The sequence below is a fragment of the Dioscorea cayenensis genome, unplaced genomic scaffold (genome assembly GCF_009730915.1).
Source record: "Dioscorea cayenensis subsp. rotundata cultivar TDr96_F1 unplaced genomic scaffold, TDr96_F1_v2_PseudoChromosome.rev07_lg8_w22 25.fasta BLBR01000187.1, whole genome shotgun sequence".
Lineage (NCBI taxonomy): Eukaryota > Viridiplantae > Streptophyta > Magnoliopsida > Dioscoreales > Dioscoreaceae > Dioscorea > Dioscorea cayenensis.
In genome coordinates this window covers 48,872-120,960 of record NW_024086578.1, presented here as the reverse complement: position 1 = coordinate 120,960, position 72,089 = coordinate 48,872, and the positions used below count along the sequence as shown (strand labels likewise).

Below are 72,089 nucleotides of genomic sequence, written 5' to 3'. Positions count from 1 at the left end.
AAAAGAATACCAAAATCCGGGTCAATCGGGCTTTTAAATAGGGCCAGGAATCGACAACTACATCGGGCGCAGTATGCTCCACGCCGTCCCGCAGGAATTTCCACACGGGCATGGATAATTTGGCTACGCCTGCGTGTACTCTTCGCTCGGGTTTTCCGGTGCCGCGGAACAAAGGTCGCCATAGTATATGCTACAATATCACCGCAGCGCTCGCGTAGTGTTCGACTCAATAGCTTCCTCAATTCATACTTTCATCGGTAGAACGGCACACGCTTCGTCGCTGATCACTCTGCTTCTTTAATGGTGCAGCATCGCTGACGGAGCCTTGCTCTACGCACAAGCCCTGAATGTCGAACGTGATCGCTTTTCATGCCCCTCCATGATGGATGTGCCCACTGAACTTTAGGAGCTGGCACACACCCCCAGCTGCTCACACCGACCTTGTCTTTCGCAGTGTCTGAACCTTAGCAGAGATCCCTCCAAAAATTGAGAGTTGAGCGATCCACATTGCGCCATTTCTTCACAGCTGCTCACTCTGCTCACAGTAACATAAAACACACAGATTAGTGCAAAACCCGAGAAAATGCAATGCTCAACATAGGACTGAACGCTCGCATTCAGTATCGCACAGCACTTTACTCAGCCCTCTTCTCCAGTCCGTACATCACCATTCTCATCATCAGGATTGGTCTACTAGACGCTATAAGAGGACAGCAAAGATGATCGTTCCTACCCCCCATGTTAAGAGACGATGAGACAAATGGGGATGGTTGATATGTCCTTGTGTGATATGAATGCGAAGCATTCTTTCCTTCTGTTAAGCATTTTTACACTAATATGTGTGTTTTTATGTTACTTTTATGCAGGTAGGGTTGTGAGGTCGATTATGAAGGAAAGAAGCCAATGTGGATCATAATGCACCGATTTTTGGAGAAAATCTTGCTAAGGTTCAAACGCGAAGACATAGGTCGGGTGTGAGATGCTAGAGTGTGTGCCAACCTCCTCATATTTTAGTGAGCATAACCATTTGGAGAGGCACAAGGGCAGTCATACTCAGCCATTCTGACTTATGCATATAGAACAAGATCTCCACCAACTTTTCCATCATTGAAGAAGCAAAGCGATCCAAGATGTGAACGTGTGCCCATTTCATTACCTCGATGAAAGTATGGATTCGGGAAGTATTTCAAAGCCGATACTATAGTAGAGCACCCGTAGCAACACCGTGAGAAAAAGTGGTGTATGCAAAGACTATTCACACCGGGTCGAGAAAGTCGCAAAATAGAGAATCCATATGGGCGTGTGGAATTTCCACACGCGTGTGAAAAATCTACACGGGCGCCCAGCTAGGTGTGTGTGGATCCCCAATTCCCAACTCTCTATTTAAAGCTCATTTCAGCCCACGATTTCAAGATTCTTTTTTCTCATCTTTTCCCGAGCTTGAGAGAGGGTTTCGCTAGGGTTTTTGAGAGGTATTGGCTAGGGTTTTGGAGAGGTTCTACAGCCCCGACATCGCCATCTCTTTGGAAGAAAGTTGGTAGGGGAGCTTCCATCGAGGCGTATCCTATAACGGACAAGGGGATCTTTGGACGATGAGTAGAGGACTTTCCACATGACCATCGACGCGACTATCGAGGGGGTTTTCTATGGATTCATTGCTTTTACATTCTATTTCTTTGATTGTACTTAGTTCCATGGAGAGCTAAACCCCTTGTGGGTACTTGGGTATTTGTGAACCCTAGGATGTATTCATTTCTTTGAATATCTTTATTATGCTTTCAATTAATTGATGTTTATTGTGAGTTCCAACCTTGAATACTTGGTTGTGTGAATACCTCCCAGAGTGACACTAGGGGTTGAGAGTTCTTATTGCAACCTTGTGAGTGAGTGACACACGACGAGTGTTAGACAAAGCTAGGTTGGAGAGGGCTGAGAGGGGTGAGCTGAGGCTACAGAGTGCCCCCTTCCCCTTCGATGTGTTAGATTCTACCTCCGCTCACGAGTTCTTTTGCGCCACAATAGACTGAATGGTCTAAGGGATGACCTTCCACTCAGGGCTTAGTTGCGGGTGCAACGGAGTGAAGCGGTATGATCTTAGTATCTTGGGCTTAATTATGGTTAGGACCTTCCACCGACCAAAGGGTTATCTCTACAATTAGGAAAAAGATTTAGCACTTGGAATCCCTAGAACTTATTGCAATTCTATGAAAAGTAGGTTGAGAGGTTATTCAATCTCTCCTCCGGGACATGTATAGAGTTAGGCATTGTTGACCTTAGATTTTGGACTATGTAATTAAGGATTTCCACGGCTCACTTGCATTGATTAGGAAGCATAATAGAGGGTTCTTGCACTTGAAATGATTGTCCTAGGTGGAGCAATATCCGGGTACCCCATATTTATCGATTGTCTTAACGTCTCCTTTACTTGTGCTCTCTTACTTGTTGTTTTTACTTTTGAGAATTGAATCATTGTCACACATATCACTATTCATCTTTCACATAGCTAAGAAGCGAATTAAGTATTTTTATTCTCTACTCCCTGTGGATACGATACCCGCTCATCCGGGATTATTAATTCGAAGAACCCACGCACTTGTGGGATATACGCAAGAGGATCTTGTTAAGTTTTTGGCGCCGTTGCTCGGGAGTGGGCGTTTAGAGATACTTTGCATTTTGTTTTCTTAGCTATTTTACCATACATTCTATTTAATATCTTCTTATTCTATCATCATTCTGATTTCTTTTTCTTTCTTTTTGGGTGCAACTCCTGGTTATGACCCGAGGGAACCCCTCAATATTGATTGAAGGAGATCTCGAACTTGAACGTACACTTAGAAGAAAAGTAAAAGTGCCTGTGTAAGGATGGTCTAATCTAGCTGATTTGGAAGTGGAATAATCAGAAAACATGGCAGAACAAAATGAGTAATAGCGGACATTATCCGATTATGCCAGACCTTCAGTGTTGGGACACAATTGAGTATTGTGTGTCCCCCGATTATAGCTCAGAACTTAGAGCTGAAGTCGGCATTCATCCACATGTTACAGCAATCCGCCCAGTTCAATGGTTTAGCCGATGAGCATCCAAACAGTCATATAGAGAGTTTTCTTGAGGTGTGTGATATGCTGAAGATAAACGGGGTGACGGATGATGCCATCAAGTTGCGAGCCTTCCCATTTTCCCTAAAGGGGAGAGCAAAGCTGTGGCTACACTCATTACCTACACCCATTTTCTCAGGTTTTTACATTAATATGTGTGTTTTTATGTTACTTTTACGCAGGTAAGGCTGTGAGGCTGAGTATGAAGGAAATCGGCCAATATGGATCATAATGCACCTATTTTGGAGGAGATATTGCTAAGGTTCAAACGCGAAGACGTAGGGACATGTGTGTGAGATGCTAGAGTGTGTACCAACATCCTCGCGATTTGAGTGAGCACATCCATTTGAGGGGCACAAAGGCAAGACACACTCGAGCATTCCGCCTTATGCTTATAAGAACAGAGCTCCACCAACATATATATCATTGAATAAGCAAGTGATTCACGACGTGAACGTGTGCCCGCTATGCTACTCCCCGGCGAAAGTATGGAATTGGGAAGTTATTCAGTCGAAGGTCGTAGAGCACTACGAAAGAACACTCATAGCAAGCATCGAGCAAAAGACTGCTCACAAACCGGCCGAGAAATCGAGAAGGTAGAATCCACACGGGCGTGTTGAAATTATCCACGCCCGTGTGGAAATTCTGCACGGGCACGTGTAGCGTCCACGCCCGTGGAGTTGCCCGATTCTAGCCCTATTTAAAGCCAATTCAGCCCCAATTTTGGTATTCTTTTCTCCATCTTTTCCACAACTTGAGAGAGGGCTTCGGCTAGGGTTTTGAGGGGTATTGGCCAAGGTTTTGGAGAGGTTCTACGGTTCCAACATCGTTATTCCTGAGGAAGAAGGTTGGTAGGGGAGCTTCCGTCGAGGTGTATGCTATACCTGTCGAGGAAATCCTTGGACAATGAGTAGAGGACTCTCCGCAAGACCATCGACACAACCATCGAGGGGGTTTCTTTATGGATTCATTGCTTTTACATTCAATTTCTTTGATTGTACTTAGCTCCATGGAGAGCTAAACCCCTAGTGGGTACTTGGGTGATTGTGAACCCTAGGATGTATTCGTTTCTTTGAACTTCTTTATTATGCTTTCAATAAACTGATGTTTATTGTGAGTTCCAACCTTGAATGCTTGATTGTATGAACGTTCCCCTAGAGTGACACTAGGGTTGAGAGTTCTTGTTGGTAACCTTGTGAGTGAGTGACACACCACAAGCTGCTAGACAAAAGCTAGGTTGGAGAGGGTTGAGAGGGGTGAGTCGAGAGGCACAGAGAGTCCCCTTCCCTCCGACGTGATAGATTCTACCTCCATTCCTTGAGTTCTTTGCGCCATAATAGAGTGAATGGTCTAAGGGATGAACCTCCACGGGGCCTAGTTGCGCTGCAATGGAGTGAAGCGCTGAGGGGATCTTAGTATCTAGGGCTTAATTGTGGCTAGGACCTTCCGCCCCGACCAAAGGGTTAGGCTCTATAATTAAAAAAGCGATTCATCACTTGGAATCCCTTTAGAGCACATTGTAACTTCATTCGAAAAGTGCAAGGTTGAGAGGTTATTTAATCTCTCCTCCGCACATGAATAGAGTTAGGTATAGTTGACCTTAGATTTGGGACTATGTATGTAAGGATCTCCACGACTCACCATTGCATTGATTACGAAGCATAATAGAGAGTTCTTGCATTTGAAATGATTTTCGTAGGTGAAGCATCATCCGAGTACCCCATCTTTATCAATTGCCTTGCCCCTCCTTACTTTTGCTCTCTTACTTGTTGCTTTTAATTGTTGAGAATTGAATCATTATCACACTTATCATTGTTGATACTCAACATAGCTAAGAATCGAATTAAAGTGTCTTTACTCCCTACTCCCCGTGGATTCGACCCCGCCACCCGTGATTATTACTCGACAAACCCGCACTTGCGGGATATACGCAAGGGGACCTTTGTCAAGTTTTTTTGGCGCCGTTGTCGGGGAGCTAGGCGTTTAGAGATACTTTGCACTTTGTTTTCTTAGATATTTCACCACACATTCTAATTCATATTTTCTTATTCTATCATTGCTCTAATTGTTCCTTATTTCTTTTTGTTGCAGAAAATTATCAACATGTTTGAATCATTTGACACTATCATGAGGATGGTTGAACACGAGAGCAAAAAAAGTTCAAACAGCTGCATGGAATGACATATCGTGTTATTCTTACTATGGACAATGTACAACTCAACAACCATTAGAAGAATCGTTGAAGAGTACATCACCGTGATTCAAGGGTAAAGCTGTGAATTAGATAATGTGATAAAGCAGTTTGAGGAATCCACTTCAATGTCAATGAGTGACCAGTTCGAGGAGAGTGTAGAAAGAATCCTTGCTAGGTTTGATTCTTCCTATCAAGATCGAAGCAAGAACTCTTTTTCAGCTTGGAGTTGCTATTTCAAATTTGAATTCGTGGAATGGACACGCTGATATCCAAAGGCAAATTGTAAAGAAATAGATTTCTGTGGAAAAAGGAAGAGAGCAACTCGTGAACATGAGGCGTAATGATTTTCGAGGAGATTGATAAATTGAAGGAGGGTAGCTAGCGTCGTCAATTGTCGAACCACCGTAACTTAAGCTTAAGACTCTTTCTAGCACATTTGGAATATGCATTCCTAATGGAGGACTCTAAACTCCCCGTAATCGTGGGCGCCAAAATTATCTCAGGAACAAAAGGATAAGCTTGTTAGCATGTTGAAAAAGCACAAATCAGCCATCGCATGGAAGATCTCCGACATCAAGGGTATAAACCCATCATTCTGTACTCATAAGATCCTAATGGAGGATGACTATAAATCTGTGATCCAACCTCAGCAAAGATTGAACCCGAATATGAAGGAGGTTGTTAAGGCGGAGGTAATAAAACTTTTGGATGCAGGAATTATCTACCCCATATCCGACAGCAAGTGGGTGAGTCAAACCTAAGTTGTCCCGAAAAAAAGAGGAATAACAGTAGTGAGGAATGAAAAGAATGAGTTAATCTCCACGAGGACAGTTACTTGTTTTCGAGTCTGCATTGATTATAGAAGACTAAATGACGTCACTCGGAAAGATCACTTTCCTTTGCCATTCATTTACCAAATGTTGGAGCGACTAGTGGGGCATCATTTCTACTGTTTCCTTGATGGCATGTCAGGATACTTTCAAATTCCGATAGCCCTAGAAAATCAGGAGAAAACCATATTTACTTGCCCTTATGGAACATTTGCTTATAGAAGAATGCCTTTCGGGTTGTGTAATGCCCCTGCAACATTTCAGCGCTGCATGACGGCAATTTTTGATAACTTTCTCGAAGATATTATGGAAGTTTTCATGGATGATTTTTCAGTGTTCGGGGACTCTTTCGATGCTTGCTTAAACAATTTGGAAAGAGTATTAGTGAGATGTGAAGAGACAAATCTTGTCCTTAACTAGGAGAAATGTCATTTTATGGTACAAGAAGGCATTGTCCTTGGACATAAGATTTCGTAGGCAGGTATGGAGGTGGATAAGGCGAAGATTGAGATAATTGACAAGCTTCCACCACCTACGAATATAAAAGGGATCCGCAGTTTCTTGGGTCATGCAGGTTTTTACAGAAGATTTATTAAGGACATTTCGAAAATATCCCAACCGTTGACCAAACTTCTGGAGAAGGATACCCCTTTTGACTTCGGAAATGACTGTCTGAATGCATTCAATGTATTGAAAGAGAAGTTAGTGCAAGCACCAATCATAACAACACCAAAGTGGGATGAGCCATTCGAAGTAATGTCTGATGCTAGTGATTATGTAGTGGGAGCGGTTTTGGGTCAGAGAAGAAATAAGCAATTTCAACCGATCTATTATGCTAGCAAGACTCTCACAAGTGCACAAGAGAATTACACCACTACCGAAAAAGGAACTATTAGCGGTAGTGTATGCTTTTGATAAATTCAGACCATATCTTATTCTATCTAATGTCACCGTGTTCACATATCATTCTGCACTCCGCTATCTCATGAACAAGGCAGATGCGAAGCCAAGATTGATTCGTGGATATTGTTGTTGCAAGAATTGATATGGAAATCAAAGATAAAAAAAGGGGACAAAAATGTGGTTGCCGATCATTTGTCGAGATTAGAGGGTTGTCGTGGGCAAGAACCGCAAGCAAGGAAGTTAATGATTTCTTCCCTCAAGAACATCTCGTATGCGGTACAGAATCAAAAATCGAAGATAACCCATGGTTTGCGGATTTTGCAAACTATCTGTCAAGAAAGGTATTGAAGCAGGGCTTAAGATTTCAATAGAAGAAGAAATTTTTCAGTGATCTTAAGAATTTTTTCTTGGAAGATCCGCACTGCTCCGTGATTTGTGCAGCATCGTGGTGCGAAGGTGTGTTTCTAGGGAGGAAGGGTGGAAACGTCATTGCGCATTGTCACCAGTGCCCAGTGGGGGCACTATGCATCAAGTCGAACTCGCAGAGAAGGTTCTAGCCGCTGGGTTCCCTACCGGCCGACTTTATTCCAACATGTTCATCAATTCGTTTTACAATGTGATAGTTGTCAAAGGGTGGGAAACTTATCACGAAGGGATGAGATGCCTCAAAATCCTATGTAATTTTGCGAGGTGTTTGATGTATGGGGAATTGATTTTATGGGGACCATTTCCAAAGTCCAATGGCAATCAATACATTTTTAGTAGTAGTTGACTATGTTTCCAAGTGGGTGGAAGCCAAGCTCTTCCAACTAATGATGCAAGAACTGTGGTGAAATTTCTTAAGAAGTTATTTGCTCGCTTTCGAACTCCAAGAATTATCATTAGCGATCGGGGAACACATTTTTTTGTAATACACAACTCAAGTAAAAGTGTTAAATTTTATGGGGTTCATCATCGCCTTGCAACACCTTACCATCCGCAAAACGAGTGGGCAAGTGGAGGTTACAAACGAGAGTCAAGAGGATTTTTAACTAAAACAAAGGGAACAAGGTAAACGAGATTGGTCTCGAAAGGTTGGACGACACGCTTTCTGCTCATAGAACCACATACAAAATGCCAATAGGGACCACTCCCTATAATCTAGTGTATGGAAAATCTTGCCATTTACCGGTAGAATTAGAGCACAAAGCGTATTGGGCAACTAAAGTGATGAATTCCGACTTGCGCAAATCTGAAGAGCAACGAATATTACATCTCAATGAGCTAGATGAATGGAGGCTGAAGGCATATGAGAATGCAAGGATATATAAGGAAAGGATTCGGAAGTGCCATGACAAGCATATTAAAACCCCAAAAGACTTCAAAGTCGGCGACCAGGTGCTACTATTCAACTCCCATCTACGTTTATTCCCGGGGAAACTTAAATCAAAGTTGTCTGGTCTGTATACCGTTACCAAAGTTTCACCTCATGGAGCCATTGAGATTAGTCATCCAGAGAAGGGCACATTCAAGTTGAATGGACATAGGCTGAAACCATACCATGGCGGAGAAATTTGTAGTGACAATAGAGAAGTATTTTTCCTCCATGAACCCTCATGAGGTAAGGTAAGGTACGCCAAGCTTAGTGACGTTAAACAAGCGCTTCATAGGAGGCAACCCAAGTGTTTACTGTTTTCCTATCTTCTTAGTTTAATTTATTTGCATGAATAAATTGTTAAGTGTTGGTGTCTCGATTTTTAAGTGCTTGTGCTGCGATTTTATTGTGGGATTTTTAAAAGTACTCATTGTGTGTTTTGTTGAGAGTTGGCGAAGTTTGGTTGTTTGAGTTCTATTTTGTGTTTTTATCTGGTAAATTTTGTATAATATAGCAGGCTCTGAGTGTGTAAACATGTTCAGAATAGTCCTGCAGGGCCTCCAGGTTTTTTTAAGTTATCCAGAGAAAACACACGGGCGTGTGGAATTTCCGCACGCCGATGTGTGTATACTGCGAGCTCATCCAGAGAAGGCACAGGGGCGTGCGGCTGCCCCTGTAAACGACCATTCGCATGTCGCATGCCCGTGGGTAATTTTCGCACGGACGTGTGAATTCCTGCAGAGTTGGGCGGATTTTCCCGAGAGGATACGGGGGCGTGGACTCGCCCCTGTGGACAACCTTGTGAACCACGCATGGGCATGGGTAATTTCTGCACGCCCGTGTGAGTCTTTGCAGAGGAGTTCTCTTCATCCCGAGAATACACAGTGCGCAGCGGCCGCCCTCATGAGTTGGGCATGTGGAATCACTGCGCGGAATTTCCGCACGGGCATGTATACATTTTTCTCGGATATCCAGCAAGGCCAAAGGGGCGTGCATCCACCCCTGTGACCCCTTCGTTTGAAGTCGCACGGGCGTGACAACTCCCCGCATGCCCGTGTGGAGTTCCGTGATTTAAAGGACCATCCGCTCTCCCAAAAACAAGAGTCACACCCTTCCCCTCAAATAAACCTAAGCTGCCCAAAGAGCATTTTTTTTCTCGACAGCCTTGTCCCCTACTACTATCGTCTTCGAGCTGATTGATTAAGTATTTTGTGGATTGTAAGGGTGTTTAAGTGCAAACTCATCGGTAAGGCTTGATTTCCACACCGGGCGCGGGTAATTTTCGCGACGCCCTGCAAAAACTTTGCAGTTGCTCCATCCATCCCGAGAAAACACAAATGCGCAAGGGTCGCCTCGTGAGTTGGGCATGTGAATGTCCACGCCCATGGGGAATTTCCGCACAGCGCAAGCGTAAGACTTGATATTTTTTTCTCGGTTGTTTAGGGGAAGCCACGTGGGCGCAAGGCCCCGCCTCGAGTTTCCGGGGCGCACGGGCGTGATATTTCCCAACGCCTGCGGAGATCGCTCTAAGTCGTGAGAGTTTTTTTCCCGAGAGCGCACAGGGGCGTGCGTACGCCCATGTGGAGGTTTTGAAGTGAGGCACACTGGCGTGGGGAATTTCCACACGCTCGTGTGGATGTACAGAACGTCAAAAGTCGCGAGTTCTGTTTAAAAGAGGATGATTTCTCTCCCTCTTCATGACTACTTTTCACTTGAAAACACTCTCACAATACTCTCCGAGTCCATTACGCCTGTTTGGTGGGATTTTAGCAAGGCTTTCCGCCCGGCTCTTCATTTTCTCACTTCTCGTCACAAGAACCTTTTTATCATCTTCTTCATAAATTCATGATTTCTATCGATTAAACTGGTTAATAATGCTTCATTTCTTCATTTGGAACAATGAATTATGTTTAGAACGAAGTTAGAGATATTCTTGAGTTGTATTTTCGGATTGTTGATGCCTGGTCGTGCGGTTCTCACGCCCCGTGAATCCACACTTAACCTTTCTTTTACTTTCATCCATTTTACTTTTATTTTTATTTTTCTTGTTTTTTTCGACTTGTTCACTCGTAAAACGATTTTTTTGCTTCCCGAGTATATTTTATGTTTCATTTATCGAGTTGTATTCATTGCTTTCATCTTTTATACACTCGAATTATTTTTGTTTTTCTTGAGCTTTGCTGAACCCCCTCGTGTATGCGTGCAGATGGTCTTGTCATCTTGGGAATTGAGACTTAGTCATGGGCACAACCAAGGTGCTTCGACACTTTGCCGTGCGAGCTTCATAACCCATTGAAACACTACTCCTGATGAATTAGCTTCATCAAATGCAACACTAGGAGTCAGGGGAGTATTGTTTTGATTGCTTCTCCCACATCTATTTTTGAATGATATATTTTGAGTGAGCTTGCATGAGTACATTGAGGACAATGTATAACTTAAGTGTGGGGGTTAGTTTTATAATGCGCACATCTTTTCTATTGTTCTTGATTGATATATGCTCACTTAGTCAATGGCGGTTCACCTTAGTTGCAATGATTGTATTCTTAAGTCTAGGAGAATTGTTAACATTCAATTTTTTTTTCATGCTCTATTTCTTGCTTGAATTTTTAGGAATTTTTGCCTGATTTACACTTAGTGCACTACTCACTCTTTGAACTCTATTGGAAACTCATGATTGATGTTAAAGGGACTAGTTAGGTTTACTTGCTTTGTTAAATTTTTGAAAAAATAAAAAATAAAAAATAGTTTTATTGTTTATTTGTGTTTGTTGGGTGGAAAGAGCTACCACCTATGAAGTATGAAGCTACTCTCACAAGTCGGATACTAGTTATGCCCTAATGAGAGAAAGAGCTATCTCATAGGATGAGTGAAAGCTACCACTGGGGTAGAAAGAGCTACCACCTTGAAAGTGTGAAAGCCACCTTAGCGCCCGCTTTGGAAAGGGCTACCTTAGAGGATGTGTGAAGCTACTACCATCATTTAAAATTTTTATCACTTTTGTAGATAAATAAGTCCCTTGTACTTAGAACTTTGAGGAGTATAACTTGGGTTGTTTTGTGTGAGTTCACACACTTACACAAAATTCGGGTTTGTTGTCCTTTTTGATTCAAGTTTTTACCTAGAGCATTGATTTTCCGTATTTAGTGTTCAAATTTTCCTTACTTGTAGAATACTTTCTTTGTATACCTCGGTGAACCTAAGGCCAAGCACTTTCAATATTTTCTTCATTGATGCATGTATCGTTTTTAATGTTTGCTTGAGGACAAGCAAAAAGCTAAGTGTGGGGAGTTTGATAAGTGCTTAGTGCGATATGATGCAAGCTGCTCATTCCTTATATCGAGCATTACTTTTCTCGTGTTTTTACATTAATATGTGTTTTTTATGTTACTTTTTATGCAGTAGGGTCAGTAAGGCCAAGTATGAAGGAAATCGCCAATATGGATCATAATGCACCTATTTTGTAGAAGATATTGCTAAGGTTCAAACGCCAAGACATAGGGACAGTGTGAGATGCTAGAGTCTCCGTGCCAACCTCCTCGCATTCGAAAGTGAGCACATCCATTTGAAGGGCACAAAGGCAATGTACTACGAGCATTCCGTCTTATGCATATAAGAACAAGAGCTCCACCAACATATATATCATTGAATAAGCAAGTGATTCACGATGTGAACGTGTGCCCGTTTGCGTTATCCCCGATGAAAGTATGGAATTGGGAAGTTATTCAGGTCGAAGGCTGTAGCAGAGCACCGCAGCAACACTGTAGCGAGTCTGTAGCAGCACTATTCATAGCCGGCCGAGAAATCAGAGAAGCAGAGAATCCACATGGGTATGGGGAAATTATCCACGCCCTTGTGGAAATTCCGCACGGGCGCGTGTAGCGTCCACTCCCGTGGAGTTGCCCGATTGCAGCCCTATTTAAAGCCGATTCAGCCCCGATTTTGGTATTCTTTTCTCCATCTTTTCCCCAACTTGAGAGACGGCTTCCGCTAGAGTTTTGAGGGGTATTGGCCAAAGTTTTGGAGAGGTTCGATGGCTCTGACATCGTCATTCCTGAGGAAGAAGGTTGGTAGGAAAACTTCTGTCGAGGCGTATCCTATACCGGATGAGGGAATCCTTGGACGACGAGTAGAGGACTCTCCGCAAGACCATCGACACGACCATCGAGGGGTTTTCTTTATGGATTCATTGCTTTTACATTCAATTTCTTTGATTGTACTTAGCTCCATGGAGAGCTAAACCCCTAGTGGGTACTTGGGTGATTGTGAACCCTAGGATGTATTCGTTTCTTTGAACTTCTTTATTATGCTTTCAATAAATTGATGTTTATTGTGAGTTCCAACCTTGAATTCTTGATTGTATGAACGTTTCCCCTAGAGTGACACTAGGGTTTAGAGTTCTTGTTGTTAACCTTGTGAGTGAGTGACACACCACAAGTGTTAGACAAAGCTAGGTTGGAGAGGGTTGGGAGGGTGAGTTGAGAGGTACAGGAGCGTCCCCTTTCCCCTCCGACGTGATAGATTCTACCTCCTTTCCTTGAGTTCTTTGAGGCCATAATAGAGTGAATGGTCTAAGGGATGAACCTCCGATGGGGCCTAGTTGCGCGTGCAATGGAGTGAAGCATTGAGGGGATCTTAGTATCTAGGGCTTAATTGTGGCTAGGAGGGACCTTCCACTGACCAAAGGGTTAGGTCTATAATTAGGAAGCACTTTTATCACTTGAATCCCTAGAGCACATTGCAACTTTATTCGAAAAGTGCGAGGTTGAGAGGTTATTTAATCTCTTCTCTGGGACATAAATAGAGTTAGGCATAGTTGACCTTAGATTTGGGACTATGTATGTAAGGATCTCCATGACTCACCATTGCATTGATTAGGAAGCATAATAGAGAGTTCTTGCACTTGAAACGATTTTTCCTAGGTGAAGCATCATCCGAGTACCCCATCTTTATCGATTGCCTTGCCTCCTCCTTATTTTGCTCTCTTACTTGTTGCTTTTAATTGTTGAGAATTGAATCATTATCACACTTATCATTGTTGATACTCCACATAGCTAAGAATCGACTAAGTGTCTTTACTCGCTACTACCCGTGGATTCGAACCCGCTCACCCGGGATTATTACTCGACAAACCTGCAATCAGGGATATACGCAAGGGGACCTTGTCATAGAAGCTTTTCTTTCCCGTTATTTTCCTCCCGAAAAATCTGCAAAGCTTAGGAATGAGATCTCATTCTTTGTTGAGTTGGAATTGGAGTCTCTATTTGAGACATGGGAAAGGTTCAAGGAGGTCCTGAGAAAATGCCCACAAAACGGATTTCCAGAGTGGATGATTGTTCAAACCTTTTACAACGGTTTGAACCCGAGTACAAAGCAACTCTTAGATGCGGCAGTAGGAGGTACCTTAGGTAGCAAGACCCCCGATGAAGCCCGTCAGTTAATTGAAGAAATGGGGTTAAACAACTACCAATGGAATGCTAGGAAGAAGAAAAAGGTGGTCGGTCTCCATAAGATAGATACAGTAACTTCATTGGCGGCTCAAGAGGAAAATTTGAGTAAGAAGTTAGATCTTCTAACTTCAAATAGAATAGCGGCCGTGACGAATTGCAACGGGTATGGTGGAGGACATGCTCCCTCCGATTGCCCGATCTCTATTGGTGAAGAGGAAAAGTTGAGAACGTCGATTTTGTAGGTAATGGCATGAGACCTCAAGGAAACCCATATAGCAATACATACAATCCGGGTTGGAAGAATCATCCAAATTTCTCATGGAGCAATCAGGGTCCACCAAAGGCCATGGGGCCACTAGCTTTCCAACCACAACAACAAGCCCGCATGTGAAAAACAAAGTTTCATGTTTGGAAACCCGAATTAATGATTTGGAGAAGGCCTTGACTAGATTTATGCAATCTACAAGTAAAAGGTTTGAATCAGTTGAGGCCACACTTCGCAATCACACCGCCTCTTTCCATAATCTTGAAAATCAGGTGGGGCAAATTGTGAAGTCTCTCTCTGAAAGGCCACATGGAAGCTTGCCAAGCAATACATAGGCCAACCCTAGAGAGTAGGTGAAGGCGATAACTTTGAGAAGTGGTCGTGAGGTTGAAGGCTTCCGAGTGAGATGCCAAAAGAACACGCACTAGAGGTTATAGAGGTCAAAGAGGGAACAAGCAAAGAAAAGGAGGTGGCATCCCCATCTTTCAAGTCAAGAATCCCTTATCCCTCTAGATTGAAGAATGACCAAGGGGATGAACAGTACAAGACGTTTCTGAGTTTGTTCAAGCAACTCCACATCAATATTCCTTTTGTTGAGGCATTGGCTCAAATGCCTTAGTATGCAAAGTTCTTGAAAGACTTGTTGACCAACAAGAGAAAGTTCGAGGAGAGTACTTCGGTGATTCTAGATGCTTCATGCTCGGTGGTGTTGCAAAGGAATATGCCAAGAAAGAAGAAAGACCGGGGAAGCTTCATCATTCAGTGTAGCATTGGCAATATGGGTAAAGAAATGGCATTGGCTGACTCAGGGGTCAGCATCAACGTCATGCCATACACCTTCTTTCGAAAGTTAGGCTTGGGTGAGCCTAAGCCCACTCGGATGACTTTGCAATTGGTAGATCGAACGGTGAGACAGCCGAGGGGTATCATCGAAGATGTACTTGTCAAGGTGGACAAGTATATATTTCATGTAGAGTTTGTGGTGCTAGATGTCGATGAGGGTGCAGATGTACCCTTGATACTTGGGAGGTCATTCTTACGGACTTCCAAGGCATTGATTAACATGGACAGCGGAGAGCTAACTTTGAGAGTTGGAGATGATAACCTCACATACTACCTTGCTGAAGCCATGTGGCATTCTCTTGATTTTGATGACACTTTATATTTTCTAGACACGACTTATGAGATTGTTGATGAATACATGCAGGAAATGTTCAATCCGGACCCAACAAGCACAAATAAACAATAAAACGTTTTTTTTTTAGAACTTAACACAAGAAATAACTATAACTAGCCCCTTTAACATCAAACTTGAGTTTCCAAAAGAGTTTAAAGAGTGAGTAGTGCACTAAGTGTAAATCGGGTAAAAATTCCTAGAAATTTAAGCAAGAACTAGAGCATGAAAACATTCAATGTTAGAAATTCTCCTAAACTCAAGAATACCATCCTTGCAACTAAGGTGAACCGCCATTGGCTATGTGAGCATATAACAATCAATAACAATAGAAAAGATGTGTGCACTATGAAACTCCCCCACACTTAAGTTGTACATTATCCCCAATGTACACATGCAAGCTCATTCAAAATCTACACGGGCATCCACAGGGGCGTGTGGATCCCCAATTCCAGCCCTATTTAAAGCCGATTCAGCCCCAATTTCAGTATTCTTTTCTCCATCTTTTCCCTAGCTTGAGAGAGGGTTTCGGCTAGGGTTTTGAGAAGTATTGGCTAGGGTTTTGGAGATGTTCTACAGCTCTGACATCGTCATCTCTTTGGAAGAAAGTTGGTAGGGGAGCTTCCATCGAGGCGTATCCTATACCGGACAAGGGGATCTTTGGACGACGAGTAGAGGACTTTCCACAAGACCATCGACACAACTATCGAGGGGGTATTCTATGGATTCATTGCTTTTACATTCTGTTTCTTTGATTGTACTTAGCTCCATGGAGAGCTAAACCCCTAGTGGGTACTTGTGTATTTGTGAACCCTAAGATGTATTCATTTCTTTGAATCTCTTTATTATGCTTTCAATTAATTGATGTTTATTCTGAGTTCCAACCTTCAATACTTGATTGTGTGAATACTCTCCTAGAGTGACACTAGAGTTGAGTATTCTTGTTGGTAACTTTGTGAATGAGTGACACACCACGAGTGTTAGACAAAGCTAGGTTGGAAAGGGTTGAGAGGGTGAGTCGAGAGGTACAGGAGCGTCCCTTTTCCCCTCCGATGTGTTAGATTCTTCCTCCATTCCTTGAGTTCTTTGCGGACGCAATAGAGTGAATGGTCTAAGGGATGACCTTCTGCTAGGGCTTAGTTGCGGGTGCAACGGAGTGAAGCACAGAAGTGATCTTAGTATCGAGGGCTTAATTGTGGTTAGGAACCTTCCACCTCGACCAAAGGGTTAGGTGCATAATTAGGAAGAGATTTATCACTTGGAATCCCTAGAACTTATTGCAATTCTATGCGAGTGCGAGGTTGAGAGGTTGTTCAATCACTCCTCCGGGACATGTATAGAGTTATGCATAGTTGACCTTAGATTTGGGACTATGTAATTAAGGATTTCCACGACTCACTTGCATTGATTAGGAAGCATAATAGAGGGTTCTTGCACTTGAAATGATTGTCCTAGGTGGAGCAATATCCGGGTACCCCATCTTTATCGATTGTTTTACCGTCTACTTTACTTGTGCTCTCTTACTTGTTTTTTTACTTTTGAGAATTGAATCATTATCACACATATCACTATTCATCTTTCACATAGCTAAGAAGTGAATTAAGTGTTTTTATTCACTATTCCCTATGGATACGATACCCACTCATTCGGGATTATTACTTCGACAAACCCGTGCACTTGCGCGATATAAGCAAGGGGATCTTGTCAATGGTACGTAGGTACCAGCTGGGAGTTCATGTACTGATTACAGCGCACCAGAGCCAGTCGAGGCTAAGGGTGATGTAGCCTGTTCCTGAGCCTCAGCCTGAGCAGATGGAGACAGAGACACCACCTGAAGTATAGGGCCTCTAGTGTGCATGTTTTCTTCGTCTCGAGCCTATGATCATTTTGAGAGGCTCGAGAGTGCTGTAGCGGTGCTCTAGACTGAGATTGCTGAGGTTCGCACCACATAGGGAGCAAACCATTCTGAGGTGATGACCCGTCTTGATATCTTACAATAGATCCTCGAGCGAGACATAGCATCTCCATTTGTTATGAGACCGTGGACTCCTCAGGTATCCCCAGCACCACCATCACTAGTACCAGCACTAGTTGATCCACCTTCTTCACCAGCACTAGTAGTAGCACCAGCAGTAACACCAGCAGAGACCACAGAGGACACCAACGCTTGATGCGTCCTTCTTTTAATTCTTTATGTTTTCGCATTTTATTTTCCATATTTTATTTTGGACTTGCACTACTCAGAAAGGATCTTCCTTCTGAGTTTATCTTTCATTTTTTTTTTCTTGAGTTATATTTCATTACTTTATATTTATATACTCGAGTTTTATTTTTTTTTATTGAGCTTTACTGAATCCCCCTTGGGTATACGTTCAGACGGTCTTGAAAGTATGGAAATTGAGGATTAGTCACAGACACGATCAATGTGATTTTTACATGGCCATGTGTGCTCCACAACCCATTGGAACTCAACTCTCAATGAATATAGCTCCATAAAATGTACCATTAGGAGTTTAGGGGAATATTGTTTCAATTGTCGACCTTCACATATGATCTTGAATGTTATAGTTTTTATTGTGATTGCATGCGTATATTGAGGGCAATGTACATCTCAAGTGTGGGGGAGGGGGGAATTCACATTACACATGTACATTACACAAGTTTTGACTGAAATTACATCCTCAGGTAGCCAATGGCAGTTCACTTTAGTCGCAATGGTCGTGTGCTTGAGTTTAGGAGAATTTTTAACATTGAATGTTCTCATGCTCTAGTTTTTACTTAAATTTCTTGGAATTTTTGCCAGATTTATAGTTTTTGTACTACTCGCTCATTAAACGCAAGTTCAAAGTTTAAGGGACTAGTTTAGTTGCTCTTTCTTGTGTTAATGTTTTGCTAAAAATATATATATACTTTTTTTGGTTATGCATTAGTGGTGGAAAAAGCTATAACCTATGAAGTATGAAGCTACTCTCATAAGTCAGATACTAGTTATGCCCTAATGAGAGAAAGATCTATCTCGTTAGATGAGTGAAAACTACTACTTTGGTAGAAATAGCTATTACACGATCGAATATGAGTGTAAACCGCAAGTACACTGGTGTCAAAGTAATAAATCCTAGGTGAGTGGGTATTGTATCCATAGGGAATAGTGAATAGAAACACAACGATTGCTATCTAACTATGATGAGAATAAATTGATAGTATGATGAATGAGATTGATATAAAAAGAGATAAAAGGAATAAGAACAAGAGGCACAATAATATTGAGAGGAAAGGAAATCGATATAAATGGGGTACTCGGATATTGTTCTGCCTAAGACAATCATTTCAAGTGCAGAACCAACTATTATGCTTCCTAATTAATGCATTAATTAGTCGTGGAAATCCTTCAATACACGGTCCTAAATCTAAGGTCAACCATGACTAACTCTATACGATGTCCCTGTGGAGAAATAGAACATTCTCAACACATCGCATTTGTATAGAATTAGATGGAGTTCTAGGGATTCGAAGTGATAAACCCTCTTCCTAGATGTATACCTAACACTTTGGTCCACGTGAGAGGTCCCTAGTCACAATTAAGCCCTAGGTGCTAAAATCACTTCAGTGCTTCACTTCGTTGCCTTTACCACTAAGCCCCAGTGTAACGTCATCCCTTAGCCCGTTCACTCTACTATAACCACAAAGAACTCAAGGAAATGGAGGTAGGATAAATCACGTCGAAGGGGAAACGGGACGCTCCGCTACCTCTCGACTCACTCTCTCAACCCTCTCCAATCTAGCATTGTCTAACTCTTGTCGTGTGTCACACACTCACAAGGGTTACCAAGGTGAACTCTCAACCCTAGTGTCACTCTAAGGGAGCAGTCAATCAATCAAACATTCAAGATTGGAACACAATTAAAACATCAATTAAGGAAAGCATAATAAAATATTTAATGAAACAAATACATCCTAGAGTTCACAAATCCAAGTACCCACTAGGGAGTTTAGCTCTCTATAGAGCTAGTTACAATCAACTATGAAATCGAATATAAAAACAAGTAATCTATAGAAAAACCCCTTCGGTAGTCATGTCAATGGTCTTGCTGAGAGGCCTCGTCTCCTCCAAATGTCCCCTTGTCCAGCCTAGGGCACACCTCGCCGGATCGGTGCCGATGAAAGTTCTCCAAATAACCTTCTTCCAAGTGGAGCATGATGTGGAAGCCATAGAACCTCTCAAAAACCCTTGCCAATACCTCTCAAAACCCTAACCGCCACCCTCTTGAAAGTTGGGGAAAAGTTGGACAAAAGAATGCTGAAATCGGGCTGAGAACAGCTTTAAATAAGCTAGCATCGGGCATCCACACGGGCCTGTTGATGTTCCACACACCCCTATGTAATTTCCACACGGGCATGTGGAATTTCTACATGGGGTGTGGAATTTCCACACGCCCGTGTGGATTCTTTGGAATATTGATTTTTGGCCAGCTGTGAACAGTAACTGCTACAGTAATTACTACATTGATTTGCTACAGTGACCTCCTATAGTACCCCCACCAAAAATACTCCCAAATCCACTTTTCATAAAGGCAACATAAACGGGCACACGTTTATGTCATAGATCGCATCTCTTCTTCAATAAACGCATTCATTGGTGGAGATCTTGCTATCATTGCACAAAGTTGTGATACGCAAATGTACTATCTTCATGCCCTTCCAACTCATTATAATGGCTTGAGTACATTGAGGTTGGCACACATTCATGTATCTTAAAGCCCCACTTGTGTCTTCGCATTTGTTGCTTCCAAGATTCCACCAAATAGTGCATTCACGATCTACTTTTGGCTTCTTTCCTTAATACTTAGCTTCACAACCCTACATGCAGAAAAGAATACAAAAACTCATGTATTAGTGCTTAAACCTGATAAAAGTCATGCTCATTGTAAGGAAAGAATAATTCACATTCTTTACACACAAGCACTTATCAAGCTATCACCTCGAAAGTGTGAAAGCCACCTTAGCAGCCACTTCGGAAAGGGCTACCTTAGAGGATGTGTGAAGCTACTACCATTTCTTTTTCTTTCTCTTTGTAAATAAATAAGTCCCTTATACTTAGAACTTTGAGGAGTATATGTTGGGTAAACTTGAGTGAGTTTACACATACTTATACTATATCTGGGTTTGTTATCCTTTTTGATTCGAGTTTTTAACTAGAGCAATGATTTTTCGTATTTAGTGTTGAAATTTTCCATACTTGTAGAATGCTTCTTTTGTATACTTTTGGTAAACCTAAGGCCAATTAGTTTCAAGATTTTCTTCTTTTATGCTTCAATGTTTTATTTTTGCTTGAGCACAAGCAAAAGCTTAAGTGTAGGGGAGTTTGATAAGTGCTTGCGTATTAATAATACAAAGTATTCTTTTGTTATGATGAGCATTACTTTTCTCAGATTTTATCGTGAATATATGTGTATTTGTGTTCTTTTGTGCATGTAGGGTTGTGGAGACAAGTATGAAAGAAAGAAGCTAAAGTAGATTGCGTTTGCACTTTGCTGATTGAATCTTTGAGTGAATAAACGTGAAGAAAAAAGTTGTGCTCAAAGATATGTGAGTGTGTGCCAGCCTTCATTATGTTCAAGGAAATATGCAAATTGGTGGGGCACAAAGGCAGTCACACTCATGCGTTTCGACTTGTGCAAAACTAGCAAGATTACCATCAAATGTGCTTTTATTTGAAGATGCAACACGTCCTACAACATAGATGTGTGCCCGTTTATGTTGCAACGATGAAATGTGTGGATTTAGGGGTATTTTGGTAGAGTACTACAGCAGGTTACTGGAGTAAATCACTGTAGTAATTTATTCTAGTAGTTACTATTCATAGGCCGCTGAAAAACAATTTTTTGCAAATTCACATGGGCGTGTGGAAATTCCTCATACCCCTGTGGATGCTTGATTTCAACCTTATTTAAGTCGCAATTTTAGGCCAATTTAAGGATCCTTCTTTCCAACCTTTGGCATATCTTTTCTCACCTCTGGAGATGCCCGAGGCTAGGGTTTGGAGAGGCTTTATCTAGGCTTTTAGAGAGGTTTACGGCCTTCGACACCATGTTTCCTTCAAAAGAGAATTATTGCAGGGGCCAAAGGATGGAAAGAAGGATCAGTGCCGATGAAAGCTCCCCTAGTAACTGCTACATTAAATTGCTATAGTAACCTGCTGCAGTAGATCACGTCGCTTCTTCAATAAGAGATAACATTGAGAAAGATCTTGTTATCATTGCACAAGTCAGAATAACCAAATGTGACTGCTTTGTGCCCCTCCAAACCATGCAATTGCTTGAGCGTATGGAGGTTGGCACACATTCACGTATCTTCGAGCACAATTTGTGTCTTCACGTTTGTTCACTCCAAGATTCCATCAACAAAGTGCAATCGTAATCTACTTTGGCTTTCTTCCTCTATATTTGGCTCCACAACCGTGCATACACACAAGTGACACAAATACACATATATTAGCACTAAAATCTGATAAAAGTAATGCTCATCATAAAAAAAGAATACTTCACATTACTAATACACAAGCACATATCAAATCCCCCACACTTAAGCTTTTCCTTGTCCTAAAGTAAAAATAAAACATTGAAGCATAGAAGAAGGAAACATAGAAAGTGCTTGGCCTTAGGTTCACCAAAGCATGCAAGGAGAGTATTCTACAAGTTAGGGATCTTTCAACACTAAATATGAAAAATCAGTGCTCTAGCTAAAAACTCAGATGGAAAAGGACAACAAACCCGAAATCATGTAAGTGTGTACAAACTCACTCAAGTCAACCCAATATACACTCCTCAATGTTCTAAGAATAAGGGACTTATTTATCTACAAAACAACACAAAACAAAGAGATGGTAGTAGCTTCTTACTCTAAGGTAGCCTTTTCCGAAGCGACCGCTAAGGTGGGTTTCACACTTGCGAGGTGGTAGCTCTTTCTACCAGGGTGTTAGCTTTCACTTATCACATGAGATATCTCTTTCTCTCATTAGGGCATAACTAGTATCTCACCTATGAAAGTAGCTTCCTACTTCATAGGTGGTAGCTCTTTCCACCTCAAATGCACAACTAAAACAAGTATTTTTCTCTTTTCATTTTTTTAATTTTTTCTTTTTTTCAGCAAAATTAACCCTAGAAAACAAAACTAACTATCCCCTTAAACATCAAACTTGAGTTTCCAAAAGGGTTTAATGAGCGAGTAGTGCAACAATTGTCAATCGGGCAAAAATTCCTAGAAATTCAAGTAAAACTTAGAGCATGAGAACATTCAATGTTAAACATTCCCTTGAACTTAAGAATACAATAATTACAACTAAGGTGAACCGCCATTGGCTACGTGAGCATGTATTTTCAATCAAAACTTGTTGTGTAATGTGAACTCCCCCCCCCAACACTTAAAATGTACATTGCCCTCAATGTAAGTAAGTAAGCACAATTGGATATAAATCAATCAAAAGCATATGTGGAAGTGGGCAATTGAAACTGATAAGTGCTTGTGTATTAGTAATATGAAGTATTACTTTCTTATGATGAGCATTACTTTTATTAGATTTTAGCATTAATACATTTGTATTTGTGAACTTTCGTGCATGATGGGCTGTGGATACAAATAATGAAAGAAAGAAGTCAAAGTAAATTGCGATTGTACTACGTTGATGAAGTCTTGGAGTGAACAAATGTGAAGACACGAGATGTGATCGAAGATACGTGAATGTGTGTTAACCTCCATGCCCTCAAACAATTACATGGTTTGAAGGGTGATAACACCCCTTGCGTGTGACCCACAAGTGCACGAGTTTGTCAAAGTAATAAATCACAAGTGAGTGGGGTATCTTATCCATAGGGAATAAGGAATAGAAACACCAAGATTGCTACTTAACTAAGTTGAGATGAAATAATGATAATGTGGATAAAGATTAGTGCAAACAAACTAAAGAAAATAAGAAAGAGAGGCACAATAAAATGAGAAGAAAGGCAATTGGTAAAAGTGGTGTACTCGAATATTGTTCCTCCTAGGATTATTACTTCAAATGCAAAACCAGCTATTATGCTTCCTAACTAATGCTTAATGAGTCATGGACATCCTTAAACACACGGTCCCAAACCTATGGTCAACCGTGACTAACACTACATTATGCCCCGTCAGAGAAATCAACCAGTCTTAATATCTCACAGTGTGTAAAGTTGCAAGGAGCTCTCAGGATTCCAAGTGACAAATCCTATTCCTATATGTAGATCTAACCCTTTGGTCTAGGCGAAAGACCCCTAGTCACAAGTAAGGCCTAGGTGTTAAAGTCAATTCAATGCTTCACTCTGTTGCTCGTGCAACTAATCCCTAGCGGAGTTCATCACTTAACCCTTCACTCTATTGTGACAGCAAATAACTTTTGAAATGTGGAGGTAGGATAAATCACACCGGAGGAGAAAGGGGATGCTCCGCTACCTCTCGACTCATCCTCTCGACCCTCTCCAATCTTGCTTTGTCTAACCCTCATGGTGTTTCACTCACTCACAAAGATTACCAAGATAGGCTCTCAACCCTAGTGTCACGTACACGTCCGCATATGCGTGTACACCGCAAGTGCAAGGGTGTCGAAGTAATAATCCTAGATGAGTGGGTATCGTATCCACAGAGAGTAGGGAATAAAGACCCTTAAATTGCTTCTTAACTAACGTGGAAGATGAATAGTGATATGTGTGATAAGATTCAATTCTCAAGAGTAAAAACAACAAGAAGAGAGCACAAGTAAAGGAGAAAGTAAGGCAATCGATAAAGATGGTGTACCCGGATATTATTTCGCCTAGGACAATCATTCCAAGTGCAAGAAACCTCTATTATGCTTCCTAATTAATGCAATAGTGAGTCGTGGAAATCCTTAATTGTATAGTCCCAAATCTAAGGTCAACCATGCCTAACTTTATACATGTGCCGGAGGAGAAATCGAACAATCTCAAAACCTCGCACTCGTATAGAATTGCAATGAGCTCTAGAGATTCCAAATGATAAACCGTATTCCTATATATAGACCTAACCCTTTGGTCCAGGTGAAAGATCCCTTGCCATAATTAAGCCCTAGATGCTAAAATCACTTCAACACTTCACTCCATTGCACTCGCAACTAAGCCCCAGCGTAAGGTCATTCCTTAGCCCATTCACTCTACTACGGTCACAAAGAACTCTTGGAACATGGAGGTAGGATAGATCACACTAGAGGGGAAAGGGGATGCTCCGCTACCTCTCGACTCACCCTCTCAACACTCTCCAATCTAGCTTTGTCTAACACTCATGGTGTGTCACTCACTCACAAGAGTTACCAAGAAGAACTCTCAACCCTAGTGTCACTCTAGGGGAGTATTCATACAATCAAACCTACGAGATTGGAACTCACAATAAACATGAATTAATTGAAAGCATAATATAGAGATTCAATGAAACGAATACATCTTAGGGTTCACAAATACCCAAGTACCCACTAGGGGTTTAGCTCTTCATGGACCCAGATACAATCAATGAAATCGAATGTAAAAATAAAGCCTCTATAGAAAACCCCCTCATTAGTCATGGTGATGGTCTTGTGGAGAGTCCCCTACTCGTCGCAAGGGTCCCTTTGTCTGGCCTAGGATACACCTCACAGGATCGGTATCGATGAAAGCTCTCCCACTAACCTTCTTACAAACGGCGCGCGATGTCAGAGCCATAGAACCACTCTAAAGCCCTAGCCAATACCTCTCAAAACCCTGCCTGTAGCCCTCTCTTAAGTTGGGGAAAAGATGGAGAAAAGAATTCTGATATCTGGGTTGAAATTAGCTTTTAAGTAGCTGGAATCTAGAATCCACACGCCCGTGTGGGCGCCCCTGTGGATTTTTCACACGAGCGTGTACCCGTGTGGATTCTCTATTTTCCTGTTTTCTTGGCCAACTGTGAACAGTGCTGGTACAGTATTCTTGCTACAATACGCTACTATTGTACCGGCCCGAAATACTCCCGAATCCATGCTTTCATCGAGGTAACACAAACGGGCACACATTTACATCGTGTATCGCTTTGCTTCTTCAATAACGGACATGTTGGTGGTGATCTTATTTTATATGCACAAGTCGGAATGCTTGAATATGACTGCCCTTGTGCCCCTCCAAATAGCTATACTAACTTGAATACAAGGAGATTGGCAAACATTCCCGCATCTGAAACCTGACCTATGACTTCGCATATGAACCTTAGCAAGATTTCCTCCAAATTGGTGCATTTATGATCCACATTGGCTTTTTTCTTTCATATTCGGCCTCACAACCCTACCTGCATGAAAGTAACATAACTATACACATATTACCGTTAAAACCCGAGAAAAGTAATTCTCAACACAATGAAACAATACTTCGTATTCTTATCGCACTAGCACTTATCAAACTTCCCCACACTTAAGCTTTTGCTTGTCCTAAAGCAAAAATTAAAACATTAAAGCACAGACGAAGGAAATATTGGAAGTACTTGGCCTTAGGTTCACCAAAGCATACAAAGAGTGCATTCTATAAGTATGGGAAATTTCAACACTAAATACGAAAAATCAATGCTCTAGCTAAAAACTTGAATCAAAAAGGCGACAAACCCAAAATCATGTAAGTGTGTGAACTCACTCAAGTCGACCCATAGTATACTCCTCAAAGTTCTATGTATAAGGGACTTATTTATCTACAAAAGGTAACAAAAATTCAATAAGGGTAGTAGCTTCACACAACCTCTAAGGAAGCCCTTTCCAAAGCGGCCGCTAAGGTGGCTTTCACACTTTCGAGGTTTTACCTCTTTCCACCGGGGTGGTAGCTTTCACATATCCCATGAGATAGCTCTTTCTCTCATTAGGGCATAACTAGTATCTGACTTATGAGAATAGCTTCATACATCATAGGTGGTAGCTCTTTCCACCCAACAAGCACAACTAAACAACAAAACTATTTTGTTCTTTCTTTTCATTTTTTTCAGAATTAACATAAGAAACAACTAAAACTAGTCCCTTATACATCAAACATGAGTTTCTAACAGGGTTCAAAGAATAAGTAGTGTAACAAGTGTCAATCGGGCAAAAATTCCCAGAAATTCATGCAAAAACTAAAGCATGAAAATATTCAATGTTAAAGATTTTCCTAAACTCAAAAATACAATCAATGCAACTAAGGTGAACCGCCATTGGCTATGTGAACATGTATATCAATCAAAACTAGTATAAAAGAGATGCGTGCGCTATGAAATTCCCCTCCACACTTAAGTTGTACATTGTTCCCAATGTACACATGCAAGCTCATTCATAATGTAACTCAATTAGATTCAGATGTGGGAGAAGCAATGAAAACAATACTCCCCTGACTCCTAGTGTTGCATTTGGTGGAGCTAAGTCCTTGGGAGTGTTGATCCAATGGTTCGTGAAGGTCACATGGCCAAGTGCCGAAACACCTTGGCCGTGCCCATGACAAAGTCTCAATTCCCATGATGACAAGACCATCTATACGCTTACACGAGGGGGTTCAGTGAAGCTCAATAAAAAAAAATTTAACTCGAGTATATAAAAGATAAGATAATGAATACAACTCAAGATACAAAATGAAAATAAACATAGAAGGAGAGTCCTTTCTGAGTATACAAGTCCAAAATAAAATGCGGAAATACAAGAAGATTAAAACAAAATCAAGTGTCGATGTCACGCTCTGGATCCTCTCCTGTTGTTGGTGCTAGATCAAAGGGGTGCTGGTGGAGATAGTGAAGGAGGTGCTTGCTGAGCTGGGGGTTTGCCTCTCAATAGCTATCGTAAGAAGTCAAAACGGACCATCATATCGATATACTATGCTGACTATATCGACCGCATCTCAATGATCTCAGACCACAATGCACTCACAGTGCTCTCGAGCCTCTCAATACGATCATAGGCTCCTGAAAGGGTACCTTGGCCTCCTGAGGTCGCGGTCACCATCGGTGCGGAATCCTCTGCTGTATCCCTACTGCCACCGGTGCTCTCAGTGGTGGTAGTGGCTAAAATGTAAGCTCTAGGACAATATCTGCGCACCAGTCCCATCATCCTAAGCGTATCGAGTCCAAGTAGAGAGGAGATAACTGTCTGATCGGTATCCCGAAGAGCATCACTGAGACCCATCCCCAGAATAAGCCTAGTAATGTAGGGACCAACAAATAATACTGCTACTCTCCCGTTCTGGCCCTGGTAATGCATGTAATCTGCCACAATGTGCCCCAAATGAATAGGCACAAACCTAGCCATGGAATACAGATAAAGCAGACTTTATTGGCTTAGAGTACTAGTGTTATTACCTCAGCCATCCACAGATCTGCTAATGACCGCAAATAAATATTTGTAGCTCAGCCGAGATAAACATGTGGCCTTGGATATTCCCGGTTCATGCTGCCCCTATCCGCATAAAACCTGGTAAGCCTGGTACGGACTCAAGGTGCTAAAGTAATCTGTTAGTAAATGTCCATACTCCTCGGTTTCTATATATGCCTCATCGTACAAGCCCATATGAACTGAAAACTCAGAAATACTCATAGCAAATTGATGACCGAACACTCTAAACTGTATGTCATCCACAAACTCAAAAGACGCTAGCACCCCGAAAGTCAGCGGCCTGAAAACTGGCTCTCGTATAGACAATAACCTCTGCCGGCCTCCTACGGCCATCAGCGCCTCCAACTCCCTCATTAACTCATCACCCCGCTAGACCCCACTTAGCACACTTAGGTCAAGGAACTGGGATTGGCCAAACCAAAGCTCCGATAACCGCTCAAAATGAGCTTGATGTTCAGGATTAGGAAATACAAAATGAGCTAGCTCGGGTGAAGGCTCCCTAGGGCGCTTATCTTCGTGCCTCCTACAGTGCGGTGCCATTCCTGTGACAAATGAGGAAGAAATAATCAAATAATACTCAGAAATAGTATACTGCAGAATTCCACACGGGCCTGTGGAAATTACCCATGCCCGTGTTGATTTGCGAGGTGTGCAAACCGCACGGTTGTGTACCTATTCTCCAAAAACTCAACTCAAAACCGCCCCTAAGGACTTCCCAAACATGCATAAGACATTAAATCATGAAAATTGGCACAACTCAAGATTCTCAATCCAATAAAAGCAGGATTTGTGAAGAAAAGAGGATAAGAAGGGTTACAAATAAAATAAATGATAGTATTCCGAAAATCGGCATGAAATGTGGGGAAAAAATTCTCCAAAACAACGGTAAAGGGCCAAAAAGTTGATCAGGAGTGGTTTTCGGGTGATTGGAGATGAAGAAAAAGAGAATCCACAAAGATTTTCAAAGAAAAGCTCGCGTCTCTTGGAATTCTGCGCATCCACACGCGCGTGTGGAAATTACACACGGGCGTGTACTCCCGTAGGAAAGCCTCACAGGGGCAGGTGCACGCCCCTGTGTGCTCTCGAGAAAACACTCACTGCCTCTGAACACAAATACACAGTCATGTGAGAAATACCCACGCCCGTACGACCGACCCATAGGGGCATCCACACACCCCTGTGGCTGCTCTGGACATCCGAGAAAACTTGGTAGGTGTTCCGCAAGCCCGTGTGGAAATTCCACACAGGCGTGGGCATTCACAAGCCCAACTTACAGGGGCAAGCGCATGCCCCTGTGTCTTCTCGGGATGGGGAAAGCTCCTCTGCAGACATTCACACGGGCATATGGAAATTACCCACGCCTGTGCGATTTTCACAAGGTCGCCCACAGGGCCTGTGTGCTTTCAGGAAAGTCTGCCAATCTCTGTAGGACTTCACACGCGCGTGCAGAAATTACCCACGGGCATGTGAGGATCGCATGGTCATTCACATAGCCGAGTCCACGCTCCTGTGCCTTCTCTGGATGAGCTAGCAATACAAAACCACGGGTGTGTGTTAATTCCATACGGCCGTGTGTTTTCTCTAGATCCTTAGAAAACTCTGTAGACTCTACAGAAAATTCCTGAACATGCTTACACACTCAAAGACTGCCCCAATATACAATTTATACTAGCGAAAAATATGAGAAATAGCTCAAACAACCAAAACTTTGCCAAATTCACACGAAAACACAAGATGAACTTGAAAACCCACAATAAAATCGCAGAACAAGTATATAAAAATCAAGACACCAACACTCAACACTTTATTCATGCAAACACTAAACTGACAAATTAAGAAAACAATAGTAAACACTTGGGTTGCCTCCCAAGAAGGGCATGTTTAATGTTACTTAGCTTAACATACCTTGTCTTACCTCACGGGGGCTCATAGATGAAAGTTGCCCTCTTACCCATGGCTTGGAAAAATGATGAGCAAAATCTCTTGAGGATAGAGGTTGAATTGTCGGGCTTGAGACACCTTGAAATGATTCACCCAGTTTGTTCAGTTTATGCACGTCTCCAACAGCCTTGGAGTGTTCCCGGTGGCGTCTCCTAGCCCTCTTCAATCTCCGGAGCACCTTCTTTAAGATCCCCGGGGAAAATGGTACTTCTTCCGTTGAACCAAGCATCATGATCTCTTCATTGTCCTCCTCTTGGTCGAACAAGCCTTCGTATAGATCCAGATTGAACATCTCCTGCATGTATTCATCAACAATCTCATCAGTAGCGTCTAGAAAGTACAAAGTATCAACGAAATCAAGAGAATGCCACATGGCTTCAGCAAGGCGGTATGTGAGCTTATCATCTCCAACTCTCAAAGTTAGCTCTCTGCCGTCCATGTCAATCAATTCCTTGGAAGTCCGCAAAAACGGCCTCCCAAGTATCAAGGGTACATCCGCATCCTCATCGACGTCTAGCACTATGAAGTCAACCGGAAAAATGTACTTGTCGACCATAACAAGCACATCCTCAATAATGCCTCTCGGATGTCTCACCATTCAGTCCGCTAGTTGCAAAGTCATCCGAGTAGGTCTAGGCTCGTCCGAGCCTAGCTTTTAAAAGAAGGTGTATGGCATGACGTTAATGGTAGCCCCTGAATCCGCCAATACTATTTCTTCACCTAAATTGCCGATATTACACGGAATGATGAAGCTTCATGGGTCTTTCTTCTTGTTCGGCATGTTCTTTTGCAAGACCGCCGAGCAAGACTTATATATGATCACTGAACCACTCTCCTCTAACTTCGTCTTGTTGGTTAACAAGTCCTTCAAGAATTTGGCATGCTTAGGCATTTGGGTAAATGCCTCAATAAAAGGAATATTGATGTGGAGTTGCTTAAACAAACTTAGGAACATCTTGTACTGTTCATCCCCTTGGTCATTCTTCAATCCAGAGGGATAAGGGATCCTTGGCGTGAAAGGTAAAGGTGCCACCTCCTTCTCTTTGCTTGTTCCCTCTTCAACCTCTATAACCTCGGGTGCGTGTTCATTTGGATTCTCACTCAGAAGCCTACCATTGACCTCACAACCACTTCTCAAAGTGATTGCCTTCACATGCTCTCTAGGGTTGGTCTTGGTATAGCTCGGCAAACTTCCATGTGGCCTTTTTGATAAGGACTTCACAATCTGCCCCACTTGATTTTCAAGATTATGTAAGGAGCCAATATGGTTGTGAAGTGTAGCCTCAACTGATTCAAACCTTGTATTTGATGATTGCACAAACCTAGTTAAGGGTTTTTCCAAATCGGTCATTCGGGTCTCCAAACCTGAAACTCTGTTTTCCATATTTGGGGCTTGTTGTTGGAAACCTGGTGGCCCCATGGCCTTTTGTGGACCTTGGTTCCTCCACGAGAAATTGGGATGATTCTTCCAACCCGCATTATAAGTGTTGCTATATGGGTTCCCTTGAACCCTCATGCTATTACCTAAAAAATCGACGTTCTTAACCAAAGATGCATCACCAATAGATATCGGGCAATCCGAGGGAGCATGCCCTCCACCACACTCGGTGTAAATAATCACAGTTGCTACTCTGTTCGAAGTTAGAAGATCTAACTTCTTACTCAATGATTCCACTTGAGCCTCCAACGAAGTCACTGCATCTATCTCATGGAGACCGGCCACCTTTTTCTTCTCCTTGGCATTCCATTGGTAGCTGTTTAAACACATTTCTTCAATTAATTAACGGGCCTCACCGGGGGTCTTGCTACCAAAGGTACCTCCTGTTGCTGCATCCAAGAGTTGTCTTGTATTTGGATTCAGACCATTGTAAAAGGTCTGAACAATCATCCACTCTGAGAATCCGTGTTGCGGGTGCTTTCTCAGGTGCTCCTTGAACCTTTTCCATGTCTCAAATAGATACTCCAATTCCAATTGTACAAAGGATGAGATCTTATTCCTAAGCTTTGCAGACTTTCGAGGAGGGAAATAATGGCCAAGAAAAGCTTCTACCATCTCCTCCAATGTGGTAATTGATGCTCTACGTAATGTGTGTAGCCACTGCTTGGCTCTCCTTTTCATGGAAAATGGGAAGGCCCTCAACTTGATGGCATCATCCGTTACCCTATTTATCTTTAGCATATCACACCGCTCGAGAAAGTTCTCTATATGACTATTTTGATCCTCATAGGCCAAACCATTGAACTGCGCAGAGTGCTGCAATATATGGATGAATGCCGGGTTCAGCTCGAAGTTTTGAGCTGTAATCGGGGGACGCACAATGCTCAATTGTGCCCCCAATACTGAAGGTTTGGCATAATCGGATAATGTCCGCTGCTGCTTATTCTGTTCTGCCATGTTTTCAGTTTCTTCTACTTCCAAATCAGCTAGATTGGACTGTTATTGCACAGGTTCTTTCCTTTTTCTTCTAAGTGTACATTCAAGCTCAGGATCTCCTTCAATCAGTATGGAGGGGTTCCCTCGGGTCATAACCTGGAGCTGAACCAAAAGAAAGGAAACAAAATCAGAACGATGATAGAATAAGGAAATATGAAATAGAATGAATAAATGAATAGCTAAGAAAAACAAAGTGCAAAGTATCTCTAAACGCCTACTCCCCCCGGCAACGACACCAAAAACTTGACATATCCGTATATGCTGTACACCGCAAGTACACGGGTGTCGAAGTAATAATCCTAGATGAGTGGGTATCTTATCCACAGAGAGTAGGGAATAAAGACACTTAAATTGTTTCTTAACTAATGTGGAAGATGAATAGTGATATGTGTGATAAGATTCAATTCTCATGAGTAAAAACAACAAGAAAGAGAACACAAGTGAAGGAGAAGGTAAGGCAATAGATAAAGATGGGGTACCCGGATATTGTTCCGCCTAGGACAATCGTTTCAAGTGCGAGAAACCTCTACTATGCTTCCTAATTAATGCATAGTTTGTCGTGGAAATCCTTAATTGTATAGTCCCAAATCTAAGGTCAACCATGCCTAACTCTATACATGTCCCGGAGAAGAAATCAAACAATCTCAACACCTAGCACTCGTATAGAATTGCAATGAGCTCTAGGGAATCCAAATAATAAACCCTATTCCTATATATAGACCTAACCCTTTGCTCCAAGTGAAAGATCCCTTGCCACAATTAAGCCTCGACTGATTCAAACCTTGTATTTGGCAATTGAACAAATCTAGCCAAGTGCTTCTCCAAATCTATCATTCGGGTTTCCAAGCCTGAAATTCTATTTTTCACTTGAGGGGCTTGTTGTTGTTGTTGGAAACCCGATGTCCCCATGGTCTTCTGTGGTCCTTGATTACTCCATGAAAAGTTGGGATGATTCTTCCAACATGAATTGTAGGTGTTGTTGTATGGATTCCCTTGAGGTCTCATTCCATTACCTACAAAGTCAATGTTCTCAATTGAAGAAACATCACCAATGACGATTGGGCAATCGAAGAGAGCATGTCCTCCACCACAACTGGTGCAATTGGTCACGGCCGCAACTCTATTCGAAGCTATAAGATCTAATTTCTTACTCAAACTCTCCACTTGGGCAGCCAATGAAGTTACCGCATCAATTTCATGGAGACCGGCCACTTTTTTCTTCTCCTTAGCATTCCACTAGTAGCTATTTAACCCCATTTCCTCAATCAATTGACGAGCCTAATCGGTGGTCTTGCTACCTAAGGTATCTCCTGCCGCCGCATCCAAGAGTTCCCTTGTACTCGGGTTCAAACCATTGTAGAAGATTTGAACAATCATCCACTCCGGGAATCCGTGTTGCGGATACTTTTGCAGGAGTTCCTTGAACCTTTCCCATGTCTCAAATAGAGACTCCAATTCCAACTGCACAAAGGATGAGATCTCATTCCTAAGCTTTGCTGATTTTCTGGGAGGGAAATAACGGGCTAGAAAAGCTTCTACCATCTCCTCCCATGTAGTGATTGATGCTCTAGGTAATGAGTGTAGCCACTGCTTTGCTTTCCCCTTTAAGGAAAATAGGAAGGCTCTCAATTTGATGGCATCATCCATCACACCATTTATCTTCAGTATGTCGCACACCTCGAGGAAGCTCTCTATGTGACTGTTTGGATCCTCATCGGCCAAACCGTTGAATTGTATGGACTGCTACAGCATATGGATGAATGCCGGCTTTAGCTCGAAGTTTTGAGCTGTAATTGGGGGATGCACAATACTCGATTGTGTCCCCAACACTGAAGGTCTGGCATAATCAGATAGTGTTCGTTGTTGCTCATTTTGTTCTGCCATGTTTTCAGATCCTTCTACTTCCAAATCAGCTGGATTATGCTGTTCTTGCACAGGTTCTTTCCCTTTTCTTCTAACTGTATGTTCAAGCTCAGGGTCTCCTTCAATCAATATTGATGGATTCCCTCGGGTCATAACCTAGAGTTGCATCAAAAATAAAGAAAAAGAAAATTAGAACGATGATAGAATAACAAGATATGAATTCAAATGTGTGGTGAAATAGCTAAGAAAACAAAGTACAAAGTATCTCTAAACGCCTAGCTCCCCGGCAACGGCGCCAAAAACTTGACAAGGTCCCCTTGCATATATCCCGTAAGTGCACGGATTTGTCAAAGTAATAATCCCGGATGAGCGGGGTAGAATCCACAGGGAGTAGGGAGTAAAAACACTTAATTTGATTCTTAGCTATGTGGAGTATCAACAATGATAAGTGTGATAATCATTCAATTCTCAACAATTAAAAGCAACAAGTAAGAGAGCAAAAGTAAGGAGGAGGCAAGGCAATCGATAAACATGGGGAGTCTTGGAAATCCTTAAATACATAGTCCCAAATCTAAGGTCAACTATGCCTAACTCTATTCATGTCCCGGAGGAGAGATTAAATAACCTCTCAACCTCGCACTCGAATAAAGTTGCAATGAGCTCTAGGGATTCCAGGTGATAAATCTCTTCCTAATTATAGACCTAACCCTTTGGTCAAGGTGGAAGGTCCCTAACCACGATTAAGCCCTAGATACTAAAATCACCTCAACGCTTCACTCCGTTACACGCGCAACTAAGCCCCAGTGGAGGGTCATCCCTTAGACCATTCACTCTATTATGGCCGCAAAGAACTCAAGGAACGAAGGTAGAATCTATCACGTCAGAGGGGAAAGAGGACGCTCCTGTACCTCTCGACTCACCCTCTCAACCCTCTCCAACCTAGCTTAGTCTAACGCTCGTGGTGTGTCACTCACTCACAAGGTTACCAACAAGAAATCTCAACCCTATTGTCACTCTAGGGGAAATTTTCATACAATCAAGCATTCAAGGTTGGAACTCACAACAAACATCAATTAATTGAAAGCATAATAAAGAAGTTCAAAGAAACGAATACATCCTAGGGTTCACAATCACCCAAGTACCCACTAGGGGTTTAGCTCTCCATGGAGCTAAGTACAATCAAAGAAATTGAATGTAAAAGCAATGAATCCATAAAGAAACCGCCTCGATGGTCATGTCGATGGTCTTGTGGAGAGTCCTCTACTTGTCGTCCAAGGATTCCCTCATCCGGTATAGGATACGCCTCGTCGGAAGCTCCCCTACCAACCTTCTTCCTCAGAAATAACAATGTCAGAGCCATAGAACCTCTCCAAAACCTTAGCCAATACCCCTCAAAACCCTAGCCGGAGCCCTCTCTCAAGTTGGGGAAAAGATAGAGAAAAGAATACCAAAATCGGGGCTGAATCGGCTTTAAATAGGACTGGAATCGGGCAACTCAACGGGCGTTGACGCTACACGCGCCCATGGGGAATTTCCACACGGGCGTGGATAATTTCCACACGCCCGTGTGGATTCTCTCTTTCTCTGATTTCTCGGCCGGCTGTGAATAGTGCTGCTACAGTGTCGCTTCAGTGCTCTACTACAATCTTCGACCTGAACAACGTCCCAATTCCATACTTTCATCGGGGTAACGCAAACGGGCACACGTTCACGTCATGAATCACTTGCTTCTTTAATGATATATATGTTGCTGGAGCTCTTGTTCTTATATGCATAAGACAGAATGCTCGAATGTGACTGCCTTTGTGCCCCTCCAAATGGATAAGCTTACTCGAATGCGAGGAGGTTGGCACACACTCTAACATCTCACACCTGTCCTATGTCTTTGCGTTTGAACCTTAGCAAGATCTCCTCCTGAATAGGTGCATTATGATCTACATTGGCCTATTTCCTTCATACTCAGCCTCACAACCATACCTGCATAAAAGTAACATAAAAACACACATATTAATGTAAAAACCTGAAAAGTAATGCTCAACATAAGGAATGAACACTTCACTTTCATTTCGCACAAGCACATATCAAACTCCCCCACACTTAAGCTTTTGCTTCGTCCTCAAGAAAACATTAAAACATTCTGTGCATCAATGAAGAAAATATTGAAAGTGCTTGGCCTTAGGTTCACCGAGGTATACAAAGAAAGTATTCTACGAGTAAGGAAAATTTCAACACTAAATACGAAAAAATCAATGCTCTAGCTAAAAACTTGAATCAAAAAGGACAACAAACCCGAATTTCGTGTAAGTGTGTGAACTCACTCAAAACAACCTAACTTATACTCCTCAAAGTTCTAAGTACAAGGGACTTATTTATCTACAAAAGTGATAAAAATTTTAAAAGATGGTAGTAGCTTCACACATCCTCTAAGGTAGCCCTTTCCAAAGCGGCCGCTAAGGTGGCTATCATACTTTCGAGGTGGTAGCTTTCAGTCATCCTATGAGATAGCTCTTTCTCTCATTAGGGCATAACTAGTATCCGACTTGTGAGAGTAGCTTCATACTTCATAGGTGGTAGCTCTTTCCACCCAACAAATACAAATAAACAATAAAACTATTTTGTTCCTTCTTTTCATTTTCATTTTTTTTTTTGTGAATTTAGCAAAAGAAGTAAACCTAACTAGTCCCTTTAGCATCAAACATGAGTTTCCAATAGAGTTCAGAGAGTGAGTAGTGCACTAAGTGTAAATCGGTCAAAAATTCCTAAAAATTCAAGCAAGAACTAGAGCATGAAAACATTCAATGTTAACAATTCTCCTAGACTTAAGAATACAATCATTGCAACTAAGGTGAACCGCCATTGGCTATGTGAGCATATATCAATCAAGAACAATAGAAAAGATGTGCGCATTATGAAACTCCCCCGTCCCCCACACTTAAGTTGTACGTTGTCCTCAATGTACTCATGCAAGCTCACTCAAAATATATCATTCAAAAATAGATGTGGGAGAAGCAATCAAACCAATACTCCCCTGACTCCTAGTGTCGCGTTTGATGAAGCTAATTCGTTGGGAGTAGTGTTCCAACGGGTTGTGAAGCTCACACGGCCAAGTGCCAAAGCACGTAGAGCATCACCCAAACCCATTCCCAGAATGAGTCTGGTGATATAAAGGCCCGCAAACAGTAAACACTTGGGTTGCCTCCCAAGAAGCGCTTGTTTAACGTCACTAAGCTTGACGTATCTTTCCTACCTCACGGGGGTTCATGAATGAAGGTTGCCCTCTTACCCATGGCTTGAAAGCATGATGAGCAAAGTCTCTTGAGGCTAGAGGGTGTACTATCGGGCTTCGGACCACCTAGCAATGGTTCGTCCAACTTCCCTGGCTCCTTTACGTGTCCAACAGTCTTGGAGCATTTTCGATGGCGTCTTCGAGCCCTCTTCATTTTCCAGAGCACCTTCTTCAAGATCCCCGGGGTAGATGCTACTTCTTCAGTCGAACCAAGCATCATTACTTCTTCATTGCTCTCCTCTTGGTCGAACAATCCTTCATACGGATCTGGGTTGAACATTTCCTGCATATATTCATCAACAATTTCATCAGTAGTGTCTAGAAAGTATAGAGTATCATCAAAATCGAGAGAATGCCGCATGGCTTCAGCAAGGCGGTATGTGAGCTTATCATCTCCAACTCTCAATGTGAGCTCCCCGCCGTCCATGTCAATCAATGCTTTGAAAGTCTGCAAGAACGGTCTCCCAAGTATCAAGGGTACATCTGCATCCTCATCAACATCTAGCACTACAAAGTCAACCGGAAAAAATGTACTTGTCCACCTTGACAAGCACGTCTTCAATGATGCCTCTCGGATATCGCACCGTTCGGTCCGCTAATTGTAAAGTCATCCGAGTAGGCCTAGGCTCACCCAAGCCTAGCTTTTGGAAGAAAGTATATGGCATGACGTTGATGCTCGCCCCTGAATCCGCCAATGCCATTTCCTCACCTAAGTTGCCGATGTTACACGGAATGATGAAGCTTCCCGGGTCTTTCTTCTTATTCGGTATGTTCTTTTGCAACACCGCCGAGCATGAAGCATCAAGCACCACTGAAGCACTCTCCTCTAATTTCCTCTTATTGGTCAATAGGTCTTTCAGGAACTTCGCATACTTAGGCATTTGAGCTAATGCCTCAACAAAAGGAATATTGATGTGGAGTTGCTTGAATAAACTCAGGAACATCTTATACTGTTCATCCCCTTGGTCATTCTTCAATCTAGAGGGATAAAGGATTCTTGGCTTGAAAGGTGGGGTTGCCACCTCTTTCTCTTTGTTTGCTCCCTACTCAATCTCTACAACCTCGGGTGCGTGTCCTTTCGGCTTCTCACTTGGAAGCCTCCCTTCAACCTCACGACCACTTCTCAAAGTTATCGCCTTCACATGTTCTGTAGGGTTGGTGTCCGTGTTGCTTGGTAAACTTCCATGTGGCCTTTCAGAGAGAGACTTCGCAATTTGCCCCACTTGACTTTCAAGATTGTGCAAGGAGGCGGTGTGATTGAAAAGTGTAGCCTCGACTGATTCAAACCTTGTATTTGCCGATTGAACAAATCTAGCCAAGTGCTTCTCCAAATCTGTCATTCGGGTTTCCAAGCCTGAAATTCTGTTTTCCACTTGAGGGGCTTGTTGTTGTTGTTGGAAACCCGATGGCCCCATGGTCTTCTGTGGTCCTTGATTACTCCATAAAAAGTTGGGATGATTCTTCCAACCTGAATTGTAGGTGTTGCTGTATGGATTCCCTTGAGGTCTCATTCCATTACCTACAAAGTCAACGTTCTCCATTGAAGAAACATCACCAATGATGATTGGGCAATCGGAGGGAGCATGTCCTCCACCACAACCGGTGCAATTGGTCATGGCCGCAACTCTATTCGAAGGTATAAGATCTAGCTTCTTACTCAAACTGTCCACTTGGGCCGCCAATGAAGTTACCGCATCAATTTAATGGAGACTGGCCACTTTTTTCTTCTCCCTAACGTTCCACTGGTAGCTATTTAACCCCATTTCCTCAATCAATTGATGAACCTCATCGGGGGTCTTGCTACCTAAGGTACCTCCTGCCGCCGCATCCAAGAGTTCCCTTGTACTTGGGTTCAAACCATTGTAGAAGGTTTGAACAACCATCCACTCCGGGAATCCGTGTTGCAGATACTTTCGCAGGAGTTCCTTGAACCTTTGCCATGTCTCAAATATAGACTCCAATTGTAACTGCACAAAGGATGAGATCTCATTCCTAAGCTTTGCTGATTTTTCGGGAGGGAAATAACGGGCTAGAAAAGCTTCTACCATCTCCTCCCATGTAGTGATTGATGCTCTAGGTAATGAGTGTAGCCACTGCTTTGCTTTCCCCTTTAAGGAAAATGGGAAGGCTCTCAATTTGATGGCATCATCCATCATACCATTTATCTTCAGCATGTCGCACACCTAGAGGAAGCTCTCTGTGTGACTGTTTGGATCCTCATCGGCCAAACCGTTGAATTGTGCGGACTGCCGCATCATATGGATGAATGCTGGCTTTAGCTCGAAGTTTTGAGCTATAATTGGAGGATAAACAATACTCGATTGTGTCCCCAACACTGAAGGTCTGGCATAATCATATAGTGTTCGTTGTTGCTCATTTTGTTCTGCCATGTTTTGAGATCCTTCTACTTCTAAATCAGCTGGATTATGTTGTTCTTGTACAGGTCCTTTCCCTTTTCTTCTAAGTGTACGTTCAAGCTCAGAGTCTCCTTCAATTAATATTGATGGATTCCCTCGGATCATAACCTGGAGCTGCACCAAAAATAAAGAAAAGAAAATCAGAACGATGATAGAATAAGAAGATATGAATTAGAATGTGTGGTGAAATAGCTAAGAAAACAAAGTGCAAAGTATCTCTAAACGCCTAGCTCCCCGGCAACGGCGCCCAAAACTTGACAAGGTCCCCTTGCGTATATCTCGCAAGTGTACGGGTTTGTCAAAGTATTAATCCCGGGTGAGTGGGGTCCAATCCACAGGGAGTAGCGAGTAAAGACACTTAATTTGATTCTTAGCTATGTGGAGTATCGACAATGATAAGTGTGATAATGATTCAATTCTCAACAATTAAAAGCAACAAGTAAGAGAGCAAAAGTAAGGAAGAGGCAAGGCAATCGATAAAGATGGGGTACTCGGATGATGCTTCACCTAGGATAATCGCTTCAAGTGCAAGAACTCTCTATTATGCTTCCTAATCAATGCAATGGTGAGTCTTGGAAATCCTTACATACATAGTCCCAAATCTAAGGTCAACTATGCCTAACTCTATTCATGTCCCGGAGTAGAGATTAAATAACCTCTCAACCTCGCACTCGAATAAAGTTGCAATGAGCTCTAGGGATTCCAGGTGATAAATCTCTTCCTAATTATAGACCTAACCCTTTGGTCCAGGCGGAAGGTCCCTAGCCACAATTAAGCCCTAGATACTAAGATCACCTCAACGCTTCACTCCATTGCACGCAGAATTAGGCCCCAACGGAGGTTCATCCCTTAGACCATTCACTCTATTATGGCCGCAAAGAACTCGAGGAATGGAGGTAGAATCTATCACGTTGGAGGGGAAAGGGGACGCTCCTGTACCTCTTGACTCACCCTCTCAACCCTCTCCAACCTAGCTTTGTCTAACGCTTGTGGTGTGTTACTCACTCACAAGGTTACCAACATGAACTCTCAATCCTAGTGTCACTCTAGGGGAAATGTTCATACAATCAAGCTTTCAAGGTTGGAACTCACAATAAACATCAATTTGTTGAAAGCATAATAAAGAAGTTCAATGAAACGAATACATCCTAGGGTTCACAATCATCCAAGTACCCAGTAGGGGTTTAGCTCTCCATGGAGCTAAGTACAATCAAAGAAATCAAATGTAAAAGCAATGAATCCATAAAGAAACCCCCTTGATGGTCGTGTTGATGGTCTTGTGGAGAGTCCTCTACTCGTCGCAAGGGATCCTTTGTCCGGCCTAGGATACACCTCACCGGATCAATGCCGACGAAAGCTCTCCCAATAAGCTTCTTCCAAATGACACACGATGTCAGAGCCGTAGAACCTCTCCAAAGCCCTAGCCAATACTCCTCAAAACCCTAGCCGAAGCCCTCTCTCAAGTTGGAGAAAAGATGGAGAAAAGAATACCAAAATCAGGGTTGAATCGGCTTTAAATAGGACTGGAATCGGGCGACTCCACGGGCGTGGATGGTACACGCGCCCGTGCGGAATTTCAACACGGCCGTGGATAATTTCCACACGCCCATGTGGATTCTCTGTTTCTCTGATTTCTCGGTCGGCTGTGAACAGTGCTGCTACAGTGTATGCTGCATTGTTTCTACAGAGCTCTGCTACAGTTTGACCTGAATAACTTCCTAATTCCATATTTTCATCGGGGTAACGCAAACGGGCACACATTTACATCGTGAATCACTTGCTTCTTCAATGATATACATTTTGGTGGAGCTCTCGTTCTTATGTGCATAAATCGGAATGCTCGAGTGTGACTGTCTTTGTGCCCCTCCAAATGGATGTACTCACTCGAATGCGAGGAGGTTGGCACGCACTCTAGCATCTCACAGCTGTCCTATGTCTTCGTGTTTGAACCTTAGCAAGATCTCCTCCAAAATAGGTGCATTATGATCCACATTGGCCTATTTCCTTCATACTCAGCCTCACAACCATACCTGCATAAAAGTAACATAAAAACACACATATTAATGTAAAAACCTGAGAAAAGTAATGCTCAACATAAGGAAAGAATGCTTCGCATTCATATCACACAAGCACTTATCAATCTTATATCTTATTTGCCTTGATTTGGTCTAGCCTAAGGCATTCAATCAGTACAGCTGTAGATGCTAATAACTCCACTTACAAAGAATACTAAGCCTTAAACTACTAAGTGCTACTTCAATGACCAAGTAAGTTCCTTCTAATTCTATAGCTCGAAATTAAATCCACTTTCATCTTAAAACCTTTGGTAGGTACTCAAAAAGATCACTAGGATTTTTATTTTCATTTCATCATTCATTTCCCTTTTTTTTTCGAGTCTGACTAACATACACTGCACCAACATCATTTTGAAATCTTTTTCTGGAGAGTGCACATGCTGGTTAGGCACAAGAGCCACCCAATAACTCGATTACAGTCTACATAGACGCATTCATGCTTCAGTAGCAGAGGAATACTGACATAGACTCAATTTTTTTTTTCCTTTTCTCTTTTTCTTTTCTTTTTTTCATTCATTTCATTTTTTTTCACATTCACCCTAGATCACATGTTTAAAGTACTCTACATGACACAAAACTAGGATTAGCTCAACAAGACTTAGAAGTTCTTAAGAGTCCATTGAAGGATAGAACTTAGTGTTCTAAGGACAAGTAATCAAAGTAGTGTGTTAAGCATACAAGAGAGTTAAAGTAGTCACGTTGGCAATTCCCAGGGCATCGACAAAAAATTCAGTGCACATGACAATACTAGGGGTAAAATAGGAATCAATAAAGCATAAAAACAAGTAACTCACATCAATCATTAATCCAAGCTAAAAGAATCTTACAAGAATGAACAAAGCCATCATAGGTAACACTAGCATGTAACAAATGGTACTAATACATGAAATACACCCATCCCCACACTTAGTGTTGTGCATTGCCCTCAATGTACACTAATCATGAAGAACATGCAAGAAGAAGCAATGCAAATAATAGAGGAGGGTGAAAACGAAACTTCCCCGGTTCATCTTGTGTTCGTCGTGAGGTATGATTCGACAAAAGGTGTGATAAGCAATACATGTCTCATCCGACCTCCATTAAAACTAGGAAAGCTCACTAAACTCCCTCAATGCCCTAGCAAAGTCCAAGTGGTGCATAGTACGCTTTTTCCCAAAAGCTTGAAAGCGGATTGTGATACACTTCCTATCCCACATGGAGGTTCCATCTTGTACTACCTCGAATGTACTCAAAACCTCGAAGGTTAATTGGTGAAAGGTTGGCTCGTTTATGGCAAAAAGGTTGTCCTAACAAATATGTCATAACCATTCCTTTACTTGATTTACTATCCCGAGGTCCTCCATAAGCCCCCAATCAAGGTAGCACAATGTCCCAAATGGTTTTGTCTTCAACTTATCATATCTTACTCGATGATGGGAAAATTTGAAGAGGGTTCATCGGGTGTAGATGAGGGTCCGGTGGTTCTTCGGCGTTTGGAGGCGAGCCTCTTAGTGTTATGCATCCCTACAATGAAGAGAAACCTTGTTCAATCTCATAAGGATACAAGATAAACCAAAATAAAATGTAAAAGATAGAGGAAACCAATGAAAAATTGAATTTTTTAGGTCATACGGCCGTATGGCGGCCGTATGGTCACTATTCACACATCAAGAGTTTCCCATATATTCATAGAATCGAAAACTTTTTACATAAATTTGAATGAAAATTCATCCATGACATTCACAACATCCAAACCAAGTAAAATGCTAAAGAAATCCCACCCAAAATCTCCAAGAATGCCCAAGAAATGAAAAAGATAAAACAAGGGCATTGAAAAAGCATACCGACGAAATCTTGAGAAAACAAGCTTTAAACTTGGAGAAAATCACTAGATCGACGTCTCCAATGGATTGGGAGGAGTTTTAGGAGAAAAAATGAGAAGATTTGGACAAGAAATGTGGGAGAAAGAAGAGAGAAATTTGGTGGAAAGTGAGAGAGAAGAGAGAATGGAGGAGAGAGAGATATAAGAGGGTGGGAGAGAGAGAGAGGCCGACCCTAGACAGTCCCCACACGGCCCACGTATGGGGGGCCCTCCGGGCCGTTTGGCCTCTCTCGACCTAGAGATAAGGCCATCTGGGACTCGTCTAGGATGGCACAGAGCCTCTGGTTTACTCTGTATTCATCTCAGACGATCCCCATACGCCCCAGTATGGCCGTAGGACCTTAAAACTCGCCTGAAACTTCAAAAACCTGCTTTAAACAATCTACAAATGGTATGGCAAGATCGAGGACTTCTCCAAAAATGAATGAAATGAATAAAATGACGATCTAGCACATGAATTAACACCTTAACATGAGTTTCTCATGAAGTTACACAAACACAGCACAATTAGAATGACAAGAGCAATGTGCCAAGTGTGAGAGCATGCAATTATTCAAAAGCAACACAAGTCTAAGAAATACGAAAAGTGAAATGAACTAGAAACTAAAATATAAAGAATGAAAGAAAACACCCGCGAAAGCTTCGGTTGCCTCCCAAGAAGCGCTTGTTTAACGTCACGAGCCTCACGTACCTCATTCCTTACATCATGGGGGCTCAAAGAGTTTGAAGCCACCCCCAATTTCTCTTGGAGTGTTGTTTCTTCCCGGTAAATTCAGTGACAACATGGAAAAGACATCAAATTGTTCATGAGTAGAGAAGGGTTAAAAAGTTTACCTTTCCCACTTGAGGTGTGGGGTGATGAAGCTTGATCTCTTTCTTTTGTCTCCCATGAATCTCCCTCCATACTTTCTTCATAAATGATTCTTTTTTCTCTTTTTCCTTAGCATTGGTACTAGTTACCTTCTCTTTTGGTTGCTTCAAGTTGCGAATCTGAGGATGGTAGTGAGGTTCTTCCTGTTCTTTACTCTCCAACTCTCCCAAATACTCATCCAAAGGGTTTATCGAGAGTACCTCCTGCACACAATCAGAAATTAACCTATCAGTTTCATAAATGAAGTAAAGTGTGTCATCATGATCTAAGAAATGTTTCATAACAGCCGGCAAAGTGTACATCACTTTCTCTTCTCCGACTCTTAACGTTAATTTCCCTCCTTTTAAATCAATTAGAGCACCTGAGGTATTAAGGAATGGTCGGCCAAGAATCAGTGGTATCTCCACATCCTCATCGATGTCCATGATGACAAAATCCACAGGAAAAACAAATTTGTCCACTCGGACAATCACATCTTCAACAATCCCATGAGGTTTCCGTGTTGATCGATCTGTCAGTTGTAAGGTCATCCTCGTGGGCCTTAACTCATCCAAGCCAAGTTTCAAATACATGGTGTAGGGCATAACGTTTATGCTAGCCCCCGAGTCCACTAGAGCATTTTCTTGGACTCCACCTTCAAGCATACACGGGATAATGAAGCTTCCCGGATCTTTCAACTTTTGTGGGAGTTTCTTTTCTAAAATAGAAGAACAATTCCCCGTAAGTGCAACCGTGCCTTCTTCCTCCAACTTTCTCTTGTTCGTGAGGAGCTCTTTTAAAAACTTGGCATATTTTAGCATTTGAGTCAATGCTTCAACTATCGGGATGTTCAAGTGGAGTTGTTTGAAGATGTTGATGAATTTTCTGAAGTGAACATCATCCTTGTCATGCTTTAATTTGGTTGGATAAGGGACTGGAGACTTGTACTCAGATGATTTTGACGGTCCTTGTTGTTGCGGCTTGTCATTTCTTCCCTGATTTTTGCCATCACTACTTTCTTCAACTAGCTTGGTGTCTTTCCCGAAGGCTACCCCACTTTTCTTGACACTTGGGTCAACTTTGACTCTTGTCTCCACTTGCCGTCCGCTTCTAAGAGCACCCTAGATGATGTTCAGAATTTGCCTTCACGAGTTCCCCTACTCGATGCTAAAGTGACTTTACCGAAGCTTGGAGGTTTCTCAAGACTGAACCTATCTCACTGAACTGTTCAGCGTGCTGAGTGAGCTGAGCATTCACCTTGCCAAATTGTGCGTCCATGCTACTAGTTAGGCTATTGAACCTGTCATTAGTACTGAGCATGAACTTGGCAAGGACATCTTCAGTAGTAAATTTCTTCTCAAAGGCTGGTTGTTGAAATTGAGATCCTTGAGGTGGTGCACCTCTTTGTTGTTAGCCTTGGTTCCATGAAAATTTTGGGTGGTTCTTCCACCCCGGATTGTAAGTTGAGCTATACGGGTTCTGTTGATTTCGTTGCCCCCCCAATATAGTCGACATTCTCAATGGAAGCAACAGAGGAGCTAGCAATAGGACATTGGGCTGCACCATGCCCACCACCGCAAGTACTACAACTCAACACTGATTCTGGCCTCGAACTACTGCCCATAAGAAGATCAAGCTTTCGAGGTAACCTTTGCGGCCAAGGCATCATTGCTACTAACTTCGTAAAGCCCAACAGTCTTTTGTGAAGATCCTCTTGAGGCCCAATGTGATTCATTGCTCACTATAGAATCAAGTAATTGCTCGACATCATCAGGATACTTTTTGCTAAGGGAACCACCCGTTGTGGCATCAATAAGTTGGCGAGTAGCATAATTCAGCCGATTGTAAATGATTTGTACTCGCATCCATGAGGCAAAACCATGATGGGGGCACCTTCTAAGGAGGTCCTTGAATCTCTCATAGGCTTCAAACAATGTTTCAGACTCCCCTTGTTTAAATGCTGAAATTTCATACCTCAACTTCGGTGCTTTACTTGACGAAAAATACCTCCCAAGAAATTTCTCAACCATATCCTTCCATGTTTTAATAGACCCCGGAGACAGTGATGTAAGATAATGATAGCTCCATCTCTCAAACTGAATGGAAATAGTCTCAAATGGATAGCATCGTCCGACACCCCATTAATCTTGAATGTAGAGCAAATTTGGAGGAACCGGGAAAGGTGGTCATGTGCATCTTCATTTGTAAGACCATTGAATTGAACCGAGTTCTGGACCATGCCGATTATACTTGCTTTAATTTCAAAGTTGTTGGATGCCACAGATGGTGCTTGAACACTAAATTCATCACCCGTTAATTGGGGTCTTTCATACTCAGATAGAGTGCGTCGCTCTTCGGCCATGATTGAAGACTCTCTATCCTCAATTTCAATGTTCTGTGTACCGGACTTTTCACCAACTTCTCTCAATTTCTGATGAAAAGTTCTTTCAATCTCACTATCCGGCGTAATCAAGGTCGATGGATTTGAATGTGTCATGCATAGTACCTTGCAAAACCAAGAAAGATGATAGAAAGTTAAGATCAAAGGAAAAGAAAAATAACAATAACAAATGAGTAAAGAATTGAATGGCTAGGGTAATAATCTAAGAGTTTCCTAGAATTCCTTAAAGTTCCCCGGCAACGGCACCTAAAACTTGATTGCTTCCCCTCAAGTGTACAGGATCGCCAAGTAATACCTCGTGTGAAGACACGAGGATCATATTCCACAGGGCTAAGGATCTCTTATTACTCCTTCTCGACCTATTATCTATCCTAAGATCTCAAGTGAGGGAATTTACTCTACTAGGTTGATAAGTGCTTTAGTAGAAATATTTTTATATATGTTTTACATGCATTGAGCATCATTTTTACCATGATTTATGTCTCATATTGTGTATTTGGTGTTCTTATATGCATATAGGTTATGAATGCCTTGAAGAGTAAAAAGGAAGCAAAGATAGGCTATAAAAACACAATGTTGGGAGTTCTTGTTCAATTCAAGGACCAAGACACGAGAGGAGTTCATAAACGTGGAGATGTGTGCCAACTTCCAAGAAGATTCAAGTCAATTCACAAGTTGGAAGGGCACAAAGGAAGCCACATCTTCATATTCCTTCTCTTTGTGAAGATTGCAAGACCTCTCAAAGATACGTCGATGAAAAAACGTTTTATAGCCTACCACATGAACGTGTGCCCGGACATGTGGCCTCAAGAGAAGAGTGTTAGGACCGCGTTTTATGAAAAGTACTGTAGCAATTTTACTGTAACAATTTCGCTATAGCAGTACAATAGCAAATTACTGTTCACGCACCCGCGTGAAAATTCATGTAGCCCACGCAGGCGCGTGGAAAATCCACATGGGTGCATGGGGGCCGTGACAGACGCGGTCTAAGGCCTATAAATAGCCGTTTTGCCCTATTCTTTCTCATCTTTTGTGCGGCTCTTGAGGGGTGAGACTGCTGGGTTTGGAGAGGAGGTCTTTGCAGCTTTGGAGGCACTTCGTCACCAACTTTGATCGATTCCTCCTCTGTCACAGCATCAAGGAAGACACTGGTGAACCTAGCTTCGGAGTGGGTCCTTCAAGACGTCAAAGTTCTCTATCAAGGCCATCAGTTCATATATAAGGGGGTTTATTTCTATGGTTTTAATGTACTTTCATTCAATGATGGTGTGTTTTGTATGTTGCTCAATGGAGAGCTAAAACCCTAGAGGGTATTTGGGCTTGTGAACCCTAGGATTCTCATCTTTTGTGGATTTGCTTAGTGTTTCTGATAAGTGCTTGTGCGATATGAATCAGAAGCGTTCATTCCTTATGTTGAGCATTACTTTTCTCGGGTTTTTACACTAATATGTGTGTTTTTATGTTACTTTCGTGCAGGTAGGGTTGTGAGGCCGAGTATGAAGGAAAGAAGCTAATGTGGATCGTAATGCACCAATTTTGGAGGAAATCTTGCTAAGGTTCAAACGTGAAGACATAGGTCGGGTGTGAGATGCTAGAGTGTGTGCCAACCTCCTCGTATTCTAGTTGGCACATCCATTTGGAGGGGCACAAGGGTAGTCACACTTGAGCATTCCGACTTATGCACATAGAACAAGAGCTCCACCAACTTGTCTATCATTGAAGAAGCAAGTGATTCACGACGGGAACGTGTGTCCGTTTGCGTTACCCCAATGAAAGTATGGATTCGGGAAGCTATTCAGGCCGAATACTATAGCAGAGCAATGTAGCAACACTGTTCATAGCCCGTCGAGAAAACTGGAATTCAGAGATTCCACACGGGTGTGTGGAAATTATCCACGCCCATGTGGAAATTCCACATGGGCGTGTGAAAAATCCACAGGCCCGTGTAGTCGCCCGTCTCCAGCCCTATTTAAAGCCGATTCAGTACCAATTTCAGCATTCTATTCTCCATCTTTTCCCCAACTTGAGAGAGGGCTTCGGCTAGGGTTTTGAGTGGTATTGGCTAAGGTTTTGGAGAGGTTCTACGGCTCTGACATCACGCGTCATTTGGAAGAAGGTTATTGGGAGAGCTTTCGTCGGCACCGATCCGGCAATGTGTATCCTTGGCCGGACAAAGTATCCCTTGCGACGGGTAGAGGGCTCTCCATAAGACCAACTACACGACCATCAAGCGGTTTTTCTATGGATTCATTGCTTTTATATTCTATTTCTTTGATTGTATTTAGCTCCATGGAGAGCTAAACCCCTAGTGGGTACTTTGGTATTTGTGAACCCTAGGATGTATTTATTTCATTGAATCTCTTTATTATGCTTTCAATTAATTCATGTTTATTGTGAGTTCCAACCTTGAATACTTGATTGTATGAACATTTCCTCTAGAGTGACACTAGGGTTGAGAGTTCTTGTTGGTAACCTTGTGAGTGAGTCACACACTATGAGTGTTAGACAAAGCTAGGTTGGAGAGGGTTGAGAGGGTGAGTCGAGAGGTACAGGAGCGTCCCCTTTCCCCTTCGACGTGATAGATTCTACCTCCGTTCCTCGAGTTCTTTACGGCCATAATAGAGTGAATGGTCTAAGGGATGACCCTCCGCTGGGGCTTAGTTGCGAGTGCAACAGAGTGAAGCGTTGAGGTGATCTTAGTATCTAAAGCTTAATCGTGGTTAGGGACCTTCCACCTGGACCAAAGGGTTAGGTCTATAATTAGGAAGAGATTTATCACTTGGAATCCCTAGAGCTCATTGCAACTCTATGCGAGTGCGAGGTGTTGATATTGTTCGATTTCTCCTCCGGGACATGTATAGAGTTAGGCATAGTTGACCTTAGATTTGGGACTATGTAATGAAGGATTTCCACGACTCACTATTGCATTGATTAGGAAGCATAATAGAGGGTTCTTGCACTTGAAGCGATTGTCCTAGGAGGAGTATTATCCGAGTACCACATCTTTATCGATTGCCTTACCTTCTCCTTTACTCGTGCTCTCTTACTTGTTGAATTTACTTTTGAGAATTGAATCAGTGTCACACTTATCATTTATTTTTCACATAGCTAAGAAGCGGATTAAGTGTTTTTATTCCCTACTCCCTGTAGATTCGATACCCGCTCATCCGGGATTATTACTTCGACAAACCCGTGCACTTGTGGGATATACTTCGATAAACCCGTACACTTGCGGGATATACTTCGACAAACCCGTGCACTTGCGGGATGTTCCCTACTCCGTGCACTTTGCACTTTGTTTTCTTAGCTAGTTCACCATACATTCTATTTCCTATCTTCTTATTCTATCATCGTTCTGATTTCTTTTTCTTTTTCTTTTTGGGTGCAGCTCCAGGTTATAACCCGAGGGAATCCCTCAATATTGGTTGAAGGAGATCCTGAGCTTCAAAGTACACTTTGAAAAAAAGGGAAAAAGCTTTTGTAAGAACAGTCTAATTTAGCTGATTTGGAAGTGGAAAGATCTGTAAACATGGCAGAACAGAACGAGCAACAGCGAACATTATCCGATTATGCCAGACCTTCATTGTTGGGGACACAATCGAGTATTGTGCGTCCCTCGATTATAGCTCAGAACTTTGAATTGAAGCCGGCATTCATCCACATGTTGCAGCAATCCGCACAGTTCAACGGTTTGGCCGATGAGGATCCAAACAGTCATATACAGAGTTTTCTCGGGGTGTGTGATATGCTGAAGATAAACGGAGTGACGGATGATGCCATCAAGTTGAGAGCCTTCCCATTTTTCCTAAAGGGAAGAGCGAAGTAACGGCTACACTCATTACCTAGAGCATCGATTACCACATGGGAGGAGATGGTAGAAGCTTTTCTTGCCCGTTATTTTCCTCCCGGAAAATCTGCAAAGATTAGGAATGAGATCTCATCCTTTGTTCAGTTGGAATTGGAGTCTCTATTTGAGACATGGGAAAGGTTCAAGAAGCTCCTAAGAAAGTGCCCGCAACACGGATTCCCGGAGTGGATGATTGTTCAAACCTTTTATAATGGCTTGAACCTGAGTACAAGGCAACTCTTGGATGCGGCAGCAGGAGGTACCTTAGGTAGCAAGACCCCCGATGACGCTCGGTAGTTAATTGAAAAAATGGGGTTAAACAGCTACCAATGGAACGCTAGGGAGAAGAAAAAAGTGGCCGGTCTCCATGAAATAGATGCGGTAACTTCATTTGCGGCTCAAGTGGAGAGTTTGAGTAAGAAGTTAGATCTTCTAACTTCAAATAGAGTAGCGGCCATGACTAATTGCAATGGGTGTGGTGGAGGACATGCTCCCTCCAATTGCCCGATCTCTATCGGTGATGTTTCTTCGGTGGAGAACATTGATTTTGTAGGTAATAGCATGAGACCTCAAGGAAACCCTTATAGCAATACCTACAATTCGGGTTGGAAGAATCATCCCAATTTCTCATGGAGTAATCAGGGTCCACAAAAGGCCATGGGGCCACCGGGTTTCCAACAACAACAACAACAAGTCCTTCAGGTGGAAAACAGAGTCTCAGGTTTGAAAACCCGAATGACTGACTTAGAGAAGCACTTGGCTAGATTTGTGCAATCTGTAAATACAAGGTTTGAATCAGTCGAGGCTACACTTCGCAACCACACCGCTTCTTTGCGTAACCTTGAAAATCAGGTGGGGCAAATTGCGAAGTCTCTCTCTGAAAGGCCACATGGAAGCTTGCCGAGCAATACAGAGACCAACCCTAGAGAGCATGTGAAGGCGATCACTTTGAGAAGTGGTCATGAGGTTGAAGGTAGGCTTCCGAGTGAGAAGCCAAAAGAACACGCACCCAAGGCTATAGAGGTAGAAGGGGAGACGAGCAAAGAGAAAGACGTGGCACCCCCACCTTTCAAGCCAAGAATCCCCTATCCCTCTAGATTGAAAAATGACCAAGGGGACGAACAGTACAAGAAGTTCCTGAGTTTGTTCAAGCAGCTCCACATCAATATTCCTTTTGTTTAGCCATTGGCCCAAATGCCTAAGTATGTGAAGTTCTTGAAAGACTTGTTGACTAACAAGAGGAAGTTGGAGGAAAGTGCTTCAGTGATTTTAGATGCTTCATGCTCGGCGGTATTGCAAAAGAACATGACAAACAAGAAGAAAGACCCAGAAAGCTTCATCATTCAATATAATATTGGCAATTTAGGTGAGGAAATGGCATTGGCGGACTCAGGGGCTAGTATCAATGTCATGCCATACACTTTCTTTCAAAAGCTAGGCTTGGGCGAGCCTGGGCCTACTCGATTAACTTTGTAACTAGCGGACCGAACAATGCGACATCCGAGAGGCATCATTGAAGTCGTGCTTGTCAAGGTGGACAAGTATGTTTTTCCGGTTGACTTTGTAGTGCTAGACGTTGATGAGGATGCGGATGTACCCTTGATACTTGGGAGACCATTCTTGAGGACTTCCAAGGCATTGATTGACATGGACGGCGGAGAGCTAACTTTGAGGGTTGGAGATGACAAGCTCACATACCGTCTTGCTAAAGCCATGCGGCATTCTCTTGATTTCGATGATACTTTATACTTTCTAGACACTAATGATTAGATTGTTGATGGATACATGCAGGAAATGTTCAATTCGGACCCATATGAGGATTTGTTCGACCAAGAGGAGGATTATGAAGAAGTAATGATGCTTGGTGCGACGGAAGAAGTACCATCTACCCCGGGGATCTTGAAGAAGGTGCTCCGGAAAATGAAGAGGGCTAGGAGACACCACCGGAAATACTCCAAGTCTATTGGAGACATACGTGAACCGAAGAAGTTGGATGAATCATTGTTAGGTGGCCCGAAGCCCGATAATTCACCTTCTACCCTCAAGAGACTTTGCACATCATGCTTTCAAGCCATGGGTAAGAGGGCAACCTTTATCTATGAACCCCTGTGAGGTAAGACAAGGTATGTCAAGCTTAGTGACGTTAAACAAGCGCTTCTTAGGAGGCAACCCAAGTGTTTACTGTTTTCTTATCTTCTAGTTTACTTTGTTTGCATGAATAAATTGTTAAGTGTTGGTGTCTTGATTTTTAGATGCTTGTGCTGAGATTTCCTTGCGAACTTTGAATATTCATCGTGTGTTTTCATGTGGAATTGGCAAAGTTATGTCGTTTGAGCTTTATTCCATGTTTTTCACTGGTAAAACTCGCATACTAGGGCAGGCTCTGAGTGTGTAAACATGTTTAGAAACTTTCTGTAGAGCTTGCAAGTTTTTCTAAGGCATCCAGTGAAAACGCACGAGCGTGTGGAATTTCCACACGCCCGTGGAATTGTATTACGAGCTCATCCAGAGAAGGCACAGGGGCGTGCGGCTACCCTTGTGAATGACCATGCGACTGTCACATGCCCGTTGGTAATTTCCGCACGGGTTTGTGAATTCCTGCAGAGTTGGGCGGATTATCCCGAGAGCACACAGGGGCATGGACTCGCCCCTGTGGGCGACCTTGTGAACCACACACGGGCGTGGGTAATTTCCACACGCCCGTGCAAAATACTGTAGAGGAGTTCTCTCCATCTTGAGAAAACACAGGGGTGTGTGGCTGCCCCTGTGAGTTGGGCATGTGAATGTCCATGCCCGTGTGGAATTTCCGCACGGGCGTGTAGAACACTTGGCAATTTTTTCGGATGTTCAGGGAAGCCACAGGGGTGTGCGGCTGCCCCTGTGGGTCGGGCGCACCAACGTGGGTATTTTCCACACGCCCGTGCGAGAGTAGTCAGAGTCGAAGGAGTGTTTTTCCGAGAGCGCACAGGGGCGTGTGTACGCCCCTGTGGCTCTCTTGTAATGAGGCACACGGGCGTGGGTATTTTCCGCATGCCCGTGTGAATTCACAGAATTCCAAGAGACGTGATTTTTTCCATAAAAACCTTGTGAACCATCTCATTCCTCATCTCCAGCTGCCTAAAAACTACTTCTGATCATTTTCTCGACCGATCACCATTATTTTGGAGGATTCTTCGTGGCATATCTTGCCAATTTTCAGAGTTTTCGCATTTATTTCATCGGTAACCTTTTTTTTCTTCGCCAACTCTTATTTTTCGTGGATTAAATGTCTTCATGAACATGAATTTTCATTTAAAAATGCATGGTGCACATTTAGAAAGCGTCTAGATGAGGTTTTAAGTTGAATTCTTGAGAATTGTTGTGCACCCGTGCGGGTTTTTCACGCCCCGTAGGTCCACACGGGCGTGGGTGATTTCCACAAGCCCGTGTGGAATTCTACAGTATACTATTTTTGTGCTTCTTTGATCATTTTCCTCTTTTTTGTACTCCAGATATGGCACCTCGAGTGAGGAAGAACGAAGTTAAGCGTCTCAGAGTCATCCCCATCCGAGCCAATACACATGGATTTCTCAAATCCCTAGCATCAGACTCGATTTGAGAAACTTTCAGCACTTGGTTTTGGTCAGACTCATTTTGTGGATTTGTAAGTGCTAAGAGATATTCAGCGGGGTGACGAGTTAGCTGATGAGATTGATGAGATACTAGCAGTAGGAAGCTAGAGGAGACTACTGACGATTAGTGAGCCAGCTTACCGCGCATTGATGCTTGAGGTTTTAGCATCTTTTGAGTTTCATCTGATGCATGGGAGATTTGACACTACGGAGGCTATACAGTTTTGGGCATTCGGACATCCATTTTCTATGAGTGTAACTGAGTTTTCGATTCGGATGGGCCTGTACGATATCGCGTATACAGGTACAGTGGAGTATGGACAGTTACCTGCGATTTTCCAGTATCAGTATCTCCACATCATGTGTATAGGATTCTGTGTGGCCATGGGGAGTATGAACCGGGGATGTCGAAGGCCACTAGCCTATCCCGGTTGAGCTACAGGTATTTGCACGTCGTTATCAGCAGGTCTGGGTCAGGTCGAGCTGATAACATAGCTGCTCTGACCAGGTAGGATTTGCTCTTTCTATACTCCATGGCCCGCAATGTGCCGATTCACTTGTGGTGCTTATTAGCGGATATTCTGAAGTATCAGGGTTAGTCTTCGAGAGTGGTTTATTATTTGCTGGCCCTTACATCACCAGGCTTATCTTGGGAATGGGTTTGGGGGATGCTTTATGTGGTGCTGAGAGGACATTTGTGCCTACCACTCTTGTATTTGAGACGATCAGGATGATGGGCTTAGTACGGAGATGTGGGTCAGGGGTCTATATTATTGCTACAGCTACCCTAGAGACCGCCAGGAGCGGAGGAGATACTACGGAGGGTTCCCGATAGATTCCGGAACCCCTCGCAGCACAGGGTCCTCGAGATTATGACCGTATTGAAAGGCTCGAGAGCGATGTGGGTGAGATTTGGACCGAGATAGCGGAGCTCTGAGCTACCTAGGCAGTGCAGTACACTGAGATATTAGACCGTTTTGACATGATACAGCGGCTACAGATGGGCAGGCACTGGTCCCCCCACCACCTCCTCCGGCATCTCCCTCACCACTTCCGCTAGCACCCTTTGATTTAGCACCACCACCAGCAGCAGCAGTTGAGCCAGAGGACGATGCCGACACCTGACTTTTATTTCTTTTACTTTTATGCATTTCATTTTAGACTTGTTCACTCATAAAGGATTCTCCTTATGAGTTTATTTTCATTTTGCATCTCGGGTTGTATTCATTGTCTGACTTTTATATGTACTCTAGATATTATATTTTTTATTGAGCTTCACTGAACCCCCTCGTGTATGCGTGCAGATGGTCTTCTCATCATGGGAATTGAGACTTACTCATGGGCACGGGCAAGGTGCTTTGACACTTGGCCGTGTGAGCTTCATGACCTGTCGGAACATTACTCCTAAGGACTTAGCTCCATCAAACGCGACACTCGGAGTCGGGGGAATATAGTTTTGATTGCTTCTCCCACATCTATTTTTGAATGAAATATATTTTGATTGAGCTTGCATGTGTACATTGGGGAAATGTATGACTTAAGTGTGGGGCGGGAGTTCCATAGTGCACACATCTTTTCTATTGTTCTTGATTGATATATGCTCACATAGCCAATGGCGGTTCACCCTAGTTACATTTATTTTATTCTTGAGTTTAGGAGAATTTTTAACATTGAATATTTTCATGCTCTAGTTTTGTTTGAATGTCTAGGAATTTTTGCCCGATTTATACTTGTTACACTACTCACTTATTAGACTCTTTTGGAAAATCAAGTTTGATGTTAAAGGGACTAGTTATAGTTGTTTCTTGTGTTAAATTCTAAAAAAAAAGGAACAAAATAGTTTTATTGTTTATTTGTGCTTGTAGGGTGGAAAAAGCTGCCACCTATGAAGTATGAAGCTACTCTCATAAGTCGGATACTAGCTATGCCCTAATGAGAGAAAGAGCTATCTCATAAGAAGAGTGAAAGCTACCACTCCGGTAGAAAGAACTACCACCCCAAAAGTGTGAAACCCACCTTAGCGGCCGCTTTGGAAAGGACTACCTTAGAGGATGTGTGAAGCTACTACCATCTTTGAAATTGTTGTCACTTTTGTAGATAAATAAGTCCCTTGTACTTAGAACTTTGAGGAGTATACCTTGGGTTGTTTTGAGTGAGTTCACACACGTACACGATTTCGGGTTTGTTGTTCTTTTTTATTCCAGTTTTTAGCTAGAGCTTTGATTTTTTGTATTTAATGTTGAAATTTCCCTTACTTGTAGAATGCCCTCTCTGTACACTTTGGTGAACCTAAGGCCAAGCATTTCCAATATTTCCTTCATCTATGCACAGAATGTCAAATTCTTACTTGAGGACAAGCAAAAGCTTAAGTGTGGGGGAGTTTGATAAGTGCTTGTGCGATATGAATGCGAACGTTCATTCCTTATGTTGAGCATTACTTTTCTCGGGTTTTTACACTAATATATGTGTTTTTATGTTACTTTCATGCAGGTAGGGTTGTGAGGCCGAGTATGAAGGAAAGAAGCCAATGTATATCGTAATGCACCTATTTTGGAGGAAATCTTGCTAAGGTTCAAACGCGAAGACATAGGTCGGGTGTGAGATGCTAGAGTGTGTGCCAACCTCCTCGTATTCTAGTTGGCACATCCATTTGGAGGGGCACAAGGGTAGTCACACTTGAGCATTCCGACTTATGCACATGGAACAAGAGCTCCACCAACATGTCTATCATTAAAGAAGCAAGTGATTCACGACGGGAACGTGTGTCCGTTTGCGTTACCCCAATGAAAGTATGGATTCGGGAAGCTATTCAGGCCAAATATTGTAGCAAAGCACTATAGCAACACTGTTCATAGCCGGCCGAGAAAACAGGAATTCAAAGATTCCACCCGGGCGTGTGGAAATTATCCATGCCCGTGTGGATATTCCACATGGGCGTGTGAAAAATCCACAGGCCTGTGTAGTCGCCCGATTCTAGCCCTATTTAAAGCCGATTCAGCCCCGATTTCAGCATTCTTTTCTCCATCTTTTCCCCAACTTGATACCCGCTCATCCGGGATTATTACTTCAATACCATGTTTTCATATTCTTTTACTTCCAAATCACCAAGATTAGATGGTTCTTGCACAGGTTCTTTTCCTTTTTTTCTTAGTGTATATTCAAGCTTGGGATATCCTTCAATCAATATTGAGGGGTTCCTTTCGGTCATAACCTGGAGCTGCACCAAAAAGAAAGAAAAAGAAAATCAGAATGATGATATAAAAGAAGATGGAAAATAGAATAAATGAATGAATAGCTAAGAAAACAAAGTGCAAAGTATCTCTAAATGCCTACTCCCTAGCAACGGTGCCAAAAACTTGATAACGCCCCTTGTGTATGACCCGCAAGTGCATGGGTTTATCAAAGTAATAAAATAACAGATGAGTGTGCTATGGTATCCACAGGGAGTAGGAAATAAAAACACTTACATTGTTTCTTAACTAAGTGAAAGATGAACAGTGATATGTGTGACAAGATGTGAAATAACCAAAAAAATGAACAAGAAGGAGAGCACAAGTAAAGTAGAAGGTAAGGCAATCGATATAAATGGGGTACCCGGATACTGCTCAGCCTTGACCAATCGTTTCAAGTGCAATTACCCTTTAACTGATGCAATAATGAGTCATAGAGATCCTTAAATACATGGTCCCAAACCTAAGGTCAACCATACCTAACTCTATGCATGTCTCAGAGGAGAAATTAAATAACCTCTCAACCTCACACTCGTATAGAATTGCAATGAGTTCTAGGGATTCCAAGTGATAAACCCTCTTTCTAGATGTAGACCTAACCCTTTGGTCCAGGTGGAAGGTCCCTAGCCACACTTAAGCCCTAGATGCTAAAATCATTTCAATGCTTCACTCAATTGCACCCACCACTAAGGCCCAACGGAAGGTCATCCTTTAGCCCATTCACTCTACTATGATTGCAAAGAACATGAGGAAATAAAGGTAGAATAAATCACACCGGATTGGAAAGGGGATGCTCTGCTACCTCTTGACTCACCCTCTCAACCCTCTCCAATCTATCTTTGTCTTACTCTCGTGGTGTGTCACTCACTCACAAGGGTTACCAACAAGAACTCTCAACCCTAGTATCACCCTAAGGGAGTATTCATACAATCAAGCATTTAAGATTGGAACTCAAATAAAACATCAATTAATTGAAAGAATAATAAAGAGGTTCAATGAAATGAATACATCCTAGGGTTCACAAATACCTAAGTACCCACTAGGGTGTTTAGCTCTCCATGGAGGTAATTACAATCAATGAAATCAAATGTAAAAGTAAAGAATCCATAGAAAACCCCCTCTATAGTTATGGTGATGGTCTTGTGGAGAGTCCTCTCCTCGTCCAAGGGTCCCTTTGTCCGGCCTAGGATGTACCTTACCGGATCGGTGCCGATGAAAACTCTCCCACTAATCTTCTTCCAAACGGAGCGCGATGTCAGAGACATAGAACTTCTCCAAATCTCTTACCAATACCTCTCCAAACCCCAGCTGCAGTCCTCTCTCAAGTTAAGGAGAAGATGGAGAAAAGAATTCTGAATCGGAGCTAAAATTGGCCTTAAATAGGGCTGAAATTGGGAATCCACACGCCCATGTGAGCGCCCATGTGGATTTTTCACATAGGTCTGTGGAATTTCCACACGCCCGTGTGGATTCTCTGTTTTGCTGAGTTTCGGCCGGCTATGAACAGTACCTGCTATACTGAAATACTACAGTATTATGTTATAGTATATTGCTACAGTATTGGCCTGAAACTCTCCTGAATCCATGCTTTCATCGAGGTAACACAAACGGGCACAGGTTTACGTCATGAATTGCTTTGCTTCTTCAATATCGGATATGTTGCTGGAGATCTTACTATACATGCACAAGTAAGAATGCTTGAATGTGACTGCCCTTGTGCCCCTCCCAATCATTGTGCTATCTTGAATATGAGGAGGTTGGCACACATTCCCACATTTCAAACCCGACTTATGTCTTCGCGTTTGAATCTTCTCAAAATTTCATCCAAATAATGCATTTACGATCCACATTGGCTTCTTTCTCTAATATTCGGCCTCACAACCCTATCTGCATGAAAGTAACATAAATACACACATATTAGCGTTAAAACTCCTGAAAAGTAATGCTCATCATAAGGAAACAACACTTCATATTCTTATCACACAAGCACTTATCAGTATGGTATCCACAGGGAGCAGGGAATAAAAATACCAAAATTGCTACTTAACCAAGTGAAGATGAATAACGATTGTGTTGATAATATGTGATATAAACAGAAATAAAAAAACAAGAATGAGAGGCACAACTAAGTGAGAGGAAAGGTAATCGATAAAAGTGGGGTAGTAGGACAATGCTTCCCCTAGGGCTAATGTTTCAAGTGCAAGACCTGTGATAAGTGCTTGTGCGATATGAATGCGAAGCGTTCTTTCCTTATGTTACTTTTATGCATGTAGGGTTGTGAGGCCGAGTATGAAGGAAAGAAACCAATGTGGATCATAATGCACCGATTTTGGAGGAAATCTTGCTAAGGTTCAAACGCGAGGACATAGGTCGGGTGTGAGAAACCAGCGTGTGCCAACCTCCTCGTATTTGAGTTAGCACAACCATTTGTAGGGGTACAAGGTCAGTCACACTCAAGCATTCCAACTTATGCACATAGAACAAGATCTCCACCAACTTGTCCGTCATTAAAAAGCAAAGCGATCCACGACGTGAACGTGTGCCCGTTTGCGTCAACTCGATGAAAGTATGGACTCGGGTACTGTAGTAGCACTGTTTACAGCCATCCAAAAATCACAATTCCAGAGAATCCACACGGGCGTGTGGAAATTACCCACGCCCATGTGGAAATTCCACAGGGGCGCCTACAGGGGCGTGTGGATTCCCGATTCCAACCCTATTTAAAGCTGATTCAGCCCTAATTTCATCATTTGTTTCTCCAACTTTTCCCCAACTTGAGAGAGGATTTCAGCTAGGGTTTTGGAGAGGTTCTACGGCTCTGACATCGTCATTCCTTTGGAAGAAGGTTGGTAGGGGAGCTTCCGTCGGGGCATATCCTATACCGGACAAGGGAATCCTTGGACGACGAGTAGAGGACTTTCCACAAGACCATCGACATGACTATCGAAGGGGTTTCTCTATGGATTCATTGCTTTTACATTCTATTTCTTTGATTGTACTTAGCTCCATGTAGAGATAAACCCCTAGTGGGTACTTGGGTATTTGTGAACCCTAGGATGTGTTTGTTTCATTGAATCTCTTTATTATGATTTCAATTAATTGATGTTTGTTGTGAGTTCCAACCTTGAATGCTTGATTGTATGAACATTTCCCCTAGAGTGACACTAGGGTTGAGAGTTCTTGTTGGTAACCTTGTGTGTGAGTGACACACCACGAGCGTTAGACAAAGCTAGGTTGGAGAGGGTTGAGAGGGTGAGTCGAGAGGTACAAGAGCCTTCCCTTTCCACTCCGGCGTGATAGATTATACCTCCGTTCCTCGAGTTCTTTGCGGCCATAATAGAGTGAATGGTCTAAGGGATGACCCTTCGCCGGGGCTTAGTTGCGTGTGCAATGGAGTGAAGCGTTGAGGTGATTTTAGTATCTAGGGCTTAATCATGGTTAGGGACCTTGCACTTGGACCAAAGGGTTGTCTATAATTAGGAAGAGATTTATCACTTGGAATCCCTAGAGCTCATTGCAACTCTATTCGAGTGTGAGGTTGAGAGGTTATCTAATCTCTCCTCGGGGACATGTATAGAGTTAGGCATAGTTGACCTTAGATTTGGGACTATGTATTTAAGGATTTCCATGACTCACCATTGCATTGGTTAGGAAGCATAATAGAGGGTTATTGTACTTGAAACAATTGTCCTAGGCAGAGCATTATCCGAGTACCCCATCTTTATCGATTGCCTTACCTCCTTTTTTACTCGTGCTGTCTTACTTGTTGTTTTTACTTTTGAGAATTTAATCATTGTCACACTTATCACTACTGATCTTTTACATAGCTAAGAAGCGGATTAAGTGTTTTTATTCCCTCTTCCCCGTGGATTCGATACCCTCTCATCCAGGATTATTACTTCGACAAACCCGTGCACTTGCGAGATATATGCAAGGGACCTTGTCAACCTGCTATTATACTTCCTAACTAATGTTTAATGAATCGTGGAAATTGACAAGGTCCCTTTGCGTATATCATGCAAGTTCACGGGTTTGTCGAAATAATAATCCCGGATGAGCGGGTATCGAATCCACAGGGAGTAGGGAATAAAAAAATTAATCCACTTCTTAGCTATGTGAAAGATCAATATTGATAAGTGTGACAATGATTCAATTCTCAAAAGTAAAAACAACAAGTAAGAGAGCACGAGTAAAGGAGGAGGTAAGGCAATCGATAAAGATGGGGTACTCGGATAATGCTCCGCCTAGAAAAATTGTTTCAAGTGCAAGAATCCTCTATTATGCTTCTAATCATTGCAATGGTGAGGCATGGAAATCCTTAAATACATAGTCCCAAATCTAAGGTCAACTATTCCTAACTCTATACATGTCCCCGAGGAGAGATTTTATAACCTCTCAACCTCGCACTCTAATAGAGTTGTAATGAGCTCTAGGGATTCCAAGTGATAAATCTCTTCCTAATTATAGACCTAACCCTTTGGTCAAGGTGGAAGGTCCCTAACCACGATTAAGCCCTAGATACTAAAATCACCTCAACGCTTCACTCCGTTACAAGCGCAACTAAACCATAGTGGAGGGTCATCCCTTAGACCATTCACTCTATTATGGCCGCAAAGAACTCGAAGAATAAAGGTAGAATCTATCACGTCATAGGGGAAAGAGGACGCTCATGTACCTCTCGACTCACCCTCTCAACCCTCTCCAACCTAGCTTAGTCTAACGCTCGTGGTGTGTCACTCACTCACAAGGTTACCAACAAGAAATCTCAACCCTAGTGTCACTCTAGGGGAAATGTTCATACAATCAAGCATTCAAGGTTGGAACTCACAACAAACATCAATTAATTGAAAGCATAATAAAGAGATTCAATGAAACAAATACGTCCTAGGTTCACAAATACCCAAGTACCCACTAGGGGTTTAGCTCTCCATGGAGCTAAGTACAATCAAAGAAATAGAATGTAAAAGCAATGAATCCATAGAGAAACCCGCTCGATATTCATGTCGATAGTCTTGTGGAAAGTCCTCTACTCGTCGTCCAAGGATTTCCTCGGCCGCTATAGATGCGCCTCGACGGAAACTCTCCTACCAACCTTCTTCCTATGGAATGACGATGTTGGAGTTGTAGAACCTCTCGAAAACCTTAGCCAATACCTATCAAAACCCTAGCTGAAACCATCTTTCAAGTTGGGGAAAAGATGGAGAAAAGAATGCTGAAATTGGGGCTAAATCGGCTTTAAATAGGGCTGGAATCGGGTGACCACACGGTCCTGTGGATTTTACACACGCCCATGTGGAATTTCCACACGGGCGTGTATAATTTCCACACGCCCGTGTGGATTCTCTGAATTCCGGTTTTCTCGGCCGTCTGTGAACAGTACCTGCTACAGTACCTACTGCAGTACTCTTCCAAAAATACTCCCGAATCCACTTTTCATCGAGGTAACATAAACGGGCACACGTTTATGCCGTGGATCACTTTGCTTCTTCAATGACGGATAAGTTGATCGAGATCTTGTTCTATGTGCATAAGTCAGAATGCTTGAGTGTGACTGCCCTTGTGCCCCACCAAATGGTTGTGCTAACTCAAATACGGGGGAGGTTGGCACACACTCTAGCATCTCGCACACGACTCATATCTTCGCGTTTGAACTTTAGCAAGATTTCCTCCAAAATCTGTCCATTGTGATCCACATTGGCTTCTTTCCTTCGTAATTGGTTTCACAACTCAACCTGCATAAAAGTACATAAAAACACACATATTAACATATTAGTGTAAAAACCAGAGAAAAGTAATGCTCAACATAAGGAAAGACGCTTCGTATTCATATCGCACAAGCACTTATCAAACTCCCCCACACTTAAGCTTTTGCTTGTACTCAAGCAAAAATTAAACATTCTGTGCATCAATGAAGAAAATATTGAAAGTGCTTGGCCTTAGGTTCACCAAAGTATATAAAGAGAGCATTCTACAAGTAAGGGAAATTTCAACACTAAATATGAAAGATAGAAGCTGTAGTTAAAAACTTGAATAAAAAAAAGAACAACATACCCGAAATCGTGAAAGTGTGTGGACTCACTCAAGTCAACCCAAGGTATACTCCTCAAAACTCTAAGTATAATGGACTTATTTATCTACAACAAGAAAGTAACAAAAATTTTAAAGATGGTAGTAGCTTCACACATTCTCTAAGGTAGCCCTTTCCCAAGCGGCCGCTAAGGTGGCTTTCACACTTTAGAGGTGGTAGCTCTTTCTACCAGAGTGGTAGCTATCACTCATCCTATGAGATAGCTCTTTCTCTTATTAGGGCATAACTAGTATCCGACCTATGAGAGTGGCTTCATACTACATAGGTGGTAGCTCTTTCCACCCAAAATGCAAAACAAACAAGAAAACTATATTGTTCCTTCTTTTCATCATTCATTTTTTTTTTCAGAATTTAACAAAAGAAACAACTATAACTAGTCCCTTTAACATCGAACATGAGTTTCCAATAGAGTTTAAAGAGTGAGTAGTGCACTGAGTGAAATTCGTGCAAAAATTCCTAAAAATTCAAATAAAACTAGAGCATGAAGATATTCAATGTTAAAAATTCTCCTAAACTCAAGAATACAATCATTGCAACTAAGGTGAACCGCCATTAGCTATATGAGCATGTATGTCAATCAAGAACAAGAAAAAGGATGTGTGCACTATGAAACTCCCCCCCACACTTAAGTAGTACATTATCCCCAATGTACACATGCAAGCTCACCATAATGTATATCGATGAAGAATATATGTGGGAGAAGCAATCAAAACAATACTCGTCTGACTCCTAGTGTCGCGTTTGATGGAGCTAAGTCCTTGGGAGTAATGTTCCAACCGGTTGTGAAGCTCACACGGTCAAGTGCCAAAGCACTTTGGCCGAGCCCATGACAAAGTCTCAATTCCCAAATGACAAGACCATCTGCACGCATACACGAGGGGGTTCAGTGAAGCTCAATAAAACAAAAACAACTCGAGTATATAAAAGATAGAGCAATAAATACAACTAGAGACAACAAAATGAAAATAAACTCAGAAGGAAAATCCTTTCTGAGTATACAAATACAAAATAAAATGCAGAAAGTAAAATGCGAAAAATAAGAACAAAGAAGGTAAAGAAGCCTCAAGTGTCGGTAAAGTAACCTGCTACAGTACTTTGCCAAAAATACTCCCGAATCCACTTTTCATCGAGGTAACATAAACGGGCACACGTTTATGCCGTGGATCGCTTTGCTTCTTCAATGACGGATAAGTTGATCGAGATCTTGTTCTATGTGCATAAGTCAGAATGCTTGAGTGTGACTGCCCTTGTGCCCCTCCAAATGGTTGTGCTAACTCAAATACGGGGGAGGTTGGCACACACTCTAGCATCTCGCACATGACTCATATCTTCACGTTTGAACTTTAGCAAGATTTCCTCCAAAATCGGTCCATTGTGATCCACATTGGCTTCTTTCCTTCATAATTGGTTTCACAACTCAACCTGCATAAAAGTATCATAAAAACACACATATTAGTGTAGAAACCCGAGAAAAGTAATGCTCAACATAAGAAAAGAATGCTTCGCGTTCATATCGCACAAGCACTTATCAGAAATCCTAAAGTACACAGTCCTAAACCTAAGGTCAACCGTGACTAGCTCTACACTTTGTCTCGGGGGAGAAATTGCTTAGTCTCAACACCTCACACTATGTAAAGTTACAAGGAGTTCTATGGATTCTGAGTGATAAACCCTAGTCCTATGTGTAGATCAAACCCTTTGGTCCAGAAGAAAGACCCCTCGTCACAATTAAGCCCGGAAACTAAAGTCACTTCAGCGCTTCACTTTGTTGCTCGCGTAACTAAGCCCCAGCGGAGTTCATCCTTTAGTTCTTCACTATATTGTAACCACAAAGAACTCTAAGAATTGGAGATAGGATAAATCATACCGGAGGGGAAAGGGGACGCTCTGCTACCTCTCGACTCACCCTCTCAACCCTCTCCAATCTAACTTTGTCTAACCCTCGTGGCGTGTCACCCATCAACAAAAGTGGCCAAGATGAACTCTCAACCCTTAGTGTTACTCTATGGGAGAAATCATTCAATAAGTATTCAAGATTGAAACTCAATTAAAAGATCAATTAAGGAAAGCATAATAAAAGGTCAAAGAAACAATAACATCCTAGGGTTTACAAAATCCAAGTACCCACAAGGGAGTTTAGCTCTCCATGGACAAGATATAATCAATAATGAAATCGAAAGTAAAAATAAGTAATCCATAGGAAAAACCGCTCGGTATTTATGTCGATAGTGCTATGGAGTAGCCTTGTGATAAGTGCTTGTGTGATAAGAATGCAAAGTATTCTTTCCTTATGGTGAGCATTACTTTTATTAGGTTTAAGTACTAAAACCTATGCATTTGTGTAACTTTCATGCAAATAGGCTTGTGAAGCCGAATGTTAAAGAAAGAAGCTAATACAGATCGTGAACGCACTTTTTGGAGAAAATCTTGAGAAGGATTAAACGTGAAGACATAAGTTGGGTTCAAGATGCGAGAATGTGTGCCAACCTCCTTCTATTCAAGATAGTACAATGATTTGGAGGAGCACAAAGGCAGTCACATTCGAGTATCCCGATTTGTGCATTGATAGCAAAAGCTTCACCAATGAGGCCTTTTTTTGAAGAAGCAAAACGATCTATGACATAAACGTGTGCCTGTTTACGTTACCTCCATGAAAACATGGATTCGGGAGTATTTTGGGCTGATACTGTAGCAGGTACTGTAGCAATTTACTGTGGTAGGTACTGTTCACAGTCGGGCGAGAAATTGAATTTCAGAGAATCCACACGGGTGTATGTAAATTACCCACACCCGTGCGAAAAACCCACAGGGGCACTCATAGGGGCGTGTGGATACCTGATTCCGGCACTTTAAAAGCTGATTTTCAGCCCGATTTCAGCATTCTTTTCTCCATATTTTCTCCAACTTTCAAGAGGGTGGTGGCTATGGTTTTGGGAGGTATTGGCAAGGGTTTTGGAGAGGTTCTAAAGCTTCAACATCATGCTCCACTTGGAAGAAAATTATTGGGGGAGCTTTCGTCGGAACAGATTCGGCGAGGTGTGCCCTAGGCCTGACAAGGGGACCTTTGGAGGAGACGACACCATCGACCCGACTACCGAGTGGGTTTTTCTGTGGATTACTTGTTTTAACATTCGATTTCATTGTTGATTGTAACTAGTTCCATGGAGAGCTAAACCCCTAGTGGGTAATTGGATTTGTGAACACTAGGATGTATTTGTTTCATTAAACCTTTTATTATGCTTTCCTTAATTGATGTTTTAATTGAGTTTAAATCTTGAATGTTTGATTGATTGAATGCTCCCTTAGAGTGACACTAGGGTTGATAGTTCACCTTGGTAACCCTTGTGAGTGAGTGACACACCATGAGAGTTAGACAAAAGCTAGATTGGAGAGGGTTGAGAGGGTGAGTCGAGAGGTAGCGGAGCGTCCCATTTCCCCTTAGATGTGATTTATGCTACCTCTATGTCCTTGAGTTCTTTCCGGTCATAGTAGAGTGAACATGCTAAGGGATGACCTTCCACTGGGGCTTAGTTGCAAAGGTAGCAGAGTGAAGTGTTGAAGTGATTTTAGTACCTAGGGCTTAATTATAACTAGGGACCTCTCACCTGGACCAAAGGGTTAGGTCTACATCTAGGAAGAGGGCTTATCACATGGAATCCCTAGAACTCCATGCAATTCTATACAAGTGAGAGGTGTTAAAATTGTTCGATTTGTCCACCAGGATATCGTATAAAGTTAGTCATAGTTGATCTTAGATTTGGGACCATGTATTGAAGGATTTCCATTTCTCATTAATGCATTAATTAGGAAGTATAATAGTTGGTTCTACACATGAAATGATTATCCTTTGCAGAAGAATATCTGATTACCCCATTTATATCAATTGCCTTATCTCTCATTTACTTGTGCTTCTTTTTCTTGTTTCTTTTATTCTTGTTTACACTACATCTGATCAACACAATCATTGTTTATTTTCACTTGGTTAAGTAGCAATTTAAGTATTCTTATTCCCTACTCCCCGTGGATACGATAACCACTCACCTGGGATTATTACTTCGACAAACCCGTGCACTTACGGGTCACACGCAAGGGTGTTATCAAGTTTTTAGCACCGTTCCTGGGGAGTAGTCATTTAGAGATACTTCGTACTTTGTTTCTTAGCTATTCATCATTATTCTATTGCACATTTTCTTATTATATCATCGTTCTAATTTTTCTTTTCTTTTTGGTTACAGCTCCAGGGTATAACCAAAGGAAACCCTTCACAAATTATTGAAGGAGATCCTGAACTTGAGCAAATACTTAGAAGAATAGGGAAAGAACCTGTAAAAGAACAGTCAACCCGAGCTAAAGTGGAAGGTCAAGGGTTAGATAATATGGCAAAATAGAATGAGTAACAGAGAACACTTTCTTATTATGCTAAACCCTCAGTTTTAGGCACACAATCGAGTATTGTGTGTTCCCCGATTACAGCTCCGAACTTTGAGCTAAAGCCGACGTTCATCCAAATGATAAAGCAGTCAGTGCAGTTCAATGGTTTAGCCGATGAGGATCCAAAGAACCATATGGAGAACTTCTTGGAAGTTTGTGATATGCTGAAGATTAACAGTGTATCGGTTAATGCTATTAGACTTTCCCATTCTCTCTCAATGGAAGAGCCAAGCAGTGGTTTTTGTTCTTGCTAAAAGCATCCATCACGACTTGGAATAAAGTGGTGGAAGCTTTTCTTGCTAAATACCTTTCACAGGGGAAGTCGATCAACCTTCGCAATAAGATATAGTTGTTTGTGCAGATGGAAATGGAATCAATGTTTGAGACATGGGAGCGCTTCAAGGATCTCTTGCCGAGGTGCCCACAACACAGATTTCCCGAATGGACTAGCATTCAAACTTTCTATAATGGGTTGAATTTGAGTACAAGGCAATTGCTAGATGCCGCCAAAGGAGGTACAATGGGAGTAAAACCCTGGAAGAAGCCTGACAATTAGTAGAAGACATGGCCATGAACAGTTATCAGTGGAATGCACAGGAAAGGAAAAAGATCGCCAGACTTCACGAAATAGATGCAGTCACTTCCTTAGTAGCCCAAGTGGAATCATTGAACAAGAAGTTAGATCTTCTAACTTCTAATAGATTGGCGGCCGTTACTACTTGCATAGGTTTTGAGGGAGGACATACTCCAACCGATTACCCTATTTCTATTGGAGATGCATCTTTAATTGAGAAAGTTGATTATGTAGGTAATGCCATAAGGAATCAAGGTAACCCATATAGCAATACTTAGAATCCCAGTTGAAAAAGCCACCCCAACTTTTTGTGGAGTAACAACCAAGGGCAGCAGAAGGCCATAGCACCCTTGAGTTTCCAACAACAACCATCACCAACCATAGAGAATCGTGTTTCAGGTTTGGAGACCCAGATGAGCGATTTAGAGAAAGCTTTGACCAGATTTGTGCAAACATCGGACAATCAATTTTGGTCAGAGCTACACTTCACAACCCCACTGCTTCATTACATAATCTGGAGAACCAAGTGGGGTACTATTAGAGAGGCCTCAAGGGAATCTACCTAGCAACACCGAGACTAATCTGAAGAACAAGTGAAGGTGATTACTTTGAGAAGTGGTCGTGAAGTTGAAGGTAGACCTCCTAGTGAGAAGACCAACATTGAAGCACCCAAGGTCATGGAGGTTGTGGAGATAACGAACAAGGAGAAGGAGGTGGCATCCCCACCCTACAAGCTGAGAATTCCTTACCCATTCAGATTGAAGAATGACCAAATTGATGAGCAATACAAGAAGTTCTTGGGTCTATTTAAGCTATTGCACATCAACATTCCTTTTGTGGAGGCATTGTCTCAAATGCCGCAGTATGATAAATTCTTAAAAGATTTATTGACCAACAAGAGAAAGTTGGAGGATAGTGCATCGGTGATCTTAGATGCCTCTTGCTCGGTGGTGTTGCAAAAGAATATGGCGAACAAGAAGAAAGACACCGGAAGCTTTATCATTCCGTTCAACATTGGTAATATGGGTGAAGAAATGGCATTGGCAGACTCTGGGGCCAGTATCAAAGTCATGCCATATACTTTCTTTAAGAAGTTTGGCTTGAGAGAGCCTAGGCCCACTCGGATGACATTACAATTAGCGGACCAAACAATGAGATATCCGAGGGACATCATTGAAGGCGTGCTTGTCAAAGTAGACAAGTATATATTTCCTATAGACTTCATGGTGTTGGACGTCGATGAGGATGTTGATGTTCCTTTGATACATGGGAGGCCATTTTTGTGCACTTCCAAGGCATTTATTAACATGGACATAGGGGAGTTGACACTAAGCGTTGGAGATGTTAAGCTCACATACCGCCTCGCCGATGCCATGCGGTATTCTCTTGACTTTGATGATACTCTCTATTTTCTCAAAACTACTGATCAGATAATTGATGAATATTTCTAGCAAATGTTTAATCCGGACCCGTACGAAGGGTTGCTAGACCAAGATGTGGTTAATGAAGAAGTAATGGTGCTTGGTCTAGAGGAGAAGGTACCATCTACTCCAGGGATCATAAAGAAGGTGCTCCAGAGGATGAAGCGGGCGAGGAGACGCCACATAAAATGTCCCAAGCCTGTTGGAGATGTGCGTGAACCAAATAAGTTGGATGAACCTTTGCTAGGCAATACAAAGCCCGATAACTCCCCCTCTACCTTCAAGAGGCTTTGCTCATCATGCTTTCAAGTTATGTGTAAGAGGGCAACCTTCATCTATGAGCCCTCGTGAGGTAAGACAAGGTATGTCAAGCTTAGTAACGTTAAACAAGCGCTTCTTAGGAGGCAACCAAAGTTTTTACTATTTTCCTAGTTCTTATATTGGAGTTTGCATGAATAAGTTTGAGTGTTGGTGTCTTGAGTTTTAAATTCTTTTGCTGTGATTTTTCATTTTAATTTTTATGTCATCGTGTGCTTTACTTTGTTTTAGCGGAGAATTTTGGTCATTTGAGCTTATTTTCAGTGTTTTCTCTGGGTAAAGTTGCTTTGTAAGGCAGGCTTTGAGTTTATTTATATGCTCATGAATTATTTGTAGAGCCTGTAGTGTTTTTGACGCTTCCAGAAAAAACACACGCCATTGTGGAATTTCCGCACGGGGGTGCATTTTCGTTCATTACTCATCTAGAGAGGACATAGGGCATGGACTCACCCCTGTGATCGACCTTGTGATGGTCCATGCCTGTGTGGAATTTACACACGGGCGTGCGTTTTCCTGCAGAGACTTACAAATTTATCCCGAGAAGACACAAGGCCGTGGACTCACCCCTGTGGATGACACTCCCATAAACGCACGGGCGTGGGCAATTTCCCCACGCCCGTCTGGATGTCTACAGAGAATTTCTTCTCCATCCGAGAAGACACAGGGGCGTGTGATTGCTTCCCTGCAAATGTACGGGATCACCAAGTAATACCTCGTATGAAGACACTAGGATCGTATTCCACAGGGCTAAGGATCTCCTATTACTCCTTCTCGAACTATTATCTAACCTAAGATCTTAAGTCATGGAATTAACTCTACTAGATGCAATTAAAACTAAAACAAGATTTCCAACAAATTGGAGAGAACAAGCAATGAGCAAGTAAGAGAATTAATGTAATGCAAAGTCCTATGGATGTGGATACCCTTTGGGGGGTTATCATGAAACATGGATGATGATCAAAAGATGCAAGGGAAAATTGGACCAAGAGATTTCTAGATTAGAACAACCCCAATTTCTTGGTTATTGAACCCCAATCCCATATGAACATTGATAGGAATTTCTTCCAAATCCACATTCCTACGATTATATTAAGTACAAGGAAATCTCAAATAGGAGTAAACCTACTCTTCTTCGGATTAAACCTAACATGGAAGGCTACCAACACCCAATTTCTCGGTGTGATGATAAAAGTATCCCTTTCTAATCCATTCATGATCTAATACATATGAGCAGGTCACATCTACATGCATCACTCATAAAAGAGCTACGGATTTCTTCTTAGTATAGCACCTAGCATGAAAACAATGGATTAAATCTCAGGATAACCCAAGCATGGAATTAACAAGTAATCATCCAAAATACATGATTAAATCCCCCAAGGTTCACCAACACCCAGTGCCCTTGAGGATCTAGTGTGACATCATCCCTCAACAAATAACACAATCAAGCAAAACATAAAGCAAAAGCATAGATGGCACTCCGTAGATGAAATTGTGGAGGAGGAGGTAGAGAAAGTGCCGAATGATGCTTCCCCCACCAAAGGAATGTCGAATGAAGCTTTCTCTAGCCGTGGGTCTCCTTCCTTCAAATCGTGGTTGATCTCCACATGAATGATGTTGCCTTCTTGCCTTAAGAGCCTTGGACCTTGGTCTTGAATGATCTCCTAGCTTCTTTACCCTTCTTCTCTTTCCCAAGGTCACCCAAAGTCTCTCAAGTGGTCTCCCAAAACATGTCCAAAAAAAGTCACTTGTTCTGCCCTAAAAGTCAGGTTTTATACCCCTCATGGCATACGGGTCGTATA

The 72,089-nt window shown here is 42.3% G+C and overlaps 7 non-coding genes across 7 annotated transcripts; 4 read left to right on the top strand and 3 right to left on the bottom strand.

Annotated features, from left to right (window-relative positions):
- Positions 1-13,589: 13,589 nt before the first annotated feature.
- Positions 13,590-13,696, bottom strand: LOC120253752. Its single transcript, XR_005534397.1, has one exon. It is a non-coding gene; the product is annotated as a small nucleolar RNA R71 (small nucleolar RNA).
- Positions 13,697-31,478: 17,782 nt separating this feature from the next.
- Positions 31,479-31,585, top strand: LOC120253749. The gene has a single exon (XR_005534394.1). It is a non-coding gene; the product is annotated as a small nucleolar RNA R71 (small nucleolar RNA).
- Positions 31,586-33,401: 1,816 nt separating this feature from the next.
- LOC120253748 lies at positions 33,402-33,508 on the top strand. The gene has a single exon (XR_005534393.1). It is a non-coding gene; the product is annotated as a small nucleolar RNA R71 (small nucleolar RNA).
- A 5,548-nt stretch (positions 33,509-39,056) lies between these two features.
- Positions 39,057-39,163, top strand: LOC120253751. The gene has a single exon (XR_005534396.1). It is a non-coding gene; the product is annotated as a small nucleolar RNA R71 (small nucleolar RNA).
- Positions 39,164-46,241: 7,078 nt separating this feature from the next.
- LOC120253753 lies at positions 46,242-46,348 on the top strand. Its single transcript, XR_005534398.1, has one exon. It is a non-coding gene; the product is annotated as a small nucleolar RNA R71 (small nucleolar RNA).
- Positions 46,349-50,686: 4,338 nt separating this feature from the next.
- Positions 50,687-50,793, bottom strand: LOC120253755. The gene has a single exon (XR_005534400.1). It is a non-coding gene; the product is annotated as a small nucleolar RNA R71 (small nucleolar RNA).
- A 17,509-nt stretch (positions 50,794-68,302) lies between these two features.
- LOC120253750 lies at positions 68,303-68,409 on the bottom strand. The gene has a single exon (XR_005534395.1). It is a non-coding gene; the product is annotated as a small nucleolar RNA R71 (small nucleolar RNA).
- Between the last annotated feature and the right edge of the window lie 3,680 nt (positions 68,410-72,089).